The sequence below is a fragment of the Nelumbo lutea genome, chromosome 4, assembly GCF_056320005.1.
Source record: "Nelumbo lutea isolate HS-2025 chromosome 4, American lotus-T2T, whole genome shotgun sequence".
Classification (NCBI taxonomy): domain Eukaryota; kingdom Viridiplantae; phylum Streptophyta; class Magnoliopsida; order Proteales; family Nelumbonaceae; genus Nelumbo; species Nelumbo lutea.
The window spans coordinates 13210686-13262514 of record NC_142687.1 but is presented as its reverse complement, the minus strand read 5'-3'; the positions used below and the strand labels follow the sequence as shown (position 1 = coordinate 13262514).

General features: G+C 39.1%; 3 protein-coding genes across 4 annotated transcripts; 2 read left to right on the top strand and 1 right to left on the bottom strand.

The window, feature by feature from the left end:
* The first annotated feature begins 16796 nt into the window (after positions 1-16796).
* LOC148854015 (chaperone protein dnaJ 16-like) lies at positions 16797-28232 on the top strand. 2 transcript variants are annotated; one of them, XM_088982347.1, is made up of 12 exons: positions 16797-17622; positions 19302-19425; positions 23343-23425; positions 23543-23654; positions 23763-23867; positions 25002-25052; positions 26567-26656; positions 26761-26869; positions 26972-27120; positions 27218-27271; positions 27413-27642; positions 27723-28232. In XM_088982347.1, the coding sequence occupies exons 1-11, from the start codon at positions 17480-17482 to the stop codon at positions 27635-27637; spliced, it is 1245 nt and encodes a 414-aa protein (XP_088838473.1). In that variant the 5' UTR covers positions 16797-17479; the 3' UTR covers positions 27638-27642; positions 27723-28232. The 2 variants fall into 2 exon arrangements, with proteins under 2 accessions (XP_088838473.1, XP_088838474.1); XM_088982348.1 differs by having other exon boundaries at positions 16841-17622; positions 27710-28232.
* A 2175-nt stretch (positions 28233-30407) lies between these two features.
* On the bottom strand, positions 30408-32488 carry LOC148854014 (peroxidase 41-like). The gene has a single exon (XM_088982344.1). It carries the CDS (start codon positions 31703-31705, stop codon positions 30710-30712), a length of 996 nt encoding a protein of 331 aa, XP_088838470.1. The 5' UTR covers positions 31706-32488; the 3' UTR covers positions 30408-30709.
* Positions 32360-43770, top strand: LOC148854013 (alpha-mannosidase I MNS5-like). Its single transcript, XM_088982346.1, has 17 exons — positions 32360-33264; positions 33994-34036; positions 34128-34193; positions 34284-34345; positions 34619-34718; positions 34894-35076; positions 35464-35465; positions 35936-35982; positions 36081-36260; positions 36513-36633; positions 41211-41292; positions 41383-41468; positions 41642-41742; positions 42370-42511; positions 42597-42747; positions 42929-43286; positions 43404-43770. The coding sequence occupies exons 1-16, from the start codon at positions 33113-33115 to the stop codon at positions 43160-43162; spliced, it is 1752 nt and encodes a 583-aa protein (XP_088838472.1). The 5' UTR covers positions 32360-33112; the 3' UTR covers positions 43163-43286; positions 43404-43770.
* Positions 43771-51829: the final 8059 nt, after the last annotated feature.

Here is a 51829-nt window from a genome sequence, read left to right as displayed (position 1 = left end):
TATTTATAGTTGGACGTCAATGTTTTGGTTGGATAGGGCTTTTAGGTTTGTTGGGATGAGGTTGCCCGCCAAGGTCTTCAGGGGGTTCCCTCTTCTTCAATGGAGTTTGTTTCCTTGTTTGTGTGGAACACTCCTTCCTAGCCACACCCGTCCTTCATGCAGTTTTGGGTAATGATGCCGATGGGGCTCTAAGATGGCAGCCACAAAGTCAGCCATGTGGCGCCTTGGGCCAACTTAGCAACCACCCGAACAAAATCAAAAAAGAAAAACCTATGCATCCATTAACCAACAATGAATCTATTGAAAATTGATCAAGTCTTCTGGGTTTTTTAGATTGTTGAAACTAAAAAGAAATACAAAATAAGTTATGTCAAAGACTCAAAGCTTACCTAAGAGATACAGAGATATAGAGCACAGTGGTGAGAATCAAGCCGGTCCAATTGGTCCTTCATTCCTTTTTGCATGTGTTTTTTGGCTCGTCTGAGTCATCCCTTTTCTGTTCTTCTTTCGCTAGTTCGAGAGAAGAGAGCATAGAGTGAGACTCAGAGAGATCGAAGAGATTGGGGGAAGAATCTCAAAGATAAAAGAGATGAGAGAGATTTAGGGGAATGATTGAGAAAAATGAGAGATTCTGAGAATGAGAGTGAGCCCGAGGTGTTAAGTGTCGACTGCTGTTTGTGGATTGAGAATTTGAGACTAATAGAGATGTGAGAGCCGATTCGTTGTAAAATTCGAATTAAATAATTAACTTTCCGTTGTAGTGGATACTCGGCTCTCACCCGAGAGACCCGGGTTCCAGTCCCGGCAACGGAAGAATTGCTTTTTAATAAACGCAACCAGCTCATCCTTACAATGAAGCCTCTTTGTTTTGCAAGATCAGATAACCTCCTCCACGTCAATGTGTTTCTTTTCTTCTTCCCAAAGACATTTTTTTATTCAAGCGGGTTTCAACTAAAAAAAAGAAAACACCATTGTCAAGATTTTCTCTTCATCTTCTTCTCTGAAAACTCTGACCTGTTCTTTTTTTTTTTTTTTTTATCCAAGTTCTTTTGCAAACGCTGTGGAAAAGAGTATAACAAAATCGTTCTAAACAATCAAAATAACATTATTTGATCAATTAAAGCAAAAAAAATAAGTTCAATAGACTTCTACCATTTCTGCTTTTTTCCCTGTTTTACTCATAAGAGCATGAAGAATGACCAAGCACTGAATTGTCGCTAAACATAGATTATGCTATTTAAGTAGTCGAAACAAAGTCTCTGAACTAGCCAAGGAAGCAATGAGCTGAAGATTTGGATAAGCTAGTTCAGTTGCTTTGCTTACCCCCCCCCCCCCCCCAAAAAAAAAAAAAAAAAAAAAAAAAGTTCAATTGCTTTCAAGCACAAGGATAAACTATTCAAAGAGGTCAAAGCAAACGGTCCTTCAAATAACCGACTGGCAGCCAAATTGGTGTCTCCGGGTTATGGCTTGTAGGCCGTCCCTGTAAGACCTACCTTCGAAAACTAGGAGCCACTATATTTCAGACCTCCCAAATGGATATTTAACTGAATCAAAGCTTATCTTCAGCTCTGCCCTCCTAAATGGGCCCAAAATTTTGAAGATGCAACCACTATCTTGTCAAGGTTTAGGGGGTGTTTGCCCTGTTTTTCTAATGTGACAATTGCTTTTTCCAAAAACAAAATCATGCATATTTGGCAAGCATTTTCTTAGTGGGTTAATTTCTATCTAACATCCATAGGTATATGAAAATAACATTGTCAAGTCAATAGAATAAATTTCTAGCAAATAGAGTAGTTTTCAAAGAGTTCAAATCTGCCCCCATAGAATGCGTCCAAAAACATTCCACATCACATTCCAATTGTGTATTGGGAACATCTCCCAGTGATAGTATGGGAGATGTTCTCAATGCATGCTGAGATGTGAATTCGTTTTTAAATCATTGCATCAGTTTTTTTTTTTTTTTTTTCAAAACTTTACTAATTTTAGTACAATTGAGAATGTATTTAGAAAAGGGAAAATATATGATACCGAAAAGGTTTTGACCAATCACACCCCTCTCGTGAATTTGATAATAAGCCATGTTTACTACTTTTATGACGTCGGTTAATTGATTATAAGTTTTTTCCGGTATCAAATCTTACTGACATCATAGCCGAACCCTTGGAAAAATATATAGTCAAATTTGCATATTGTTTTGATCATAATTGCAGCACTTAATTGTAATTGCCAATGTATCCCCCACTTTTATTGGTTGATCGCAAGAAAGTGCTGGAATTGGATGTTAATTCCAAGATTCCTATTTAAGAGAAGAGGTTTCCTATGATTGTGGTTGCATGTGGCCCCAAAATGAAATATAAACAAGCCGGTGTTTTAAATCAAACACTAGTCTTTTCTTTGAAATATTGGTGTGTTCACATTTTATTGAAGGGTCTCACATTTTATCACATGATCATAGTCTCAGAAACACAATTTCTCTGTTCAATAAAGGTTTTTGGAACTTGGAAGCAACAGAGGGGAGAATTCACCATTTTGGGAAGAAGAGAAAAAAAAAAGATAGAGATAGAGATGGTGCTTAACATCTGTTGAGATCGTCCTTGTTTGTTACAATTGTTGGATTGAGTTGTGATTTAATGTAAGGTTTTGTCTCCTTAGAAAGGAGGACATTCCTTTGTATAGATGTGTGTTTTGCATAAGACAATAAGTTTCCTTTTTGCCCTTTTTATGTGAATGTCTTTTAGAAGAAGAAAGAAATGTCTCTTTTGGAGAGAAAGTGAGGCACCCTTGCTGACAGAGTTTTGCCTCTTGGAAAGGATATTCAATTTTGAGAAAGATAGGGAAAAATGAGTGTAACAAGGTTCTAATTTTGATTGTAAATCACATTGAATTATTTATTATTTCTCATAGGTAGGGGTGTCGATTGGACTGGATCCACACCAATGTGACTCCATTACAAATAGACCAGGTCCAATCCAATCCAGTGAATAATTTGGATCATTTTGGATCAGTCCAATTCAATGTTTAAACTGTCCAATTTGTTTAAATTCATTTTAATTTAGATTGGTTTCTGATGTAGTGTGATCCGGTCACTCCTAGCTGGCACTCACGTGGCTCCTGAGAGGCACCTAGAACGAGAGGGAAAAAGAAGAACTTCTGGGGGTTTGCCCGACGGGAACACTCCGATGATTAAGTCAGTATTTCATGCAAGAAGCAAAGGGAAAATGAAGGCTAAGAGTGAAGATTGTGCAGGTGATTCGAAGATAACTTGTTCCTTGAGAATAAGCCCCTTATAACTAAATTCTATTGCTTCAGGCCCTCTGCTTCTGACAAGGCAAGTATAACCGCCACAGCCAGTTTGCCACAACAGTTACTGGCAAGGCTGAGGTGGGACGCGCGGGGCCATCATTGCAGGGCACGTGCCTATCAGGTGCGAGACACCTTTCTGAAGGTGACAGGTGCGGCGCTTTCTGACGAGGGACATGTCTGCTGTCCACATATTTGTCAGGTACGACGGTCGAGCAGGAAGCCTTCCTGCGGTATGCCGAGCTGCCCTTCTGCGAATTACCTTGAGTCGGGTTGTCTCTTGAGTGACGAGCTGCCCGTAGCAAGTTATGCCAACCTGGTTGACCCAAGGTGTCCATGCCTCGGGGTGTCTAGAGATGGATCAGCGTGTTCCTGTCTGGGAGTGGCCCGAGGTCCATTGAGATGAGCTCGGGCCTCAAGAGAGGTTAGGGCGCCCCGAAGTGCCTTAACCCCAGAGAGGAGGTGCGAGTGAGGCGGCTTCCGGCGAGTGGTTTATCCGCCCAGTTGCCGAGCTGAACTCAGTGGGACCTTCCCTCTGAGTTGTGGTCACGTCTGTTGTGCTATCATGTTGAGTCACTATTTGAGCAAAGTCACGCGCACGTGTACCCGTACTGCGAGGTCGGGCCAAATCACCCCCATCAATTGCCCCTCAAATCCGATCCATTAACACCTATATTCTTATCTAATATCAATGGACCAGACATTGGCTTAATCCAATCAAATCCAATATAAATTTATTATGGACCGACCAAGTCCAATCCAATCTAATAAATATTTTGAACCAAATTGGTCCAATCCATTGTGTCTTTTTAGTCTATCCAATCCAAACCGGTCCATTGACACCCATAGACAACAGGTTAAACCATAAACCATAAAATCAGTATCTTTTCTTGTGTTTATTTTTCTAGATTATAATATTTTATTAGACCACATCAATTCTTTTTTTAAGAGACTTACTTATGGGTGGGTAAATCTCTAGTATTCTAGTGCATGTTTGTTTTCTATTATTTATGTCCATGTAAGAGAGAATCGAAATTCAATGCTCATCAAATAGAGGTACCATATATGATAAGTAGGAATACATTTTGGATTCAAAAAAAATATGTAAATTTTGATGCTTCTTCAAATGCTCCCATGTGCATAAACCTAAATGCAAGTGTGAAATATAAATGTGAATTGTATACAAGGTTTTGCACTGAACATACGAATATTTGTATCCCTCTCAAATTGAGTATGAATAATTTCCTTGTCAATTGTTTTACCTTGTTTGAACTAGCTTCTTAATAAGCCAGCTGCTTTATATCACATCATCTAGGTGTCAAATCAACTACTTGGGATTGGATTGAGACCAGATTCTTTTTATCCCATTCACATCAGATTGGATCCAGCTGGTTATCTGTGATATATTCATATTGGATGGGGTTGAACCGGATCAAAACTCTGTGCATTGATAGCCCAAACACCACCTAAAGTGAGGGAGAGTTTTGTGCCAATAACAAAGCAACACTAGGCACATCACAGTTTTGTCCCGGCCATTGAAAACATCTTTTAATTGTACTTGTCATTGAGGGACAAGTGCACGAAATTGTCACATACTTAGCTTTAATTTGAAGAGGGGATGTCCCAACTATTGTTATGGTTATGGGGTGCACTAATTAATGTGCTTTTTGAATCTCATAGTCGTCCTTCAAAATACTTAGAAAAAATTATTGAAGTATGCATACTTAAAGCTGAAGGTGGGTTCATGCTCCATGCTTGTGGAGTTGTTGATCAACTGATTGTGATCCATTTACATCATTATTATTTATAATTCTTTCCGGCATCATAGAGCTTCTCTTATAAATCGTAGTTATTCTCATCAAATCTTGTACTGAAAACTCATAATTAATTAAACCGAATTTTAAGGAGGTTAGGCTATTAGCCGATCGATGACCTAGTAATTGAGATGCATGGTTACTCCACGTCTCTCCAAACCTAATAACAGAGAGAGAGAGACCATGATTTCTTCCTTCAATTGTAGTTTGTGATCCCAAAAACTCATGGCATCAAATTAGTAAATGCTCTTGATTTAATAAGGTTATATATTGAATTCCGCAAATGTATAAAATATTAAAATCCCTTTCTTTTCGTTAGTTTTAAAACCAGCCTTAAAGGTTGAATATGTGTATTTATAGGGGTCAACGGTATCAAAAATTCCTATTTTGAATTTGAGATTTGATGTAATCAAATTGAATTTAGATAAATCGAAATATCAATTATATGATATGCAAAATAGACTTTTAAAGGCCATTAACATTTAACAGTGTTTACATTTGATGAGGGTAGATTTGGCCCTCAAGTGGAATTGTAACACATGGCACCTCATGCCAACTAAGTATGGCCTATCTCACCATAGGCAGCTTGTCATAGGCAGCTCGCCACAGGCATAGGCAGCTTTCCACAGGCATAGGCAGTAGCTTGCCATAGGTAGCCTGCCACAGGCAGCTCGCCACAGGCAGCTCGCCATAGGCAGCTCGCCACAGGCAGCTCGCCATAGGCAGCTCGCCACAAGCAGCTCGCCATAGGCAACTCGCCACAGGCAAGTGCCAGGGCTTGCCATAAGCAGCTCGCCACAGGCAGCTCGCCCTAGGCAGCTCGTCACTTGTAGAGAAGCTCGGTACAGGAGTAGTTTGGCATATCGCAGGAAGATCTCCTACCTGGCAACCTAGCCCAGACACTAACCTGCTGACTTGACAACCTAGCTCAGACACCGACCCGCCGACTGACACGGGCGCCGACCTGACAACCTGGCCTAGACACCGACCCACCAACTAACGCAGGCGACGCCCTGACAATCTGGCCCAGGCGCCGACCTGGCTGCCTGACACAAGCGCCAGCCTGACGACCTCGAGAAATTCACCACTGTACCCCGATTCTGATGGGATGTGACGAGTCTTACCGTTTGGAGGCTTTTCACCCACCTAACCCGCAAGGACTCCGGTATATAAAAACCTCACCCCCTAAAGGGGGGGGGGAGAGGGAAAAAAGGTGGAGGTAATCCCTGCTCTCTAGCTCTCTCATTTCTCCAATATTATCTTCAAAGCATTTCTACAATTAGAGTGCTAGCTTAAGCGTCGGAGAGCCCCCGCTGGGAAAATACCCCTGGGTCCTCTGATTTAGTTCTCGCAAGTCCCTTAGCTCCCACCGCATATAAAGAGGAGGAAAAAATGGAGTTCTCGCAGGTCCCTCAGCTCCCGCTGCCTACAAAGACGATGAAAAGATGGAGTTCTCGCATGTCCCTTAGCTCCCGTCACCTACAAAGATGAGGAAAAGATGGAGTTCTCGCAGGTCCCTCAGCTCCCACTACCTACAAAGGAAAGAAGACCACCTCATGCTGAGGGCAGTCGGATTGCGCTGCACCAGAGGGCTCCACCATTCTCTAAGTCACAGGCCGCCTAGTAGGGAGTTCTCCACCAGGTAGCTCTCCACTAGGCAGTTTGCCACTAGGTAGCTCTCCACCAGGCAGTTCGCCACCAGGCAGTTCGCCACCAGGGAGCTCGCCACCAGGGAGTTCGCCACCAAGCAGTTCGCCACCAGGGAGTTCGCCACCAGGCAGTTCGCCACCAGGCAGTTTGCCCCCAGGCAGTTCACCACCAGGCAGTTTGCCACCAGGCAGTTTGCCACCAGGTAGTTTGCCCCCAGGCAATTCGCCACCAAGTAGCTCATCACTAAGGCACGTCACCACTATGTCGAATAACGAGGTACTTAGCCAAAAAAAATTTACATCACAAAACATTGGTACGTGGCCGAAAACGGTTACATCAATTGACGTTGTCTGTGGGAACATGCTACAAAAAGCTAAGTTCTCATCCTACCAAATCTAAGTCCTCACTCTTTAGAAATTGAAGCTATCACTTTATAGTTTACATTTTTTTATGAAATCAAAGACTATGCAGGGAGCTAACGGACTAAGTAGCTCTACCAACCTTACTTTCAATTCAGATAATGCCTCATCAGTCCTCTCCGCAAGGTCTCCCCTACAAAGATGAGCTCTTTGTGGCTTCCGCGGGAGTTGGCGGCCAACATACTACATAGGCGCACTTACCGGTTGAACCTTCCAAGGCTCTCATGTGAGTTGGCAACCTAAAGTTAGTAGTGCTGCCCCCGAAGGTTGAGCTCCTAGTAGCTTCTTGTAGGAGTGGGTGACCGACATTACGAATCTGATGTAACACAATTATAGCTCGACACCTCACAGGCAAAGCTTACGGGCCACATTACTACTTAAGTCCCGGTCGCCTCTCCAGCACGGGCAAAGTCAAAAAAGAGTAGACTACGAGTCACTTCCAAAGCCTACGGACCACACTAGGAATTGGATAAGCACTTACTAGCTCATCGACTTACGGGCCAAGAGAAATCTACTCCCTTCGCTGAGTTACTCTCAGCTTGGGAGTGGGGGGCAATTGATGAGGGCAGATTTGGCCCTCTAGTGGAATTGTGACACGTGGCACCTTGTGCCAACTAAGTATGGCCTAGCTCGCCATAGGCAGCTTGCCACAGGCATAGGCAACAGCTCGCCACAGGTAGCTCGCCACAGGCAGCTCGTCACTTGTAGAGAAGCTCGGTACAGGAGTAGTTTGGTGTATCGTAGGAAGATCTCCTACCTGACGACTTGGCCCAGACACTAACCCGTCGACTGACACGGGCGCCGACTTGACAACCTGGCCCAGACACTAACCCGCCGACTGACGCAGGCGCTGTCTTGACAACCTGGCCCAGGCGCCGACCTGGCTGCCTGACACAAGTGCCAGCCTGATGGCCTCGAGGAGTTCACCACCGTACCCCGGTTCTGACGGGATGTGATGAGTCTTACCGTTTGGAGGCTTTTCACCCACCTAACCCGCGAGGACTCCGGTATATAAAGACCTCACCCCCCAAAGGGGGGGAGAGGGAAAAAAGGTGGAGGTAATTCCTGCTCTCTAGCTCTCTCGTTTCTCCAATATTATCTTTAAGCTCTTTACAATCAGAGTGCTAACTTAAGCGTCAGAGATCCCCTGCCGGGAAAATACCCCTGGGTCCTCTGATTCAGTTCTCACAAGTCCCTTAGCTCCCGCCGCCTACAAAGAGGAGGAAAAGATGGAGTTCTCGCAGGTCTCTCAGCTCCTATCACCTACAAAGAGGAGGAAAAGATGGAGTTCTCGCAGGTCCCTCAGCTCCCACTGTCTACAAAGGAAAGAAGACCACCTCATGCTGAGGGCAGTTAAGTTGCGCTGCACCAGGGGGCTCCACCATTCTCTAAGTCACAAGCCGCCTAGTAGGGAGTTCTCCACCAGGCAGTTCGCCACTAGGTAGCTCTCCACCAGGCAGTTCGCCACCAGGCAATTCGCCACCAGGGAGCTCACCACCAGAAAGTTCTCCACAAGGTAGTTTGCCACTAGGCAGTTCGCTACCAAGTAGCTCATCACCAAGGCACGTCACCACTAGGTCAAATAATGAGGTACTTAGCCAAAAAAATTTTACATCACAAAACATTGGTACGTGGCCGAAAACGGTTACATCAACATTCAAAATAGGCTATGATATGAACAACTTGATTAAGCTTCTTGTTTAATTACATGAACAAAATGCGTGGAATCAAAATTAACAGTCTTCTAATGTGAGTCCAAACTGCTTGATCCATGAGATTGGTTTGAATGATTTGACCTATTGGTAATTGGTTAATAAATAATTAGTATCTAATTTTAATGGAAAAAATCCACTTTAGTACCCTGAACTTTTGGGGTAGTGACAAGTTAGTATCTTGATTTTAAAATGTGTCACTGCAGTACCCAAATTTTCAAAAAGTGTTAAGTTGGTCCCTGCCATTAATCAACCGTCAGTTATCCAATCACGTGATGACATGTGCAACTTAAGTTTTTTGAAAAGATCAAAACTACCATTCAAAATAAGACAATGTTCATTATCTTCTACCTTGAGACTGATTCATTTGAGGTGTGAGATTCTGAACTAATGTTCATTGTCTTTTACCTGCACCAACTTAAAATTTCGGAGGGTTTTCTTTCTCATTTTTGACAAATTTCTAAAAAACAAAAAAAAATCTTACAATCCAAGATATGGTTCATATTATGATTTGATTAAACCTTCTCTATGATTTACAATAAGATTTTTTCAGAATAAGGTGCAGCTCCCATTGGGTGGAACAACATCAAAGTAAGCGCATATCGTAGAATACAAGTGGGAAATCCAATAGAAACTGCAAACTGTCTCTCCTCATAGACCTGACAAAGAGGAGACAACTCAGCCTGGCAAGCATAGTTTGTGACAATTGAGCTCGGTGCAAGGCCACCTCGGTATAAAGCTCACCTTGGTGCAAGGCCACCTCAGCATCGAGGCTCACCTTGGTATAAGGTTCACCTTGGCATCGAGGCACCTTGGTGTTCAGGCCAGTTCGGAACTAAAAGACCAAAGTATCAGTTCAGAATCAACAACTCGAATCGCCACGTAACTGACTCCCGTGTAACCAACTCCGGAGGTCTCTCCAACAGATCCCAAATCTCTCGAGATCACGATGAGCTAACAGATCCTGACTTTTCCGGGATCACGATGAGGACTTACCCTAACTCTGTCGGAATCGGAAGTGGAACGAGATAAGCCTTACCTATATACTGCTCCTTCAGAAGCGGAACGAACGCTATCTCCACATCCCGGATATCCCAGAGCTCTTTCGTGAGCTCCACGACTACTTCAATATATAAAGGCACCAACTCCAATGGCTCAAGGTATGCGTGATTTTTCTGCTCTCTAGCTCTCTAGCTCTCTAACTCTCTAAGCTCTCAAAGCTCTTCAGCTCGCATCAGATTACTAACTTAAGCATCGGAACGACCTTGTTGGGTTAGCCACCCCGGGTTCTCTGATTCTTTCTTGCAGATTCATTTAGTTTGTCGTCCGACTGGAAGCCAGATCATCCTCTAGTAGGGAGCAGTCAAATCGCGCTTCATCAATTGGCGTCGTTTATGGGATGATGATAAAAAAGCCTTATTCACAATCAATAACTTTCCACTGAAATCAATGGCCTCTTCTAGTCACGCTGGACAGAGCAGTGAGATGAATGTCTCTGGAGGGGCAACCTCGGCTTCCTTCGGTGTGCATTGGTCAGTTCACCATACCACTAAATGCGGCTGGGGTCCCAACACTGGCTATGCCACAAAACACTACACAAGTGAACGCCCCACTCCCTCTAGTGGTAGGCATGACCTTCGTTGAGCCGTCTATGGTTCCCCCGGGAGTCGTACAATCCCAGTTTGACGACCTGGTGCACTGTGTGCGGACCATCCAGGTCCAAATGCAGTAGGTCCAGTAGTACTAGTAGTATATGTTCTACCAACACTATCAGTAGCAGTTCCCTCCACTGCCACAAAGCCAGCAGTCGGTTCTGCCCCGGCACCCCATAACTCAGCAGAACCATAACTGACCTTACCTGAACCAGGACATCACTCGACCCCCCCACCGAGGCGAGGAGACTTCCCAGGTGCCAAATCCTCTCAAGAGCCAAGTCTCATCTCGCGGGAGGAAAGACGTACATATCACTCCGCCTTCTTCACAAAGCAACCTTAGAAATAGGTCTAGGGACACTCAACCCAATAGGGCCATTCTTCCTCGGCGTTTGCATCAAGAAGGTGGATTGCTCGCAGGTAACCAATTCGAGGTTCTGGCCGTGAACTCAAGGCAAGGCCCTTCCATCTGTGACAACCAGCCCTAAAATCCCACAAGAAACCAGGAGCTACCTCATGGCAGAATAGTACCAGAGCATACCGAGGTTAGCAGCACCAATGCAGAGCCTATAAAGAAGCAACAATGGAGGTGTCGCAAGGCACGCCGAACTTCAGTTCAGAACGGCTAGCTCGCGAGACCGAACCAGCAAGAACAAATGAAAGGTAAAGACGAGGCGAGCTTAGTAGCCACAAAGACCGCTCCTCTACTCTTCGGGTCGTCCCCTCTGTCTCCCAAGCTCTTGGCGACCCTAGTGCCCAAGGACATCAAGATGCCTCCCCTAGATAAGTATGGCAGATCTTTTGATCCAAACGATCACGTGGACTCCTTCCAGTCCCAAATGCATCTAGCTGGGGCTGACGAGTCCTGTATGTGCGTAGCTTTCTCCACCACCTTCAAGGGAGTAGCTCAAACTTGGTACCGGAACCTCGCGCCAGGATCAATCAAGAGTTGGGCGCAATTCGTGGAATTATTTACCTGGCACTTCATCACCAGTAAGAAGTGCCCAAGGTCGCAAGAGAGTATGTTTAATGTAGTTCAAAGAGAAGGGGAGTCCATCAGAAGCTACATCAAGCGCTTAATCGACACCTGCTTGCAGATCCCCGACCTAGACCCAGCGGTGAGACTCACGGCAGTCAAAAAGGGCATAACTCACAGGAAATTTAAAATTTCGAAAGGGTTTCTAACTTCTTATTGCAAAACCGAGAGGGAGATGGATTGGTTAAATTGAGCATGGAGGGCATGGAACGGATGATGAACGTCCAAAGAAACTGGGGGATTTGATCGAATAATTGAGAGGCGTATGGGAGATTATTGCCGAGAAACTGGAGGACCCACGTGGTGAGATGATTCAAGAATCAATTTTGGAGGTGGTTACAGGTCAGAGATTGGATTATAATAGATGAAGGGTATTCTTGTCCTTTTACATGACCATAAACAGTTTTAGACCATTTTCATATTTTTTAAAAGTCTGAATACTGCAAAACATGTCCAAAAGTTTGGATACTAACTTGGCATTACCCCAAAATTCAGAGTTGGGCTTTAATTTTGGGGTAGTGAGAATATCTCCATGTACTTTATTTCATAAAAAAGGTGTTCCCAATACAAAATTACAAAGGCTGTTAAAATGGTATAGGCACAGATTTGGCCTGATAGAAGCCGATCTCCAAAATTCAAGTTACTGAATTAAAATTTTCCCAATTTTAATAAAATGTTAATGTGTGTAATACCAAAAAAGAAAGATGGTGATTAGAATTGGTCAAATAGGCTTAAAATGTATGCATTAGAAGGCATTCCACGGTCAATGTGTGTAAGTGGTGGTCTTTCCTTGCGTGTTTTGGACCATGACGAATACTAAAAGTGAATCTGTACTTTATTCATGAATATCTACCAAAAGAGTATTTCAAAGTATTTATAGAAGGTGGAAACCAAATATAATAACGAATATTACAATTAAATAGAATTTATTCTTAAGTGGGTGTTTTTTTTTTTGGATTTTGAGAAGGGAAAAGTTGGTCAATGGGATTTTGGTTTCTATTGACCAAGAATTTCATATTATTTTTTCATGTTTATGTGGGGATCAAGGAAAGTTTATTTTCCCGGGTAAGTGATACCCATATCCTAGGTGGGTAAATAATTTTTCCACATAGTGGGAAAGTTATCAATACTTGAATGGAACAAAAATGCCCCTTTTAATAATGAATTTATATGGATAAAATGGTCATTGCCTTATTTACATGAGAAATAAAAGAACATGGGTAAATGCACTTACCTAGGTAAATGTTTCCTAGGAAAAACTTACCCAGGTAAGTAACTTACTGAAAAACGAACAAGGCCTAAAGGTATAGGAGGGCTTTAACCTTTGTTCAATTGCTTATAATCAATTAGGGTGCAACTTGGGTGGGTTTAACTAGCCCAACTTGAAATTTTACACGGGTTGGGCTTAGGCCCAAGAAATCGAGTTTTTTTTTTTTTTTTGGGTGTGGGGGGGGGGGGGGGGGGGGGCAAGGGCCTAGCCTTAGGTAGTCCAAACCTGGCTTGAGCCCTATCAAACTATGTGTGTGTGTGCGTGTGTGCGTGTGTGTGTGTGTGTGTTAATTTTGCATTGGGATGCAAATAGATCGGATAATGATCCGATCTTGTCCTATTTGGTTGAATTTGGATCACCCCTATCTGACTCGAGAATATCCGATCTGATATATGTTATATATTTATTTATATAAATATATATAATACATATATGCTATTTATTTATAAATATATTATTTATATTGTATCTTTGTAAATTTGTTATATTATTTATTTATTTTTATAAAGAACATGTATATATATGATGAAAATAATTAAAAATTACTTTTATTTTTTTGTTTTTCTTTATTTAAATTGGTATATTTTATTTGTCTTTTAATAATTTATTAATTTTAAACAAAACAAATCAGATTGAACCAGATTCGGAGATCCGACTTCCTGATCATATTCGAATTCAGATCCTTGCCTATTAGATTTGATCGGATCAGATCCACCATGAATAGTGTCAGATTGGATTCGAATATACCAGTGTTCAAGTCTGATCTAATCCGTTTGCATCCCTAGTTTTGTATACATATTTGTATACAAATCTGTGTATTTGTATAATTTTAGAGTCGGTTCATTGACCAATGTGAGCTCGACTTAGGCCCGAGCCCAACCCGAATGCATCAAATTACAATGTGGACTGTACTTGGATTGGAAAAATTAGACTTCAGCTCAGGCTTAATCGTCTAAGCTCAAACATTAAGCCCAAATTTAAGATTTAGGCCCAAGGCCCAGGTTGACCATAAACCCAACCCAACCCGCCTGACTTGCACCCCTGAGAATTAGGAGTGATGGATAAGACGAATAGCAATAAACAAGTTGACTTCTTGATGTTTAATTAAAGTGGTCATCCGTGGTTCAGACTTGGTGTATTTGTCAATGCCAATTGCCAAGTTCGTCGATAAACTAGATACATTTCTTTTTCTCACTGTAGAGAGTTCCAAGAAGAGAGAGAGATAAAAAATAAAGCCATTTCAAACTCTGATGGAATCCATGAGATGAGACCAAAGTCTACAACTTGAAACTTTGGCTGTTTGCAGCTGCAATGGCAATAGTGTTTTTTACTTTTTTAGGCTCAGTTTGGAAGGAGTAAAAATACAAATATATATAATGTAAATACATACAAAATAATACAACATATAAGGTTTTACATTCTACATATTTACCTTTATACTCCTTTCAACTGAGTCTTAGAGTAAAATGGTGTTGAAAGAGTTTACATTGGAGCCAATGTGTACTGAGATGTGCATGTGAGATACCAATGTGAACTCTCGCAGAAGATGCATTTTCTTGGACGAATTGTAGGCATTCTGTTTTTTTTTTTTTTTTTTGATACATTTTCTTTTGTTTGCCATGAGAGTACCTCTTACTTTTGATTTCTTTAGTAAAGACAATGTGAAATAAGTGGCTGAATTGCTCTAGGCCCAATCATTTCTGATCAGGACAGCTTCGACCTTTTAAGTTACGTTTTCCTTTCCCTTGTTTATAAACAAGTGCTCGGTAAGGTCTTTGAGTGGTTTTAGTGGAGAGTGGAGAATCCCTGGGCCATTAATAGAGATGTGCTGTAAATGTAAATGTGTGAACCTGCTTGTGTAAACATTGACACATTCACTCATGATTATTTACATAGTGTGATTTGCATGTTTTTATTTGCAGCAAATCCCATATCACTCCTCGAATTACTACTCACACCTTATGAGGCACTACAGCAGCCAAAGCATCTGAACTACTTGTGAGCAGCAGATTCGAGCTCTCCCTTGCTAAGGTTAGTTTTGGAGGGGGTGTTTGTGCTCATTGGATAGCCTCATGAAGTCAAAAAAAAAAAAAAAAAAACCAAAGAAATATAATGAAAGAAGAGTATTTATACCATTTTGAAATCTACTGATCACATGCTAGCCACAAGGCACTACAATTTCACATCAGAAACATCTCCCAAATGAAAGTACGAGAGATGTTATATAAGGTCTTATGGACATCATATTTGAATTGGAATCTCTTCACGTCAAAAACTGTCCTAATGATTTTGTGTCTGCACATTTCACCATAACATTGAGAGTAGATCTGAACTGGATATATTATATATGATTATTAGATCCGGACTCTTTACAAGCCAAAATTGAATGTATTTACTTTTAGGCTTCATTTATTTTTCAGTAAGTGGAGAGAAGAGAAGTTGGTTGGTGGAAAATTTGTCTTTTTGGTAATGATGGATCATATGATAAGTTGATTTTCCCACTCCAAAGTGGGATAAGTGATACCTATCTCTGAGAAATCGGGATTTATTCCTCACAAATGGGCATCTCACAGGCACTCCATCATGCATTAGGAACATCTCCCATGAATAATAACTAATAAGTACCGAAGATGTTCCCAATGCATAATAAGATGTGTGTGTGAGGAACAGATCCGGTCTCATCTTTAAGATAGATAATTAACTCTCCATTTGGAAGAAAACATTGTGGAACAAAATTGCCCCGTCATATAATTAAACTTTATGATTAAAAATGTCAATTATTTTATTAAATGGGAAACTATTTTGATCAAAACAACATAGGTAAATGGAAGTGGGGTCTGCTCACAAGTCCAACAAAATTATGCCAACACGGTACCAACATGATATGTGCCCTGGGACCCATTATGAAAATGGAGCCCACCATAAATGCAATGTGAGAATATAGATGATGTTGGAACAATTCTCGTTGTGAGCATATCTATCATGACTTAAAAAAAAGATCTTAATGGTGAGTCCGAACACTCTGGAGTCTGAATTTGCTATCCTCAAAATGTTCTCACATCTCTACCAACATAACACCACCACCATATGTTGGGAACGTCTCTATGTAGGTATTTGATCCAGACGCCAGTCCAAATCTCCTCTATCAACAAAATACACTCAGCAGCCAAATCAAATATCAACAAAATACATTCAACAGCTTACCTGACAACACACATCTCATAGCCCGGTTCTACTTTTATAATGGGTCCCATTTTTATGATGCGATGTGCGGTGTTAAATCAATTTGGTAAGGGGTTGGGATGCATTTTGTTGGAGGAGATTCCAATTCATCCATGGTAAAATTTTATATTTAAAGACCTTGTAGTAAATTAAATAAAGGTGTAAATCGGACTGTACCACCAGTGGCCTGATATGATTTTGAATTGGCTTGGTCCGATGGTTCATGGGTTATGTCGCGACATGGCATGATTGTATGGGCTGTGCCAGGTTTGGGGTTTTAGGTCAGCGGGTTGGGCTGGTACGACCCACACTGTCATATTGTGTCGTGTCGCCCACGGCCCACATTGTTGTTTCATGCCATGCTGCCCATGGCCCGACCCACAGCCCCACCCATATATATTTATATATTATATATATTTATATATATAATATATTATATAAATTATAATTATATATTAATATATAATATATAGTATATTAATAAAATAAACACCTTTTTTCAAATTTATTATACTATTTTATTTAATTATTGTATATATAAGTAATTATATACATCAAAATTCATATAAAAATAAAATTTTAAGTTTTTTTCAAATTTTTAAATAAAAAACTTTGGCTCGATCCCGACCCGCATTTTTCGTGAACCACACAGGCCGCAACGTGCCGACCCAAGACGGCCCATTTTACATCTCTAAAATTAAATGTAATGATAACCTAATCCAAGGTTGGGTTCAAATTTATTGTGATTCGGGACTCCGGGTTCGCAACGGAGTAAACTGCTGATGAATGATGATTGGTGGCGCTGTCGCGGTTAGCGCCTTGGCCCTTGGATGGATGGAGTCCAAAGCCAGAATGGGGTCTCGAGTTATCTCTGGGTTTCCCACCCTTCCAGTTTGAACTTCGAAAAGCCTCCTAAAATTTTGTCTGACGTTCACTCATTCGCTTCGGTGCGCAATGCGCGTAATTTTCCCTTCTTATTTTCCAAAGTTCCAGCAGTAGTCGCTTGCAAATGCACATCAAATGCATTGCATGCGCATTTTATAAAACATACCTTTTGAGATGCTAAAGTGCCACTCAATTTCCCCTCCATTTTTTCGCTTTCTTGTCCTCTCTCTCTCTCTCTCTCCTCGTTTGCTCCTGCATACTTCCAGCTCGGAGGTCCATGTACCATGTACTACTCTCTCTCTGGCTCTCTCACATCGTTAGGGTTCACTAACCTCTCCCTCTCTCAGTATGATCAAAATATCCATTTTTGGTAGATTTCAGAGAAAATGGGAGATCGAGAACTGAATTTCTGCTGCAGATTTCAGAACCTCTCTGAGATTTCCTGCGGGCGTTTCACATAAAAAAAATATTTTTAGGGTTTCTGAAGCAGCTTCCCTTTCTATCTGATTTTGAGCAAAGATGCCAGCTCACGGTTTTTCTTCGAAATCGGAGAAGAACGAGGCTGCGAAGCAAAAGCGGAGAGATCCTTATGAGGTCCTTGGCGTTTCTCGCAACTCTACGGATCAGGAAATTAAGAGCGCCTACCGAAAGATGGCTCTTAGGTAAGCTATTTTTTTTCATTTTCTTCTTCGATTTGTATAAAATTTACTTAGGTCATTACCGTCTATTTCTAGGTTTTGTAGCCTTCGTTCTCTCGTCTTTCTTCGTTTTATTGATTCTACAATTGTTGTGACGAATCTGGATAACAAAATTTCAATTTTTTTTTTCTGTTTATATGCTGAATTTCAATTTAAATCTGTTTATTGGTGAGATGTCATGAAGTTATTGAAGTTATCTTATAGGTGGTATGACTGGTAACTGTTTTTGCTATGTTATCCCTTTTAGACTGACAAAATGAATTACGGTATCGTGTTGAAGCATGAGTACTTTTATCAAGTCACTGGCTTCCGTTTTTTATTTGGACGTTTCTGATGCAGCGTGTTTTTGGTTTTGCCTTGGTGAACCAAAACAGTGAACAAGGCTTCCTGTGGGTATTTTTTTCCCTCCAGAAAATCCTTTAATAACTAGTTCTTGGAAACTTTCCAACTCATTCCGAGCTTTTGGTACATGGTGGTGGATATCGTAGGAAATTTATTATAACCTTGTTATTTAACCAAACTAAAATACTTTGGTTGAGCTTCTTTCTGTCCCTTGTTTTGATGTCTATTCTATTTGGACCATATCTAAAATTCTACTTTCTACATTCATGGTACGTCCAATAGTCTTACAGAAAATATAGTGCGAGTCTTTTGACATTGTTATCTAATGCGGTACAACCTTGTGGTATTTGAAGAGATTTCAAAAGTTAACACCTCTGATAAGTTAACGTAATTGGATAAAATTCCCAAATTCTCTAAATTTCCAATGCAACGTTTTCCTGACTCTGATACATTGGTCTGAAAGTGAGATATATGCACGTTCATTACAAACAAGTGAGATCTATGTATTGATGTGTCCATGGTTCTGATACTGCAATGTGTTCTAGTCCAACAGTCTTGGAGGTCCTTTAGTCTGTAAAGAGTGTTAGCAAATTTGGTCTTTATCACTAAGTACATCTATGTTGTAAATAGGCTGGGTGTTAGTGTGAGAACGTGATATGGATACAGAGTGCTGCATTTGGCTGTAAATAGATGAATAAGATGGTATCTTTGCTGGTTAAAAGAATTATAAAAGAATAAAAATTTATCATGTATAATAGATGCTTATTTGTTTTGCACAAAAAAGGGGGAAAGCTTAAAAGTGTTGCATTTTTTTTTTGTTTATTGTCAGAGTGAGACAGATTTTGCACTAGGGGGGGGGGAATCGATCTTCAATTTTTTTTGCTACTTGAGTTCATTTTATAAGGGGTTGAATCTTGAAACCTTTCTTATGCAAGTCTAATATACCCAGGTTCCATATAACATTGAAGTAGTATGAAATGATTTAAGAGCTTGTAATTAACAATGAATATGGTACTAAACAGAACATAATGGCAAAACAGGATTCATATTGCCAACCCCATATGGTTGGGATAAAGCTTAGTCAATGCCATATTTTTATGTGTTAGTTGAATTGAGTGTTGAGTTGCAATAACAACAGGTTATCTATGGTGCTCTCATCTCAGGCCATAATATGGGCCAATGTTGCTAAACTTTGAATTTCTTTTATAATCTTCATTTGTTCTGTTCCTTGTTTGTTCTACCTTTATCATATTCTGATGCATGAATCATTTACTGGTGCTGTTACCATTCAATTTTTTCAGGTACCATCCTGACAAAAACGCAAATGATTCTAAGGCAGCTGACATGTTTAAAGAGGTCACATTTTCCTATAATATTCTGTCTGATCCAGACAAACGACGTCAGTATGACACGTCTGGCTTTGATGTAAGAATCTGTGCATACAAATATGGACTACTTAATAATCACAAAGCTAGCTGGTTCAGTTATTATTGACTGTTCTGTTCTCATCTTTGTGCTATTCCATGTTTATATTTTATTACTCAGGATTTGATAGGAGGTAGATTTAGGTGGTTTGGTCATGTGTAGAGAAGACCATCTACAGCACCATTGAGAAGAAGTGATCTATTGCAAGTTAAAGGGTTTAGAAGCGATGGGAGCAGACCAAAAGGGACATGAGTCAAAGTAGTGAGAAATGATTTAAAGGCCCATGACAATGGAAATCACATCCAATAAGTGATAAAATGAGAGAGAGTAGGCTAAGATGATTTGATCACATGCATAGAAGACCACCAACAGCTCCAATCAGAAGAAGTGATTTGTTACAAGTGGAAGGGGCTAGAAGAGCTAGGGGCATAGTTTTTAAGGCGCCAAGGCGAGGCTAGGTGACAGGGGGGGTGCCTTGTTGCCTAGTCGCCTAGGCGACGGATTTTTTTTAAGTAAAACCATATATCCTAGGGTAATTCCCTAGGTTCCATAACCATATTTCCTTAATAATTATCCATAATTTTCATAAGAGAAGTATAAATTTCATGTTTTTAGTTTAGAAAACCAACATTTTATGAGAAGAAAAGGAACATAGGAAGGAAAATTCAAAAAAATATAGAGGCTGAACCCCTACTTTTGTTATAGTAAAAGAAGAAAAGAAAAGGTGGAAGAAGGAGATCTGTAAGAAGGCATTTTCTTCAGGCCTTGGAAGTCAGTTTGGTAATGCCAAATTCTTGAAGGATCTGCTGTATTGTTGGAGAATTGAAGGCCTCAGCAAGAAAGGTACCTTGTTTCGGAACACTATTCCGGCTGCTGCTCTTTGGACTATTTGGACTGAAAGAAACAACAGAATTTTCCAGGGTAAAGCTAAATCTCTAGAGGAAATGGTGCAGAAAGCTGTGGGCAAATTACTGTCTTGGGTGTCGGTAACAGAGGAATTTAAAAATCAGTACACGCGATTGTTGTTTAGCTCTCAGTCTTGGATGCGTTTGTAATCTGAGGTGGCTCTAGGCAGCCTCTATTGGCCTAGGCTCCTTTGTATTGTTATTTGATTTAATAAAGTACCTTACCTTTTACAAAAAGAAAAGAAGAAAATGTGTTGATTAGACAAAATTTTAAGTTCTTCCCTTGCTTATTGGTTCACCCTTTATTGGGTGTATTGTATTGTATCTTTGGCGCCCCAAACCCAATACACATGTTTATAGGTGTTTTCGGGAACCCATTTTTTAAAATAATTTAAAAATGAAATTGAAAACAAAGAAATAAAAAAATAGAGGGAGTATCATTATAAGTACTGATACACCTTTGTCGATACTAGCGGTAGCAATTGGGCGGGTTAGGTTGGGTTTGGTTTGGGTTGAGCTTCAACCCAACCCATCTAACCTGCCAACCCATGAATGACCCAGTTATATAAAATTAAATGGATTGGGTTCAACCCAAACCCGCTTCAACCCAATCCAACCCGCCCAAACCATTTATGTACTTAAAACAAAAAACTAACTCCCTCTTAACAAATAAGTTGGTCATGGCTTGGTGGTAATAGTAGTTGCTATTTACACAAGTGATGAAGGTTCAAATCACATTACATGCATATTATTTTTACACAAGCGGCGAAGTCATTTGACTATGTTCGGGTTTCGAGTTTGATTGAACCACTTAGGTTCAAACCGGTCAGGCCAACTTGAACTATCTAATTGGATTGTCTTTGAGCTAATCACATCAAGGATGGTTGAACCGTTTAGATCTGGATCAGTTTGGTCAGACCAGACTAGATCGGTTCAGTCAAATGGCCGATTGACTTGGATCGGCCCATATCAGGTTTGTGCACAAGTTTGGGACCAAACCAACTGGCCCGAAGCGGGTCAAGAGAAGTAAATTGGACTAGTCTAGATTCGGGTTGAGTTGTGTTGATACGGGCTAGATAAGATGATCCAAACCAGGCAAAGCAAGCAGGGTGTATTTTGGGTCAGACTGGGTTTGGATCGAACCATCCTACTGGGACCTGTTTCAGATTACGAACCGAACCAAGGTGATTGGGTTTGTTCATATGTAGACCAAGTTGAGCTGGTCCAGACTCGGGTCAAGTTGGTTAGGATTTATGTCGATTTGGGTGAAGTTTGTCGATTCAAGACAAAACTAATTTTAGTCAATAATTAATAGATAATTAATGCATTTATTATAAATTATTTCATTCAAATGAAGAAAATAAAAAAAAAGGCTAAGGAATTAATACTTATATCTTTAGTGGTTAACCCAATGGTTACCACAACCCAACCCATTTAAATTGATCCAATGGTTGGTCAACCCATTTGCAACCCGCCAAGTAAATGGGCAGGTTGGGTGAAAAATTGCCACCCGTAGTCAATACACAGAAGTGTATTGATACATTGAACCATGGGTTCAATACAGCAGTTAGCAATGTTTGTTTTGATTAAACCCTAACAAATAAGAAAATAATAAAAAGAAATTAGTACATAAACACATAAGATGAGTATTCTAGTTTAATAATGCCTATTTTGTAATTACAATGTGAAAAAATTAAAAATATTAAAGTATTTTATAACATAGTGCACAAAACTACTTGGCGATTGGGTGAGGCGAGCCTCCAAGGGCGCCTTGTCGCCTAGGTGTCGCCTCGACAACTATGGCTAGGGTTAGGCGGTAGACCAGAAAGGTCATGAGTAGAAGTAGTAAGAAATGATTTATATGGTTTTAAATAGAATGGAGTGGTGAAATAGGATTTATGTAGCTGACCCCATATATTTGGGATAAGGAATGCATGATGATGATGAACAATGGAAATGACACTTAACAGAGCACAATGGCTAAACAGGATTCATGTAGCTGATCCCATTTAGTTGGGACAAGGTTTAGTTGAATTGAGTTAAGTTGTATGCAATGAATATGCCAGCTCTCTTCATGTAGATTATTCCAACACAGCATTCTTATGTGAATGCTTGCATAAATAGTCTATTTTAGAAACAAAAAATTCTTTTCTTTCTTAACCCCAATCGTTCTCTTGGTGAAGGGGGCGGCCACTGTGCAATTTTATCAATGAAACAAAAAATAACCTGAGAGGGGGGGGGGGAACATAAAGCCTTACCCCTCAAGAAAACATATACAGTGTACCCTTGGCTCATAAAATATACAAAGGAAACCAATCTGAGGCATACTAGAAAGAGCAAAGGAACATAACTAAAACCATCTTATGTAGGATAAACCCAAGGTGTCATCTCTCACTTCTCCTAAATAATTTGCCACCTTGTTGGATTCCCTGTAATTATGAATTATTGAGCAAGAGATACTAACCACCAACTCTGCGATTTGGTGGAATAAATACCAAAGTTTCCAGGACTTCTTGTTCATGCCATTCACCATATTAACCAAAACCTGAGAGTCAGAGTAAGTAACCACATTCCTAGACCCCAAATCATTTATGAAATGAAGACCATCAAGAGATCTCTGGCCTCTGCTTCCATATTAGAAACAATACCATAATAATGAGAGAAGGCGACAGGAAAGTTCCTACATTCATCTCTAATAACCCCTCCACCGCCTCCATGCCCTGGGTTCCCTCTCAAGCCTCCATCAACATTAAGAGCCACATAGTTATGCAGAGGGGGATGCCAATAGACAAGCTTCATACAGAGGTCCACAGTCTGTAACCCACACACCAAAACTTCTTTAACTGAACATTTTCCTCATTAGAGAGATTGATAGTTTGATACTCCCTCCTAAGTTGGGAAGTATATCGAGAAAGAAACAAAACATTTCCAAATGTATGAAAAAAGCTATATGGTTATGTATGTGTATGACATGAAGGTTTTTGAAATCTGATATAAATGACTCTTGTCCAGGCTATAGAATCAGATAGCCAAGAATTGGAGCTAGATCTTTCAAGCTTGGGAGCAGTGAACACCATGTTTGCTGCATTGTTTAGGTAAGTCCATTTTAAATGATGCTCTGCATTTCACTAAAGTAAAGCCTCACGGTACTCATGAACCTTGGCCTTGAATTGATGTTATCACTGCTACTCCTCTGTGTACATGCGTGATAGTAAACTTGGTGTGCCTATTAAGACTACTGTATCAGCAGCTATTTTGGAGGAAGCACTCAATGGACTAGTTACCATTCGTCCTCTTCAGCTAGGGCAACCTCTGTTTAGGAAGGTGAAGCATTTTCAGTCCTTTTCTTTTTCATTGTTAAACTATTACTTAAATCTAGTGGGTGCACTTGAAGCTTTCTTTTCTTTTTCTTTTTCTTTTTTTTTTCCACAGGTTGAAAAACAATGTGCTCACTTCTATTCTGTAACAATAACAGAACAGGAGGCACAAGCTGGGTTTGTTTGTAGAGTGCAATCGCCAGATAAAAGCAAATTCAAGGTTTGTGCAGAGTATAATTCCATGAAAAATGTCTTATACAACAAATACATGATTTCTCTGTTTTGTTTCTTTTTCTGATTGTATGAAACATGTATGACTTAAATTTTCCATTATTAAGAAAAAATTGATAATATGTAATAAGCATGCAATAGAAATGACATCAAATTTGGCTAATCCTTTTTGAGAAAGAGATACAAACTGGACAAGTATGTAATATCTTAGGCTTTTGATAGAATAGGACCTGAACTGCATACTTGTCATATCTAGGTTGAGCATAAATTGAGTTCAAAACTGATTGATAAATTGACTTCAAAGAAAAACATTGGATGCTATACCACTACGAAGTAGTTCCCTTTTCTCCTGTACACTGAATTGACTGCATATTTTTCATATCTTAGTTGAGCATAAACTGACTCCGAACCATGTTATATTATTAAATCCAAAATTATGTGTATGAACATTCCCTCTAAAAAAAGAATTGTTTTTTGTGAATAAAAACATTTAATGTTATACCATTACGAAGTAGTTCCTCTTTCTCCTATACACTGAATTGACTGGCCTCAAAACCCTGAACTATGAAGAACACTACTTTGCAACATTTCCTAAGCCTTTTTTTTTTATCAGCAACATTTCCCAAGTCTTGCATCCTGGCATATAAGACTAAGCCCAATAAAATTATCAGTTAAATAGAAAAGTCCAGATAATTGTGTTTTAGAATAGTGGTGCTTACTGAAAGGCAGTTATTTAGATGGGGTAGTGAGCTTAGATATTTGTTGGGCTTCATATGGGATCCGGAAAAAGAATGGGATAGTCCTAGTTGCAAAACACCAAAACCTAGCTTCTATCGGGAACTTAAAGCTTTGAACATGAATCCTAGTCCAAGATTGTCAACTTAGGTTTTGATCATAATATTAATAAATTTGTGCTAATATTCTTTTTAAGGATCCAAAAGTTATTACACCTTTTGGAGCTATCATGTCTGTGTTACCCAGAAGTGTTTCCCTTGTTTTCTGTTTTGATGTTATTGGATTTCTATGCATGTTTTTTTTTTTTATCATCTCACTAATTGTATAAAATCTATTTTGTAAACCTTACATGGTTATCCTGATTACTAAGGGATTGTTTTATATGCAGCTATTGTACTTTGAGCAGGAAGATAATGGTGGTTTAAGTCTTGCATTACAGGTAAAGACAGTATTCATAGAGTTCTTTAATAGTGTAATTCGAAATGCCTGTTTAATTCTTTTAGATGAGTTGTAGTGACCTATAGCTACTTTCTTCAAAGTTGAAGGTATGAAGTAATGTAGCTGCTTAATAGCTAAAATAAGTTTTATTTGGGAGGGCTTCCATGCTTTACGTTTTTGGCTTTGCAAGGTGGGATCCACCTGGATATCATATAAGCAATGTTTGATAGACAATGGATACATGGCACTAAACAGAATGGACTGGCAAAACAGGATTCATGTAGCTGACAGATATAGATGGGACAAAGCTTAAATGATGATGTATGTTTGATAAAATAATGCAGAGAGTAAAATTTGGTCATCATGCAGCCAGTCACGTGGCACTCTGTACAAACCTCTTCCAGTAGCTTCTTCAAAGCAGCTACATATAAAGCTAAACCCTCCCAAGTGGGCACCTGCTTGAGAAGGCTTATTCATTTATTCCTAGCCAGGTTTTTGGGGTTGTTTAGCCCCTAAAATATTTATTTGCACAGAAAAGAATGGAAACATTGACTGGATCAACAATCCAGTGACCCGATTGGTCATACTGTCAAACAATTTGTCTCACTCAGCAGATCATGAGTTAGAAATTTAATCTTTTTGTTTTGTATTTTTAGCCATTTCAATAATTAATAAGAATAATTTTCTTTTGCCACACTTATTCATATTTAATACTTAAACATGATTTTTTTCATAAGCGAAAAGAGAGATTTTATTACTATTGAGGCAGAGGGATCCTCAACAACTGTACAAAAAAATATTCAAGATGAATATATAATATTAGAAACATGCTCAACTTTTCTGCAAAATTTCTGTAATTTTCTCCTTTTTTGCATTTTATCTTTTATATATTCTTATTATATGATTTATGATGTCATGGGTTGACCAATTTGACCAAGACAGTTGAACTGCTGACCCACCACACAGAGGGGAAAGCAATTCTGTTTCTGTTTTCCCCCCAAAACATTGATATATAACTGAAGATTTATTGGCTGGAGCATTTCTGCCTCTTTTACACAGAAACAAACAGAATCTTGACAATTTAGTGCCTGACAGGAGACAAAATGAGTAAAGTTATTCATTCTTATTACACCCAATTGATATGGGACATGGTTAAAAAATTCTTGCTATCAACAAAATTGAATTACATTTACATGTTCTGGCACGGTAGTGCAATTGGAGGTGGACATGTCAAAAGACTCAAAACACAATTTTAATGTACATATTGCATATCCCAGTCATGTTCATCCATTTATAACTTATTTCACTTTCTACTTGGTTTCATTTTATTTGTCATTCTCCTAGCAAAAAAAAAAAAAGCATGCCCTTACATTATCCATGCTGCCTCATGTATAATATGACATCTCTGTGTAAGTTGCAATTTAGCTGCTCCATTTAATCCATTTAGTGTGCAGATTTCAAAAATGTATTTGCTTGGACAGCTTGTATAACTAACCTAATTTCCTCTTGGCATAGGAGGATAGTGCAAAAACAGGAAAAGTTACATCTGCTGGGATGTACTTTCTTGGTTTTCCTGTTTACCGGTTGGATCAAACAGTCAACTTGGTGAGTAAATGACATTCCAAATAGTTTTACCAGCTAGTTCTTACTTTTCAAACAAAACTTTCATCTTTAATCCTTATTTGTGCTGCAAATTTTGGTGACTCTAGATGGCAGCTGCCAAAGATCCTGATGCAGCCTTCTTTAAAAAATTGGATGGTTTCCAGCCATGTGAAATAACTGAGTTACAAGCTGGCACTCACTTCTTTGCTGTTTATGGTCATTCTTTCACTCCTGTCCAGTTAGGCTTAACATTTTCTTGTTTATGCACATTGATGTACTTCACCCACTGTTTATCTGTGTTATATTACATAATTTCAGGTGACAATTTTTTCAAAAGTGCAAGCTATACAATAGAAGCTATTTGTGCTGCACCATTTTCAGAGGAAAAGGAGAAACTCAGAGCTGTAGAAGCCCAAATTCTAAGTAAGAGGGCAGAACTTTCCAAGTTCGAAACAGAGTACAGAGAGGTTTGGATCACTTTCTGTTCATTTATTACTCCCTTGAAGAAACAAGTATTTTTCCTTTTATTCTTTCTTTAGTTCATTATGATTTTGGGTATTACAGGTTTTGTCACAATTTACAGAGATGACTAGTAGATATGCTCGGGAAATGCAAGCAGTGAGTTCATCCTTAATGCTTTCTTAGTCTATGGTTTTAATTAGATAACAGTCAAAATCAGAGTAGATTTCAGCTATTGGAATACCAGGAAAAATAACACGGATTGTCTCATCACTTTCATGTTCTTCATTCAATCTTCAGATAGATGATCTTCTTAAACAATGGAATGGAATTCGAGCTCTGTACTCTACATCTCCACCTCTGAATCGGAGTTCAAGTAGGAGCAAACCTAGAGGTTCCTTCAAGGAATCAAAGGGGGAAGATGATTGCCAAGCAAAGGATAAAAAGCCCATGACAAGGGATCGGTCAAAGAAGAAGAAATGGTACAATTTACACTTGAAGGTGGACAAGAGGAAGCCTTGTTGAATATGGTAGGATATCTAACTTAAAAATTATTTTGTTGTATAATGAATCTAATCCAATTAACAAAAGGTTAAGTTTCATCCTGTAGGGGTGTATTTACTTGAACAATTGTGGAGAAACTTCCACCAGCACCTTATTGTTGATGATTCTACTGTATCTGTGCTCGTATGTTCTTCCATAGCAATGGCTATGCTTTCACGCAGGTATGAAACCAAACAATTTTCTCCTGTCCAAACCTGTACGGACATACAACAGTGGAGGCAAAGGTTCTTGTAGAATGTCTTCACTACTACAGCATGTAAAGGGTAGCACAGATATTTTGTTATGAAAAGCTTCTTTTTCTCCGGGTGCCTTTGGTCAGATATGTATTTTTTTTTTATCCTTTATTGTGTTTTTTTTTGCCATGAATAGAATGGCGAAACAGGATTCATGTAGCTGACCGATATGGTTGGGATAAAGCTTAGATGATGATGGCGGTTGTGGTTTTTTACCATACGTTGTTATCGTGTATGATGTGTATCAGGAATTGCTGTGAATTATAACCTATCATGCGTCTTGCATGTATTTTTATATTTCCAGTACACTGCCTTTTCTTTCATTTTCTTCAAGGGATGTGACATATATATGGCCCATAAAGCCTCTGGATTGACCATGTTTTCACTTAAACTTTTGTCATGAATGGAAGCGACTAGCGAGCGATGCAATGAGATCCCCTTGTCCTGGGGCTGGGATTTTTTTTGGTGTTTGCGGCCCCGCCTACGCGGACGCAGCGACATTGGAAAGCGGTTTATAAGTGAAGGTTAATTATATTTTCTGGGAAGAGAGGAAAATAAGGAAGACAAATGAAATAAAATTTTGGGATGGTCAGGTGGTCGTATTGAGGTGAGGCCAAGGCAAGTATCGGCAATCATATAGTAAAGCTAGGTACTGTAAAGCTATATATGCTTATGCTTAAGAAGCTAAGCTAGGTTTTATGGTGGATAAGAACATAAGGCGGTAGTGGGTAACTTTTCAATGGAAGTATGGAACATTTTTAGAGAAACAGACTAAAATAGGGTAAAAGATTTAAACATACTCTGAGTTTTTCAAAAAATATTTAAATATATATTGGGACTTCCATATTTTATTTTCTTTCAAATTTTTAAAGTCTACCCTGAATATTTTTAATTTCATGGGAGCAACGGGCATATGGTTAAAAACTTAGATCTCAGAAAACGCTAAAACATAAAATCTCCAACCCCCAATAATAGGAATATAGGATGAAAAGAAAAATATAGAAATAAACAAAGAAACGTGGCAATGCTTACAAAAGTAGATAACGATTGAAGTTTTGTAAATTTCTATCTGTGGCTCCACCTTATTTCTAGCTCGGGATATTTTTTTTCTTCCTCGTGTATCAAAGGATTCTTGAAACCAGTGAAAATGGTCTGCATTTTCACTCTTTTCTTTCTTTTCCACATTTCTTATGTTTCCAATCTCCTGTCTAGAAAAGCATAATAGGATTTACAAATTTTAAATGAATTCATATATGGTGGAAGATAGTTTAAGTCCAGCCCACAAAATATGTTTAATCTTTTTTAAAAACTCAAGGTAAGTTTAGGTCAATTTATGAAAATTGAGAGTATTTTAAGTATTTTACCTTTTTGCTCCCCCATGATACCAGAACGCTCCGTAAACTTTTTAAATTTATATTAAGAAGATAACTTGTGCTGATATCTCTCTCACACACAGATCCAATGTGTTTCGTTCTGCAATTGTCGCAGCCATGTGGGAGGTTAGCTTCAGTCAGAGCAAAGTCTGTTCGAACAGCCTTTATGGCCTTGCATCCAGAATATTTCTGTACTTTTATGCTTTATTTTATGGGAATATATTCCCAATGCAAGGCTATGATGACTGTTCAAATGGACTTTGTTCTGACTGAATCCTGTTCCCCGATGTGGGCTCGCCATATACAAACAGGAGGAATAGGATTTGCTCCTCACACTTGGGCACCTCACATACACATCCACCGTGCAAGTATGGGATATATTCCCAATCAAGATTCAAAATATAGGTATGCTTGATATGTTGGTATGGGCATATCGAGCGAATCAATACTGTTTCTTTTTTTTTTTCCTGAAACTGGTTCAGGGGCTAGTTTATGACTCCTTCATCCCCTGAACTGGTTAGACCCCTGCTACACCCATTATAGGGGCGTATCGAAGGGGTCCCGGAATGATACATATTGGCCGATACAGGCCGATATATATCGATACTTTGAACTTTGTTCCTAATGCATGGTGTGCATGTGAGAAGCAGATCCGGTCTCTAGAAAGGATGGAGTGAGACCCATAAAGAGTTAAAAGCCTATTTAATTAAAACCTGAGTTGGTGCCTTGTGGAAAGAAAGAACGACGACGACGGAAATAATAATGGAGAAAAATTGATCTTTTTTTTTTTTTCTTTTTTGGTGAAAAAAAAACTTATCTCCCTCCTATATGTAGAAGGATGAGATGTTTTCATGTATGCAGAGTTTGTATGGGCCAGAGATCCAGACTCGAATCCAGGATGGATTCATTCCCCATAATCCACAACAACGTCAACGTGATTATTCCCTATTTCACGTATGTAGTGCAGAAACAAATAGAATGGTAGAAAAGAAAGAAAAAAAAAAAATGCAAGAGTAGATTGAGATGGAAAAACAATATCAACATCGTCTCCATTAATAATTTATTATTTTTTTTCTTTCTGATTTTATGCCTCCCCAAGAACAACTCCTGCCAGCCCAATTTCAATTGAGGAAAAATTATTCCAATGTAGATGTAAATTTATAAAATTACACATACACATTCTTAAGACAAAGATAAAGATAGAAAAACTAATATTTTATCAGATCGATGAAGGATAAAAAAAATAACAGAACAAATGGTAATAAGCAAAGAATATTCATCATCATATTCTTCCCTCATTCTCTTTTCTGATTGGGTCGATCAATCGATCATCATCATCAGCTCACCACCACCCATTGTAATAAATAATAAAAGATTCTTTTTTTTTTTAATAAAAGAAAAAAAAGAACCAAAGTTAACCAACCAAATCAAGTTCTGATGTTGTTAAAGGAATCACATCTGCGACGGATTTCCCCCTTTCGTCCGGTCTTCACACTAAGAACACTCAGCTTCTCCATTGCATGACTGAACGACTGAAAGAATGCAGTCTGATTTGCTGCGAACATTTCCACGTATGGCTTGGTCCTGGCATCGACCATCAATATCTGGTCTATCTGCAACAACCCTAAACCTCTCTGCAGGTTCTGGTAGTACATGTTGTCGAACTTGCCGGGCGTCATGACGTCGTTGAAAGCGGCCATGGTGGGGTTGGTTTCATAGTTGGCGCATGCCTTCCTCAGCCCCTCGGCGTACTTGGCATTGAGGGTGGGATCGATAGGCGAAGTTTTGCTGTAGTTGTAGATCCTGCCGGCGAACTCCTTGCAGTGAGAGAATCCGATGGTGTGGCCACCCATCAAGGCCACAAATTCGATGACAGTGAACCCCTTGGATGCGAAGAAGGTAATCATTTCGGAGACGGAGGATTTGACGGTGGGGAGATCGACCCGGCTGGCCTGAGAGATGAGACCATCCTTGCGACCCAAACGGACAGTGTAGAAAGGGCCACCAACCATGGTGATCAAGTCACGGGTGGCATGGGCTAAGATGTCAGCGCAGGATACAACTCCAGGGCAAGTGAGCTCGAGGGCGGTCTTGGCGCGAACAATGAGATCGAAGGCGTCGCCTGGGAGGGAGAGGTTTACGTCGCTGTCGCGCTCGGCTTTGTTGAAGGCATTGGAGGAAATGAGGACTGAAGCATCACAGCCCTCGACCATGCAATCGTGGAAGAAGAGGCGGAGGGTGCCGGCGGCAGTTGTGGGGCTGGTGATTTGTTTGCTGGTGACAATTTCTCGAATGGTATCTTCGAATTGGGGACATGATTTGCTGTAGTAGTCGGTGGTGAGCTTGGATTCAGAAGGTGAGATGGTGAAGGATGAAACAAAAAGGATCCCAAGTAGTAAAGAAGGCAATGCCACTGCCCCCATTATTTACTGCTTCACTCTAAATAACACCAACAATCCTCTCTTGTGGGGCGTGGGTGGAGCAGGGGCGGGTTGGGGGGGAGGGGGAGACGATTGAGACCTGCTTCCTCAGGCGAAGGATGGGAAATAGGGAGAGATGGAGAGGAAGCAGATCTGCTTCGTTTGTGGAAAATGGGACTAGATTTGGAGGAGAAAAGCAGAGTGGGAAAGAGGGAGGCGTGTTGTGGAGGAGAGGGGTTTCAGGGAGACATGGGCTATATTCGGAAGAAAGAGAATGAATCGAGTTTCTTATTAGACTTTTGGTTTTCATTCCAACATCTGTTTTATCTTTTTTGTTTCTGGGTTTTCTTTTAGTGGGGAAATGGAGATGGAACAGAGTCAACAGACATCAAAAAAAGGGAGAGAGCCAGAGCCGTAGAGGTGGAGTACAGGGGAAGGTGTGGACCCTGCGACCCTGGCCTGGTCATTACCGGATTCCGAATTCCGATTATTAGGGGCGGACGGAGGGAAGGAGGGGACGAGCTCTTCTTTTTGAGCGTGGATTGCGCTCCTCCTCCTCCAGACTCAGATATTCAGAAAAAACCTTGGATTGGCATTGGCTGTTTGGAAATGACAGCCTGGGCTGTTTTCAACCATCTGGCTACATCTTGACACGGTATCCTATTGATTGCAATTGCTCCTTTTACCCTCACCCATGTTAACGTGTCATACACACGAAGTTTCCAAACAACCCAGCCAAGGCTGTCTTTTTCCAAACAGCCAAACTTTAATGGCTGACAAACGATGATCCAATCGCTTGATCAAGGCAAAGTTCGGTGTATATATAAACGCTGTCAACTGTGAAAGGGGTACGTGATTGCAATCAATTCCTGGGGCTCAAGGAGCTTAATCTACATAAATCATATATATAAAAGCATTCATTCCCTTGTGCCGGAAAGGGTGTATGAAGAAAGATCCCTAACTATATTGGTTGTCCTTATGCCATGCTTCATGATCCAATTGGTAAGATTTATTCTCAAGGACCGTTGCAGCCCTCGAAACAAGAAAATATGTGATAAATTACAGGAGAATGACTGTTTAGCGCACCTCAGAATATATACAGGTGGGATGAATCTTGACCATAAATGTGGATTGATGTCAAAATCATCGGCAGGATGCGATTTATAAGATTACTGATAGGTTATGGGAAGTCACAATTTTAGAATTCTGAAACGGATTGCAATATCATAAATCAATGTTTAAGCTCACCTATATTTAAATATGTAAACATGGTTTAATTAGGCGGAACAAGCGAGGCCTTGCACTTCACCAAAAATCCTTCAAGCCCTCGTGCTGTATTGTTCGGCAGCTGCATATCTCTGCTGTTCTGTCAACGGAAACAAGAGAATATTGTCTAAGTAGATCCAAAACATGTTGACTCCTAATCCCAAATCTACTATCAGATTTAGGATATGGGTTCTTCTCTTCTCACTGCTTTTTCTCGCTACCTCCAATTTAGCCAAATCTGAAACCGGTTTTCGAGCAACTAAGAAGAGATTTATGAGAGAGAAGGTCCGGAAAATGTAAGAAAATCGTCAGTTTCTATTCGGTTTTTATGCTTTAATGTACATGATTTTTAAATTCTCTGCCACACACGGTCTGTTCTGTTTAGTAATTATTGAATTTGAGTTCAACGGAGTTCTGTTTGTTTTAAAAGCTATTAACTTTGCAATCCTTGTTTGTTTTCTTTAATTCGATAATACGCTATTTTAATTTTGCTGATGCTAAGTTGAATTGTTAGTGGTGTTTTTTTTTCACGATAATTTCATTGTTTCTGATTGAAATTTAGAAGGACCGATACAAAACATAGATTTTATGAAGTTCTTATCTTGTAGCCATGGTCTCTCTAAGAATGGACTTTTTTTTTTTTTTTTCCTGCAAATGGGTTGTTTTTTGTGATAAATTTTAAGTTATGTGCTGAAAGCTTGAAAGTATAACCAGGGATACGGTAACTTGCAAATTTTGTGGGAGCTAATAAGCGCAGCGTTTCTTCTAAAATTGAAGGTGCTCTATAGCCCCTACAGGAAGGTGGCATGTAATCTGAACTACCGATTGAGTCACGGCTAACTCAATTGGTACTATGCATTTGCATATGCTTTTTCTTGTGTACAAATTACAAACTACAAAACCGGTCTTCATATACATTACATTACGTATGTACCTACATACCAACTTACCTGCATACGCATGTTATCCATTCTAGGCGCGGGACTATCTTTGCTTACAACTTAGATGCTTGTTTTCCTTTTCAGGTTTTACCATGCATACAACAACTACATGACTTATGCATTTCCGGTCAGTTCGAAGTCCATGAAAATTGTTGCAGATTGATAAGTTCTAATTCATCCACTATAAAGTTGTAAATGGCTATACTACTGTTTTGCAGCATGATGAGCTAAAGCCTCTTACGAAGACATTCACTGACTCACTTAGTGAGCTTGGAAATTTGAAGGTGATGGTTATACACTTCTTAGCTTCCTTTAGAGTTTATATTTACATTAATAGCTTTTCTAACAACATTCTCTCTCTCCTCAATTTTCAGCTTGAACACTTACCTCAAAACTATAATGGATCAGCGCTTACACTTATCGAATCATTATCCAGGTAGGGTATATGAAATCTTTGGATATTTAAATTCTGAGCAGTACATGTGATCCTTATCTGTTGGTTTTGGTTTCAGGCACACTTGGGTATTTTTATAAGTCTACCATATAAGTTTCATTTTAACAACTCTTTTGGGGGTCTTATAACTTATATCACTTCTTTGTTTTTGCTTATTTGGAACTAATATTATTGTAAAACTACATGAGCTCACCGTTCTGATATCATGGTCCCAAGTCTTGATTGTCCTTTTCCTTTTCATTCTACTTTTGGCAGTCTTGTTGTATTCGGCAACAACACAGAATTTGAAAGAGCAGTTCTTTGGCTTTCTGAGAATCTCACCTTTGACGTTGATGCAAGGATAAACCTATTTGAGGTATCCAACTCAAGCAATTTATGTTCATACATAAATCTTCCTAAAACTGGGTGAAGAAAGGTGGCAGTCATTTTTACTGATGGTTGTCACTTGTAAGCTGAATGGTATTATGTTGAAATAAGTTAAATATGAAGTGCTCTGATGAGCTTCCTTCCCCTTGCTTGCAATTGTGTAGTGCAACATAAGAGTTCTTGGAGGGCTTCTTTCTGCTCATATTCTTGCAACTGATTCTAGGAGCAGGTTGGTTCAAGGGAAATATAATAATCAGCTTCTTGCTTTGGCTGAAGATTTAGGAAAGCGCTTTCTATGTGCATTTGCTACTCCCACTGGATTACCATATGCATGGGTTAATCTTAAGGTATTTCTTAATTCATTTTTAAGTTAGTAGACTGTACCTCATTTTCAAGTTAATATATTATAATTGGAACATAATATAATAAGGACATAGACAAAATGCAATGCATGAATAAAAGTGTAACTGTGTCTTTTACAAGCAACAAGACTATTAGAATAACTTTTACATGTGATCTTACATAATGCAATAAGTGCATCAAAAGTAGACTATGCTCACGTGGTGACATAGTAATATGTTGCTGAATGCCTTCTTTCAAGTGAAGAAATTAAGTCCTGACTAGGGTTCTATTAAACATTATTCATGATATATGAAAATATAATGCACTGCTGCTTAAGTGTCTTTTAAAAGTGAGAGCCAACTTCAAATTTGTGCAGCATGTCTTCTTCACAGTAGTGGTTTATTTAGGAGATATATTGGCATTGTAATCTTTCAGAGTGCTTTTATCATGATAGGGGACACTTTAATATCTCTGTGCTTACATTATAACATGTGCAGGGGATTGAAAACCACTTTTTGATAGGTTCCATCTAGTGATCAAGACTCAAAGTGCTGTCTTAAAATCATTAGAATTGTCTCTTCAGTAGAACTTAAGTTGTATATGTTTAGCCATTCAAGTTTGTTTCTGCAGATTGGATCTCCATAAATTTCATGCTCCAGGAATGAAAAATATCATACATCATGTAAAATGTACAAGTGTTAGAATATACAAATACTAGTAGAACTTGTTCATAGGCGTTCCATTCTTACATGAGGTTTTTGATATGATCTTTTGAAATTTGAAAAGTATTGATATAACTTGTTGGTTTTGTTCATAAGAGGGGTTTTATGACTCTACATCAATGAGAAATTCTGTGATGGACAGTAGTGTGATGGAGAATGAGACAACTGAAACAAGCACTTCAGGATGTGGTAAGGGCTTATGCCTTGTCTTTACATTCTAGAATGCATCTGTAGATGAAATTTCCTAACATTTTCTTATACTTATTTTATAAATTTTTGGAATTTAGGTTCACTCATCCTTGAAATGGGGGCATTATCAAGATTAACTGGGGACCCCAGATATGAAGCTACCGCTTTGCGTGCTCTTCATAAGCTATGGAGCATGCGAAGTCCTTTAAATCTCCTAGGAACTACACTTGATGTGGTCACTGGGGAATGGATAGAGTATTCATCTGGCATTGGGGCTGGTACACTCTCTTCATTTTCTTATCTCCTCAATATTCTAGCGTTCATTCCATGAAATTCTTTTGATTTACTTGAATTTTCAGTTTCATTAGGTCAGTGAATTAAGTGAGTTTGATAGCCTTTCCCTCTCTGACTTTCTGTTTGACTTGAAATGTCTTGTTAAATGGTATGTTATATTTTTCATATTAGCTTTGCATCTTTGTCATTGAGTAAATACTATGTTTCTGATGCTGGTTTCTGGGGACCTTATGTAGGAGTTGATTCCTTCTATGAGTATCTAATCAAAGCTCACATTCTTTTTGGAAGGGAGGAGTTCTGGGACATTTTTCATTCTGCATATGTTGCTGTGCAGAAATATTTCCGGCATGGACCATGGTACTGCACTGAAAATTTCTTTTATAGTTCAGATAGCATTTTATTGGTTGTCTACTTGTTCAGTTGTTCCTTGATTTATTTTATTTTAAGGGTTATACTTTATCTTGGATGCCATGATTGTTTATAACTTGCTGGAATTAAAATAATATCTTAACTGGCTCCTAAATGCTTTCCAAAGTAGATACCTAAGGCCAGAAAAAGTAAAAAGGGCCATTACCCAAGGATCCACTTTTGGTAGTTGAGATCAGATTTGAACTTTGCTGTGTCAGATTGGGTCTTGTTTTTCCAGAATTTGATCAAGTCGATAAAGAGGTCTCAGGGGACTGATTTGGGGAAGTTATGGGAATGCAAATTTGTAATTTAATGATATGCTTTGATTTTCTCCTCGTTTTTGTTATGTGGTATTACCTTAACACCTGACAAGATTGTATGGATTTTTACTTTTAATGAAATTCTTTTTTTTTAAATTTACCATAAAAAAGATCAGATTTAGCTTTGGAAACAGCCTCTCTGTAGTCAGGCTGTGTACATCTGTCCCTCTCCAGATCCCGCATTGGCAGGAGCCTCGTGCACTGGGATGAACTGTTGAATTTTTTGGATCATAGCAAACAACGTGACTTCTTTTTCCCCTTTTCTTTTCTTTTAATGAAAAATTTTACAGAAGAGGGAGCACTTTAGAGTTTTGTTGATAATTGAGGATAAGATTACAACTTTTTTCTTTTTTTTTGGGGGTGGGGGTGGGGTGTGGGTGTGGGTGGGAGATCGGGATGGAGGGGTCAAAATTTACCCGCTTGCAATCAACAAGTATCTTCTATAAGATCAGCATTAAAAGTTTAATGTATATATGTGGAGAGGACTCCACTAAGGTCCATGTTCATGGCTTTACCTCCTAACTCCCAAGTGATCCCCTATGTTGGCCCATGGACCCTCCCCTCATTAAGCAATAGATTTTAGAGGTATTTACACTTAAGAACTGATCAAAAAAGAAAAGAAAAACTAGGATATACATGCAATTATGATATGATTATGATTTTCAGAAGGTTGCTCTGAATCTGGATTTTTGAATTTGCCAGAAGGAAGAGTTGTGGAAATCCCCTAAATCAGAATACTGGCCTTTTGACCATTAGTCTTGAAGCGGAATGACCATTTTTTATATTTTGAGTGGGGCCTGGTGAGGGAGAGTGGACATGGACAAATCACAGAAGAATTTTGTTACAGCCAGTGTTGCATGGGCTTGGACATAGGAGTCCGAATCTGACACGTGTGCAAGATTTGTGGACACTTCTTAGTTCTTACATAAATAATATTTATTATATATATATATAATAAATATTATAATTTTTATATTATTGTTAGAATTCATAGAGCTTTGTATGCATAACGATATATTGTTAAATTAATTTTAAAATTGACAAATTAAACTCACAACCTTTGTCATTCCATGTCACCACACTAGTTTTGTTTTTCATCATTTTCCTAATTTCACGTTTAATTGGAAAAGATCCACTAAACAATGGATCATAAATTATGTATAAATTGGAAAAATATAAATATTCGAGTGTCCTATTGGATACTTAAATGGTTGGACACTGTTAAAATAGAGATGTTTAAAGTGAGGATTTGTAATCTTTGACAGTTGATACAATGCGCATTTTGGTAAATCCACTTGATTCACATTATAGCTGAGTTGGGTGCATATTTTGGAGAATCAAACACAAGTTGACTCTACTGATAGCATAACTGACTCCCTCTATAAATGCCCAGCTGGCCTAGTTATAAATGCCCAAAAACTCTTCTTATTCATAACTGACATAGCTATAAATGCCCCAAGACTCTCCTTATTCCCTCCAGCTATAATTGCCCTCATGTGATTAAATGTTTAATTATTTCCCCCCCTTAGCTGATTGTTGACCTTTCCTCTTCCTGGCATTAATTGGGGCCTATCATGGTCTAACTGGTTGGCCAGGCCATTCAACACATCACCAAGCTAGAATTCCAGGTCCATTTCACTACTGAACTGCTTGCTTGCAAAAAACTATTGGCTCAGTCAATGATCTGGTGGCTGGGCCACTTGAACTGCTGAACCCATTACAGCCATCATGCACATATATGACCTTTGCTCTGATGTGGCCATTGTTTTCAACTGATGGTCTAACCAGTTGGTCAGACCCAAGTTAGAATTCCAGGTCCAATTCACTACTGAACTCCTTGCAAAAAACTATTGGCCCAGTCAATGACCTGGTGACTGGGCTACTTGAACTGCCAAACTGTTTGACCCAGTCAGTGGGTCATGGATCAAATATTAATTCTCTTTTTTTTCTGACATTTTTAATATTTTTATCCAGTTCTATCATTAACAAAAATAATTCTTATTTACTGCACTTGTTTTTGTTTAATATGATGGATATATAATATTAAAGATATGCCCAACTTTTTCTACAAAATTTTCGTATTTTCTGTTTTATATATTTATTATCTAATTATGATGTCATGGGTTGACCCTTTTGACTCTGGCAGATTTACTTCTGACCCACCAAACTTTTTTCTATCTATTTGTGGTTCTGCTAGAGGAGGTTCCTCTGCCTTCCTTTTTTTCTACCTCAAGGAGGATGTGACTCTGAAAGTATCTGTTGGCATTGTTTATCCCTCACTATGTGCTATTCATTTTCCATTCTTCCAAATCTTCTCCCTTTTGCTTTGCCTTGAAAGAGATGTTCTTTTCTGCTAGGATGAATGATCTCACCCTGGATTGCATGGCTGTATCTTGAACTGGATGGTCATACAGTGCCACAGGAAAACCACCATATATATGGTTAGACACGTAATTGACATTTATTTTTCATTCCCCCCCCCCCCCCCCACCTTTTTTTTGGAGGGGTGTCACTGGTTCACATAGTGAATGATCTTTCTTTCTTTTTTTTTTTTTTGTGTGTGTGTGTGTGTAAAACAGAATGATTTCTGAGAATGTATGCAAAGTTATATGGGTGTTTAGTAAGGGTATGGTTCTATTTTTATTTATCAAAAGAAAGGGTATGGTTCTATTGGTGGGGTTTGGTTGTTGTTTTGTTATCGTTTTTTATTGGGTTGATTAGGATTGTTTGTTCTTTTGGTTGTGGGTTGTTTCCATGTTTGTTTGTTTGGTTATGTGTTGGTTGTTTTTTCTTTAATTTTTAGTTTAAAAAGTGCTGGTTTGTGGAGGGTGGTGTATTGTTTCTTTTTTTCTCTCAGGTGATTGCTAGTCACCTTTCCTGTGTTCTTTCCTTTTCCTTTTAATAAATTTTATTTTGTTTTATTATCAGAAAAAAACATAGTGAATCATCGTGTTTTAACTTTTTAACCATCAATACAAATATTTGCTAATCCATTTACAAGTATGTAAAGTCTGTACAAATTATAGTTATCAAAAAAAGGATGCTAATCCATAAGTAGCGACCTAACATGTTCAAATTAATATTTACAAGTCCCAATTGTATTATAAGAAAATTGATCATGTTGGCTGCTCTCCTCAGATGGCCCTTGGCACTTGTGAGTTGTGACATTACATCAGAGAGGCTCGACCCTTCGCTTCCAAAATGAATGGCTCATTTAGATGGATTCCAGGGCTATGCATTTTCCTTAATGATAGACTGGCAAGGGGCATTTAGACCATCCTTAACTTGGGGCTTTCCTCTTTCAGGGTGGCGCTATGTTAATATTTTCCAAGATAGGCTTTTTATTGTTGGACTTATGCTGTGCCTGGCCCCTTCATGCAAGTTATGTGTATTTAGTTTTCACTGTATCATCATCAAAGCAGCTCACTTGATCTTTTATCAATATAAAAGGCCAAGGAAGCATGCTCTAGGGCATGGGATCCCAGAAATGAATGAATTGTCCTGAATGTAGGCAAGTACATGGACAATCATAAATGGATGAACTGCCCATGTTGGTCTTGTGTCAGATTTTGATTTTTGACACACCATGAATTCTTGATAGGATACCTATATGGTTTTCCACTTTCTTGCTTTCTGCTTTCTTTCTTTCTTCTTTCTTTGTCCTTTTTTTAATGGCGAGGTAAAAATTTATGCACATTATGAACATCTAACATACATAATGAATTTATTAGGTAACAAAGACAAACTTCTATATTTAATTATGCATTTTATAGGTATGCGATGATATTTCACAATCTAAGGAATCTTTTAATATTAAATACTGATTTTGGATGTGTCTTTGGGTCCATTTTTTTCATCTTGGATGTCTTGACTTCTAGGCACACGTTGGGTTTCAATTCCCATGTCCATGCATCACTATTCACTAGTCATTAAGAATGATTTGAGTCCTCAATTCATACGGACACATGATCAAGACATTTGCAATCAAACACCATTAGTAGGTTTTAAAAGATTATGGGGGTGGGCCTGAAGTTCGACATGTAAGTGCATTTCAACATTTACAGCTACAGAGGCATGGATGCATTAAATGGAAGTGGGAATGAGAATCCCCTATCTGCATGTGTTTATTCTTTCTACTTGTCTAGCTTCATAGTTTAATGTTATCAAAAGTTCACATTAAGTAACAATGCAATTATTGTGTTCTAGGTATCATGAAGCTGATATGAGGACTGGAAGGGCTACATACTGGCAGCTTACAAGCCTTCAAGCATTTTGGCCTGGCCTACAGGCAAGTGATGAAGACCTTAACATTTTCATAATTGAATTTTGGATGTTTGACCGAAAGTGGTATCTTGATCTTTAGGATATTCTTCAACAGGTTCTTGTTGGAGACATTTTGGCTGCTAATTCATCCCATCGTGAGTTTTTTCATGTGTGGGAAAAATTTGGTGTGCTACCAGAAAGGTGTGCATGGTTTGAAACTTTGAATCTTATTTCTTAATTAAACATTTACATGAGATTTTCCATTCATGTCCTCTCCCTTGTTTTCTTCTTCTATGGTTGTTCTCAATGGTTATGTTTTCTTAACTCTCTTTTTTCTTTTAGATTTAATCTCATGGTAAGAATGAATTATATAGGTATTTGCTGAACCATGAAATGTTGCATCCTACTGAGAAATATTATCCTCTACGCCCTGAATTGGCAGAGTCCACATTTTACTTATATCAAGCTACCAAAGGTCTGATCATTCTACTTTTCACTTATATATCCTTACCTTGAATCAATCAGAAGCTTCAATATCACTTGCTCTCCCACCCACCCACACACACAGCGAGATATGGAGAAAGAAGCTAAGTTTAAATATGCACATAAACAATATAACAGTTCATGAGACTTAATTTCTTAAAATCCTAGGCATAGATTCTGATGCTGGTTTCCCTTTTAAAATTGTATTACTATTCTTTAACCTCCATGGCACTTTTGATTTTTATGCTAAGGTTCATGCATTTTAGTTAGTCGACAAAATAAATAATTAGTCTGACAATTTAAGAAATTAACTGATAATACAGTGGAAATTCAGGAGTTTTGTCTAGTTGATTCTGATATGCCTCGTTGAACTATTTGTGTATCATTGTAGTAGCTGAGATGTGTCAGTGGGCAATACAGTTGCTTTCCATTTTGTTCAACTAGCTGAACATACCCTTTTGAGTATGTCAAGAATATACCCTTTTGATTTGATGCCTCAATCTGAAGAGATATGTTCTTTTCTTAGGAAGGTCTTAAAGTTCAACAATTATTTACCCAAAAAATTGTCCTTGAATGCGATTTTTGTCTTCACTTCTGCTTATACACTTGCATATTTCAGATCCTTGGTACATGGAAGTGGGTGAATCAATTGTAAATTCTCTTAATTTATATACTAAAGTGGAAGGTGGGTTTGCAAGCATAAAAGATGTGACAACCATGCAACTGGAAGATCATCAACATAGCTTCTTCCTGGCAGAAACGTGAGAATTCTATTTAAAGCCTGGTGATTGATTTTGCCATATGTGAATGTAAATGCAATATTTATTTTCCTTTCCTTTTCTGCAGGTGCAAATATCTTTATCTTCTTTTTGATGATTTATTTTTGGCTGATCAAAATTATATATTTACAACTGAGGGTCATCCTCTTCCTGTATTAAGTAGTTGGCATGAGAGGCTTCCAGAGACCTTCACTCCAACTAATTGGACTTTTCCCAAGGTTCTAGTCTCTTACCTTTCCTATACCAATATTTTCAGAATTATGTCTTGGTTGGCCAATTTCCTGTCCCCCCCCGCAGTTGCCATGTTTGTGCATGTTCTCCGCTTATACTACACCAGGGACATAAATATGTGGATAAAATAATTATTTTATGACATTATATGATATTTTTTGTTTGCAGGGAATTAGCCAAGTAAAACGTGCAAGTGCAATGTCTTTGCAAGTTTGTCCAGCTTCTACTCTGGTACGAGGAACTACTGCCCAATTGGTGGAGAGTGCTTGCCATGTCCCTGATGCTCGTGCTGACCACAGGTGCATGACTGATGAGGAATGTGGAATTGACTCAACTAGTTGTCGGAAAAGAACATGCAGCATGGCTGGCTACTGTGGCCTGTGGCTGCTGTTCATACCTTAATTCCTTGTTAACCCTCTTGCTGTCTACACCATAAGGCCATTCTTCTTTTTTTTTTCCCCTTTTCCGACAAGGAATAACTGCAAATCCCATGGAACAAGATTAGCGCGTAAGGGTCTTTTTTCTGGTGAGAGACTGTCTGTCACATACACAAGACATAGTCTTTTGTTGTTTATGTCTGCATTCCATTAAAGAAATGATTTTTTTTCTTAACATCATATGAACTATGCTTGATTTTCTCCAGTACCATATTCAAATTCATGGCCCACTGCTGGATACTGATGGCATTGGCATTCAAATTACAAGTTTGCCAAGCTCTTCGCTGCCAATAAGCTTCATTTTACATATAACCAATGAGTGCAGAACCATGTGCTTGTTCTTCCGTGATTGATTTTGCTCTCCAACGTGTGCCCAGATACAGATATGAGATATCCTCCCTTATGAGTGTTTTTTGTTCTGTAGACGTTTCTTAATATGCCTTTATCAAAATATCGTCATGTCATTATCAAATCAATATTTTTTTGGGTTTTGATTTATGTGTGTATCCCAAGGATTGAGTGTTTATTTATTATTCCCGTGATTTGGTGTGTAATTGTCTATGGTTTATCAAATAATTTTCTCGATTCATCTGATGTGGTGTCTAAATGTCTATAAATAATTTATCAAATAATTTTCTCGATTTTAAGATAAATCAAGTATAAACATTTATTTAATAAATGAAAATTATACCAAACACGTGTTAGAATCTACCTACATTTCGCGTCTCTTTTCCACAACTGTTTTCCCGGTTTTACCTCCTTCCATTTTTTCACATAAAGCACGTGGTGGATGATGACAGTTAACAAAGCTAGGTTCCAAAATGCCCTCTTTCGCTCTCAGGAAAAAAGAAAGCTCCCTTTCAAACTTTTCATTTTTTGGAGAATCAATGGCGGCCCAAGCGATTCCACGTCCCCTTCACCTGCTAGCTGTCACTATGTTTCAGCACAATCTTGAATCTTTCCATATCGTGATATCCAAGGATCACAATGTCCATACACCCAAGGTACAGAGATTTAGTGATAGATCTACAAGACTCTTTCCCTTTATGTCAAATATACCAACGTAAATAGAGTACAATGATGAACTTTATCAACTAGCTACAAAAGCGTAGGAGGAGAATAGATTTATCATGTCAACCACCCTTCAGTGGACTTCATATATCATCTTTTAAAGCATCAATGTAAGGTTTTGTTGGGTCAAAAAAGAAACCCAAAGTTGGGTATCAATAGTAAGCCTCATGAAGCATTTGAGTTCAGATGCACTACCAACAAAACACTCCCGAAAGCCATTACAGCCATACATTTAAAACATCTTCCCATGGGAATATGTTGGGAGAATTTTGTTGGTACCAAATCCCCAAGTATGTAATCAAACTTTATGCTGAGCCTGATTCTTTTCACATACTATGGCGGTGCCGAAGCGTGAACCTTCTTGGTAAGCTATCGATGTCTTATGCCTTTGTCCTATGTTTATGTTCTACCAAAGCTTTAAATTACTTTTTATCATCAATTTTATGGTTTAAAAATAATAAAACAAGGCAACTAGATCTTTTTGGTTTGGATGTAATCAGTTAAAACTATAAGAATTTTTTTCTTTTGCTATCTGTATATATTTTTTTATGACTTTTTTTTTTTTTTTCTTTTCATAGCGGAACTATCACTTACAAGGAATTTTTTGGACATAAAGAAAAACTTTCAAATAGATATAAAAAATTACTTAAGGCTCTATTTGGTTGTACATAAAATTAAAACTAAGGAAAACAAAAATTTCTAAAACTACTATTTTAAAGTGTTTGGTTGCCTTGTATAATGCCTGTGGAAAAATACTTCCCAAAAAGCATCATTTGAGTTACGCAAAACACCAAAAAATTAGGAAAGTAATCCGTTTGTTTTTATTGAATGTCATTTTGCAAGCAAACACATTTTTTTTTTCGTTTCACGTGCAGCCAAACGCAATCTAAAAGACAACACAATTGACCCTTCTCTAGTTGTCCATTAGACCTAGCAATCGCCGCAATCCCAGATTGTGAATTGCATGGGTGACACTCTGGATTGGCTTATGTGTTTATTGACTCTGTCCATGTTTAGCTCTGTAGACATTGTGCATTCTATTGTTTGTCACAAAATCAATTCCAACTGGATCCTTCAAGTTTCAATCTTGAACTTAAAAATGCCACTCAATTTCCAATTCAAATTCTCTTCAAGTGGTCAAAACAGGTCGGAGTTGGAGGTATTTGGGTCTACCAAAGCTGCCAAATTGATTTATTTTCCCCTTTATCAGTCAAGATCTTTCTCTTATTGTCATATGAATTAGCAAAGTTTCCCCCTCTAATTCATTATCATCATCCAAAACTTGTTCCAATGAGATTGGCGCCCCACATGCACATCTCAGCATGCATTGGGAACATCTCCCATAATTGTCATGGGGAGATATTTCCAATATACGGCTGGGATTGGCTGTGGGGCACTGATGTGAATATGTTCCAATGATATGGGGTCGGCTACAAGAATCCAGCTTCATCATTCCATTCTATTTAAAGCCATATCCATTATTAAATTATGGACAAGGTAGAGAAAATGAAATAAAGGTTTGTCCCAACTATACAACTCACCTATGTGAATCCTATTTTTCCATTCCATTCTATTTAAATCCATATTTATTATTAAATTATGGCCAAGACAAAGAAAATGAAATAAAGCTTTATCCCAACTATACAGGTCGCTTACATGACTCCTGTTTTGCCATTCCATTCTATTTAAAGCCATATGTACTATTAAATTATGATTAAAACAAAATAATAATATAATTAAGAATAGAATGCAATTAATCATTTTATTATTAAAAATGGTGATTCTAATGGATGAACTAATCTTCGATTATCTTGTTTAATAAATTCATCGATACCCATATTGTCATGTGGAGAAATCGTGTGGCTGATCTGGACCACCTACCATACAGGAAACCCAATGGATCAGCCATTGTGTCCAACTGTACTCCTATATCCAACCTAGTAATGGAGGTTGGTCCACTTGATTATAGTCATTTAAGCTTTTAATTATTTCAATATAAAAATTGACTATAAAAAGTTTTTATTTCGAGTAGGAGGCCCCATATAAGTTGCCATGTCAAAGGTTTGTAGGCGGTTTACTCATTTATTTATCTTTTTTTTTTTGCATTTACACCATTAATAACAATTTTTTACTCTTTTTTTTCCAAAATAAGTTGATTGCAGAATTTGATTCCACATCAATGTTCGGCTAACACACCAACTAGCCCACCCTCGGTTGGTTGGTTTGTAGGTGGTTTAGGGAAGCTCATAAAACTATCTAATTATCACACATACACATTCCCTGGTTATTATGGAAGCTAGCTGGCTAGAATCAAGTTTTCCTCATAACACTTTAGCAATGCCTGCATTGGCAATATTTTTCCATGAATCTCAATGCTAAGTTGCATTTATTGTGAGAATGGTGTCAGGACAAATTTGGCGGGTGTTTGGTAGCAATGTGTTTCACGGTCATTTTCGATTCATAAGTTTTTATCTCTCTTTTATTTTTTTCGTTTTTCTGAAAAAGGCTTGGTATTCATAAGTTTTTCTCTCTTATTATTATTATTTTTATTTCTGAAAAAGACAAAAAAGTCATGCTCGGTAGAGATTGGGCTTTATCTTATTTTCATAATGACAAATGTGTGAGTGTGACATTTCAAAAAAGCTGTCGGCTTTTCAAATTTCAATGTCCCACTATACTTGGGTGATTTAAAATCATGCTTGTCAAACACGTTTAAATAGTGATTCTACTTCTTCTTATGTGGCAAAACCCATGAAATCGAAAACTTGTGAAAAGCTACAATGCCAAACACCCACTTAAGTAGCAGACCTGCTTCCCATCTATATTAATGTGCTATTTAGATACTTATCTTGGTTTCTATGCAAATCTTAATAGCTAAACCCAATGTTCAAAATATTGATACGCTCGTATACGCGTATCGGGTGAATTGATACTCTTTTTGGTGGTTTTTTTTTTTGCCAACTGGTTTAGGAGAGCCGGTTTAGGTCTTCACCACACCCTGAACCGGTCAGATCACCGATACACCCACTGTAGGGGTGTATCGGTGGGGTGCCGGGATGATACGTATCGGTTGATATGGGTCAATACGTGTCGATACTTTGAACCTTGGTTAAACCAATAAATGCTAAAACAAAGTATCATAGGCAATGTTTTCGAATCGTTGTTGACTCAGACGGTTGGACCGGAAATCGTTCAAGTGACCAGTTCCGTTTTACTCCATACCCAGTCTCTGGTAAAAAACCATTGTATTAGTCAATGAACTATTGACCCAAATGGTTTGATCGTTGAACCGTTCGACCCAGAGAATGGTTTGCGATTTATTAACTTGTTAAAAAGGAAGCTCAAATCTAAGATCTCTCAATTGAGATCTACTGAGACTCTAAGAGAGATGTGTGAGAGAGTGAGAGAGATCTCACCTTTAGAGATCTGGGAGAGAAGTTTAGATTTTAGACTCTAGATGACAAATTTGAGCGAGAGAGAGAGAGAGAGAGAGAGAGAGAGAGATCTGATTGAGAAATCTCAGATCTACTCCCATTTTTCACCATCATTGGTGCTGTTGCCACCATCACCATTGCTGTTATAAGTCACCGCCATCATCATCGCTGCAGCCTTCAAGCCCTCCTTTTCCTTTTTCTTCTTTTAAACTCTTTCAATCGAAACTTCTCAAATGCATCTCATTTCATCTTTATTTTCTCTTTATATTTATATGCATCTTACCTTAATATTCCGATCTAATGTATAAGATGACATATCACTGTTAAAATACTCAAACCGTTCGAACCATTTGACCTAAACGGTTGAACCACTAATTCGAAATCCGGTGGTCAGAGCGGTTCCGTTTTCGGATCGGTTTTTAAAACCTTGATCATAGGTTGTTTTTGGTAAACAATCCCCTGTTTGTTATCATTTATTTTAAGTATTTATTTAAATATTGAATAAGTATTTAAAATAAGTGGTAGGATCACACAATAAGTGATAAATAAATATTTATTTGTATTTGGCGAAAAAGGAATAAATAAGTGCTTATTATCAAAATAGATATTTAAAAAAAAGCAACCTAAGGACTACTTATTTTAATCACTTATTCAATTAGTACCTATTCCAATTTTTGGGACAAAACTGTTCCCCTTGTTTTTTTTTTTAATCCCGTCGAGCATCTTCTCCATTTGAGCTCCAATATGAATCAAAGACGGTAATAGACAACTCTAGGCTGAGAAGTCGTTGTGAATCTCTTCTCTTTTTCTCCACTCTTTGCTCTATTTTGAGTAACTCTTTATGGTTATGATTGTCATTTTCGCAAATATAAGTACATATTGGTTAAGCATGAACAGTTTTATTAAACTTCCTAAAAATAAATCTATATTTTATAAGACTAAAGTAAGGTAATGGAGTTTGTATTTTATCAACCCAAACATAAACTTCCCAAGGAAGGGAAAGAGAACTGTATGCAAAAATCCACAATAGTCTTTACAACTGAGAGAATTAACACAGTATTCCACCCATGGTCTTTAGAAAAAGATAAGGTTGAGAAGATAGCAAAAAGTTGCTGCCATGACACTTGGACCACTACACTACAACTTTGCCTCAGCTGCATAAATAAAAGATTTATTAATGTTGAATATACAGAAACCACAAGAGATACCACATTTGGGATTACTCCCCCACCACATTTACAAATAGCTTGAGAAAGGATCAAAAGAAGGGGGGTAACTGGGGTTGTCTGTAATTGGCTGCCTTTGGATCATAGGAGAAGAAGCATCATCAGTAACATTTAGAGCAAATTCCTGAATAAAGCAGCTAATTAAATAGAAGGAGATTTTTTATTGTAAATTACATAATTTCGGGCAGACCAGATAAGATAAAAGCCAAAAGCCAAAAGCTAACAACACTACCTTTACAAAGGGACAAGCCACAAAAAGATGTAAGAGATTTTCGTCCTCAGTTCCACAAAGAGAACAGCAGATAGGATCAAACGTGAAGCCCAGCTGATAGAGTTTATCCTGGTGTACACAAAACCTCTCACTATTCATGGGAAAACATCTTCAAAGCTAGATATATGAATATGAGTATCTATGATCTGTTGAACTTCGAATGGGGAGAAAATTTGCAAAATAAAGTCCATTGCGGGAACCATTGGTGCTTCAAAGCCATCACTTGACTATTGATAGGGGAAGGGGAAGATTTGTAAATCTGAACTTTCAAATGTGGCAACACTAATAATTACTTATTTATCAAACCATTTATTCATCAAATATAAATATATAAAGTGCAAATATTTACAGTTTGGAAAGAGTACAAATATAAATATATACAGTGCAAATATATACAAAATACAAGATTTTACATTCTACAAATTTATTTTTGTATTCTTTCCAAACTGAGCCTTAAGGAAAAATATAATTTAAGTGTATGCAGACTGATGGAGGTAAATTTGACCCGACCTCTTGACCACCCAACACGTGGAAGCAGTCAAGGGTGACCTGGCAAGAACGACAGCTCGGCACGACAGTGCTCAAGGCGCGAGCTCCAAGAAGAGGAACCCCGAGCTCCCCCAAGAGGGACCTGTGACCCAAGCTCCCCAAAAGAAGCTCAGACTCTCCCTTGGCCCCAAACCTTGCGAAGAGCACAAAGGGCCACAACCCGAACTGGCCCACCCCAAGGCAGTTCGGGCCACACTTCTATTCGAACTCAAGACTTTACCTTGCGCACCACTCCAGCACTATCTCCTGGCCATCGAACTGAACCACCGTACCTGACACCAGAGCCTGTATCCTGAGGTGGCGCACTAGACTGACTTGGAATTTGACGCTTGACAGCCGCACTTCAATGACCACTTGCCACCACCACCTCCAGTTATAGAGACGGCTCCAACAAAGAGAACAGTGGCGGTTGCCTGCCTCAATAGAGGTGACGACACCCGAACTGGCAGAAGTGTAGAGGTAATGACACCCGACTTGACAGGAACTTGGGAGTGAGTGCGCGAAGTGGTTATAAAAGGCCCTCTTTCCCTCGAGAATGGAGGTACGTGATAACTTTGTGCTATCTGGTTTTGATCTTGCCTTTGAGGAAATACTAACTTGAGCTTCGGAGCACTCTCACCGGGTTCCTCCCCGGAGACTCCTCGCCTTCTTCCCCGTTTTAGGCACCTGTTGCTCTAGTCAGAGGCAAGGTCATTGACAGCTAGGACCGACCAGATTGCGCTACATCATTTGGCACCGTCTGTAGAAATACACTTCTAAAAGCCTCCCTCTAAAAATTTCGTAGCACCTTCTGACCAAGAAACCCCAACACCTATAGCTTCTTCCAGCAATGCCAGACGTAGCACGGAGATGAACGCCACTGGGGAACAACTTCAAGTCCCCGTGGTATGCATCGGATAGTTCACCATCCCCCTTTCGGTGAATGGGATCCCCAGCCTGAGTATGCCGCGAACAATGGTGCTTATGAATCTTCCCTCCATGAACGTCCCCCTTCCTCCCTCTTTTGGAACCACCTTTGCTAAACCTACCATTGTTCCCTCGGCAACTAGCTAGAACCAATTCGATGACTTGATGGATGACATGCAGGCCATCCAAGCTCAGATGCAGCATTTTCAACAACAACAAATCCACCAGTAGCAGATGCTGCACCATGTCTCCTAGTACCACTACCAGCAGTAGTTCCCCCAACTGCTTCAAAGTTAGCTTCAAAGTCAGCGACAACTCCCACCTCGGCACCCCACCGTTAGGCGAGCCAAGCCCTCCCCTTAAGGTGGGCGCCCCCACTAGGAGGCTTCCTAAGCTCGGGCCTCCCAGCCTCGGAGCCCCTCTAGGAGCCAGGCCTCATCCCCTGGCAGGAGAGAGCGAGCTGCAACCCCTGCCTCACCACGCACCGACAGATCAGGAGCCCGATCTGTCAAAACAACATCACCTCGGCACCCTCAGGACGGGCTTCTGCACACCGAGAACCGGTTCAGCCCCTTAGCCGCAGACTACCCCCAACAGTCTAGGCCCATCGAGCTCGGGAACACTGAGGCAAACAGTGCCAACGCTTGGCCTTCCAAGCAGCAGAGGCGCCGCCGGCGGAGTCGCCGAACTGCAACCCGCATCCTACCCGAGCTCCGAGGCAAGAAGAAGTGAGCTCGGACGAGGTAAAAGCTACCCCTATCCTCTCAGTCCTTTCCCCCCTATCATCAGGACTCCTTGCAGTCCCCATGCCCAAAGACTTCAAACTCCCCCCACTTGACAAGTATGACGGGTTCTTTGACCCCAACGACCATGTCGATGCCTTTCAGATGCACCTGGCAAGGGCCAACGAGTCCTATATGTGCGTAGCCTTCACCACCACCTTCATAGGAGTGGCTCACACCTGGTACAGGAACCTGGCCCCTGGATCAATAAGGAGCTGGGCCCAGTTCTTACAAGTCTTCACCGCGCACTTCGTAACCAACAAGCGGTGCCCCCGAATTGAGGAGAGCCTCCTCGGCGTGGTCCAGAAGGAAGGGGAGCCCATATGCAGCTACATCAAACAGTTTAACGATGCATGCCTACAGATCCCTCACCTGGACCCCGCAGTTCAGCTC

Excerpts from the sequence above, each read along its gene's own strand:
- LOC148854015 (XM_088982347.1), top strand. The coding sequence starts at position 17,480 with ATGCCAGCTCACGGTTTTTCTTCGAAATCGGAGAAGAACGAGGCTGCG. Across the intron at positions 17,623-19,301 it reads TACCGAAAGATGGCTCTTAG|GTACCATCCTGACAAAAACG; the intron begins GTAAGCTATTTT and ends CAATTTTTTCAG. Across the intron at positions 25,053-26,566 it reads GTTTAAGTCTTGCATTACAG|GAGGATAGTGCAAAAACAGG; the intron begins GTAAAGACAGTA and ends CTCTTGGCATAG.
- LOC148854014 (XM_088982344.1), bottom strand. The coding sequence starts at position 31,705 with ATGGGGGCAGTGGCATTGCCTTCTTTACTACTTGGGATCCTTTTTGTT.
- LOC148854013 (XM_088982346.1), top strand. The coding sequence starts at position 33,113 with ATGTTGACTCCTAATCCCAAATCTACTATCAGATTTAGGATATGGGTT. Across the intron at positions 34,194-34,283 it reads GTGAGCTTGGAAATTTGAAG|CTTGAACACTTACCTCAAAA; the intron begins GTGATGGTTATA and ends CTCAATTTTCAG. Across the intron at positions 42,748-42,928 it reads CTAATTGGACTTTTCCCAAG|GGAATTAGCCAAGTAAAACG; the intron begins GTTCTAGTCTCT and ends TTTTGTTTGCAG.